We start from the raw sequence: 72,089 nt of genomic DNA, 5'->3' as shown, positions 1-72,089 counted from the left end.
TGAAACCATCTCATCAGATTCACTCATATTGTAAACAAGTTGCAAAACCTTGGTAAAACAATTTCAAACCAAGATTGCACTAATAAAATTTTGAGATGTATGACAAAGGAATGGCAGCCCAAGGTTACCGTTATCAAGGAATCACAAAATCTCAATGCTCTTAGCATGATCACACTCTTTGGCAAACTAAAGGAACATGAGCAGGAGATCAATCGCTTCAAGTCAAGTGGAGATGAAAGCAAGTTGAAAGAAAATAAACCGGTTGTGTTCAAAGCCTCTTCGTCCAAGGCAAGTTCATCTAACAATGGTGAAGATGACTCCGGAGGAGAATCACCATTTGAAGAAGATATGGTTCTCTTTGTGAAACGATTCAACTGTTACATCAAAAAGCATGGACTAAGACGAAGCGACAAGGTTCCTAAAAGACCATGTAACGCCCCTATTTTTAATCCACTCGATAGGGCACGTCACATGTAATAAGGCGCGTAAAATAAAATCTGAGAGCGTAAAAAAATTAAAGGTGCGTCAAAATGATATTATTTTCATCTATGTCTCAATTACACATTTTTTTCCTTTCTTGAACATTATTCTTATCATTTTATTTTCCTAAAGGAATTGCTACTAAATAAAATACGAATATCAATAGCACACATAGTCATAATATATATATATATATATATATATATATATATATATATATATATATATATCATTCGGTCTAAGCCTATGGCTCATAAGGCTAAAGTCATCATAGCGAATATTTTACAATGATCCATAAATCTTCATGAGACCTAATATAAACAAAGCATAATTACCATCTAGCTATAGTCATAATGCCTTAGTCATACTACAGCAGTCCTACTATGTTACCAAGGCTGACTACCATCCAAAATAATAGAGTTTTAAGAGACATTAAGTACATAACAAACTAATTAGCACTCTTAAACTCTTTCCCGCACACTAGAAGTCATATCTAAACATGTCCATTAGTGTTTCCCCCAATGAACTCTCCATCCTCCAAATCCTCATCTGGATCCTCCTCCACGGCTACAATGCCTCCTCCTGCTCCATTCTCAGCAACTCCAGCAGGATCCTCAACATGGTGAACAAAGGGCTCATGTGGCTCTGGTCCTACTGGTCCAGGTGGGACAATTCCCATGTCATTAAGAGCCAAGTACAACCTCTGCAATTGTAGTATTATTTCTATAATCTCATGAGTAACAATAGCTCTAGTAGGTTGGCCTCCAAGTCCCGTAGTGATCTGAACAAGTCCGGTGAAAAACAATGTTTGGGTTGCCAGATTTATTTCCCGAATGTCGTTCAACGGATCCTCAATGAACTCGATCCTGCAGGTCACCGAATGAGCTAAGTTTCCTCTGGGCATCATCTACAAAAACGTCCGAACATATGCAAAAGAAAACAACAAGACACAAAAACAAACAAAGAAGGGTGAATTACTCGTACACAAGTTTTCCACGTGATTTATTACATAAGGAAAAAGAAAATTATATATATACATCAAGATAATATGATAATTACATAGATATAATATTTTTCTTTTCATTCACTGTCCAACAACAATTACAAAGCATATTATAAAAAAAAGTATCTTTTAAAAGGTTAAATTAAATTTAATAGTATGAAATTCAACATGACACATGCTTGATCTCTTTTGACTTTTCTCTTGACTCTAGTTTATTTTCATTTCACAATTTACTACTCCATGGAGATTCCACTCTAATGAGCATAAAGCCGTTTTGGCAACTATATCATGACTATTAGTATTTTGAGCAAGATATGCTTAGACTCTAATCATTCTAGTCCGATCGCACTACCTTATCATAGATAGTCTAGTTTTGTCAGGCTCACCGTGTCTGGTAGTACGAGTACCTTCAGCGGGGAAGCAATCCCCAACTATTGATAGGCGTTCGAAACACAATTTCCCTCGATAGGTGCTCAAAGTAACCAAACCAAAACTATCCTCATTCCCATCTACACTTGAGTGTATAGGGACCTGTTATAGCTCCTTAATTGTCCCTACTTTCTAAACAAGACAAAACACTCATACTCAACTCAACAATGTGTTGGATATTTGTATGTTGGCTTCACTTTTGCCTAAAACAAATATTCACTTCAGATGTGGAACACAATGTTCCAACATCCAGGCTTGGTTTATGTGTTCTGTGCCTAGCCTTATTGTACGCACGCGCTCGCTTGTTTTAAGGAATCCACGCCTTCATTAGTGTTGGTCAACTTGCGTGTTGTTATGAGAAGATCAGAACAGATGTGATTTCCTGAGGAAGTGCTAACGACTTAGGAAAGTCTTTGAAGGTGATCATAATGTTCCTAAAGATGTGCCTATGTTTTAGGAGTTTCCTTATCCGGTCCTGTTGACTGAGTAATGGATCACCAGTTTGATCTGAAGCCCAAAAAAGTATCTGACCCGTATTGCTTCAGTATTTAAACAAGGTTGCAAGACCTGGAGAAGCATTCAAGCCATCATTTTGAAGAATAGATCATCTAGGGTTTTGAGTCTTTTGTTTGTGAGCCTTTCGTGTATCACCTTGATGCATGTTTAGGACTGTGTTTTGAGTTGTATTTTGTTCACTCCTCTGAAGCTTTTAAGCAAAGAGGTAGGTAGTTTGAGCACTGCACCAAAGCTGTGAAGCACGGTGTAAAGGTGTTGTGTTTTGAAGGTAACTTCATTTTATAGTGTCTGTAATTTGAGAATCACAGGGGTTGTGATCAGTTGTAAGGGAGTGAGATGGGATCTCAGATCTAGGAGTTCCTAGGTTGAAATCAGGTTGGGGTAGGTTCAAGGTCATCAGTGCAAACGTGGTTTGCTGAGAGCTTTTGAATACGGACTACACTATTGAATTTCCTTCCTGGCTTGGTAGCCCCCAGAGTAGGTGACGTTGCACCGAACTGGGTTAACAAACTCTATGTGCATCTTTTACCTTTCTGTTTGTTTCGTTCATTTGCGTTTGTTTTATTAGTAAATTGTTCTAACCTTTGTTTCAACATTATAATTCGTTTAACTAATGTTGAAACATCTCGTAGAACATCTGAAGTCTAACGTGCCAGAATTTCACAATGTCAAACAATTAACCATTATGTTTATAAAATTGATTAGCCACTTCAGAATTTTTATTCAATTAGTACAGTGATGTAAATCAGCCATTCAATTAGTACAATGATGTAAATCAAACCAATACATAATAACTAAACAAATAATAACCAACATATGTTCTTCTTCATTTATGTATAAGCATAGAACTTCCAACAAGTAAGAATTTGGGTAATTCGGTTAAGCCAGTACATAATAACTCAACAATTAATAACCAGCATATGTTCTTTTTCATTTATGTATAAGCATAGAAATTCCAGCAGCAAGTAAGAATTTAGGTAATTCAATTAAACTAGTACATGTTCTTTTTATTTATTGATGTACACGCATGAGATTTCAACATGGAATAATTCATGTTGCCTAGTTAAACAGCACATATGCATTTGTTTTTAAGAATCACCAACACGTACAGTATAACTATATATACTATGTCTATGTACTTAAGTTAGTGATCATAGTTTGGCATTCTTAAGTTTCTTTTCCTTTACAACATGTAAGGTCTTATTAAGTTGATACCATAAAATTAATAAGGTGAGATACAACTCTCTCTCTTAGACTATTTCTTTTTAAGAGAAGTTTTTAATCACGATTAACGTTATAATTTATCGCGTCGAATCATAATCGACATTTTTAATCATATATTTCCAACTAATTTCAGTCATTGAAATCACTTAACACTTATTGAAAATTTATATACTCATTTACTTACACAAGAGTAATACCAAATAAACATAATAGAACTATCTAATCAATTCATCATTTACAAAAAAAAATCTTCTACTTATGTATTACATTTTCAAAAACTCCTAATTATATTAACTAAAACACATATAAGTCGATGTCCTTTGACATGTACTTGATCGCTAGAAATTACCACATCATCGAGAAATTAACTCTCACAAGTAGAGTTATTTACTCACATATAATGACTTAAGCACATAACTTATACAAAATCTTTAAAACTTATTAGTAGTGATTCCCCTTACCTTCGGATTCTTCGAAAGTTGTTGGAATATCGTTTTCGTTGAAAGCAGCTCCAATATCACCTAGTATACTCACCCAAAATAAACTACATATTAGACTATAGTTATTATCAAGGTCATAATAATAGAAATAACTAGTTAAAGTTTTCCAATTCCTTTGTTTTCTTTTGTTTCTCAGTATCACGTTTTTCAGATTATATTAGGTATATTTTAATAATAATTTGATTTTATTTTATTTCCAATTGAAACTTATGTTACTACCTTCTTATATAGTCAAAATGTTTAAATGTCATTTAATAGTCGTTACATCATTCTTAAAACAGTATTCATTTCTTTATTTTTCTTTAAACAATATTTAAAGAAATATGAACTAAACAAGATCTCAACTTTCTTTTGAACTTTGTTTCAACCTTCATAGTTTGTATCAGTATAAAAATACAACAATTAAATCGTGTAATTTTTCTACTGTAACTTTTAATCATATATTTCCAACTAATTTCAGTCTTCGAAATCATTTAACACTTATTGAAAATTTATATACTCATTTACTTACACAAGAGTAATACCAAATAAACATAATAGAACTATCTAATCAATTCATCATTTACAAAACTTTTTATTCTACTTATGTATTATATTTCAAAAACTCCTAATTATATTAACTAAAACACATATAAGTCGATGTCCTTTGACATTTACTTGATCGCAAGAAATTACCACATCATCGAGAAATTAACTCTCACAAGTAGAGTTATTTACTCATATATAATAACTTAAGCACATAACTTATGCAAAATCTTTAAAACTTATTAGTATTAATTCCCCTTACCTTCGGATTCTTCGAAAGTTGTTGGAATATCGTTTTCGTTGAAAGCAGCTCCAATATCATCTAGAATACTCACCCAAAATAAACTACCTATTAGACTATAGTCATTATCAAGGTCATAATAATAGAAATAACTAGTTAAAGTTTTCCAATTCCTTTGTTTTCTTTTGTTTCTCTGTATCACGTTTTTCATATTATATTAGGTATATTTTAATAATAATTTTATTTTATTTTATTTCCAATTGAGTATGTGTTTGGTATGGTGGTGGTGAGAATTGATTTTGATAGAATTGAGTTTGAGAGAATTGATTTTAGTTAAAAGTGAGTTTGATATGAATTGATTATGTTTGGGTACACTTACTTAAAAGTGATTCTTGTGAGTTGATGTTGTTTGGATAGTTTGAATCAAAATTGATTTTGAATGTGTAATGACCAAATTATCCTTTTAATGTTATTAAGAATAAATATCACATTTTCATTTTAGATAATTATTTAAACTTACCATATTAGAATTTTTATTGCTTCACAAATTCATTTTAAAATAATTAATTTATAAGATTTATTTTTAATATCATTTTTTTTTCAATTGAGTGATTTTTAATATAATATAAGAATTAAAGGGTTCCTTAAAAAAATAAGAGGGTGTAAAAAACATTCAGCGTATGCGAAAAAACACGATAGTGAAATAGCACTACCATTGAGAAAAAAAACATTAGCCCAACCCAATAAAAAAATCCAATAAAATAAGATCATGTGTCTCTCTTGTTGAAATCATAAGTCCCAACAACCTCACTTTCATTTCTTTCTTCAGAACACTCTTCTCTTTTGTTTCTTCCATTACACTACCAATGGTAGTCTACCATTTCGATTTCCTTCAAAATCTCTCAACATTATTTTCCCACTCTACCATCTCTCCATGATCCAATTCTTGCAAGATGGCCTCAAGCTTATAGAGGGGAAAGACAGATCTGTGTGGTTGTGGGTTTTGTAAGGAGTGATGGATCTAGGTGATGTGAAGAAGAATATAACTGTTTTTGTGTACTTGCGTAGGAAATTGGAGAAGAGGTTAAGGGTAATTATGTAAATTAAACTTGTTACTGAAAATTATTGACTAGAATCAATTCTGCTTTTCCGCAGAAGCTCGAATTTGTAGCTTTTGAAGGGACTCGCGTGTGGAACAAAAACCACATTTTCGGAAATTAATTTTGCAGTTATCCAAACATCAAAGAAATACTTGAAACCGCATTTGAGTGTCGGAACAGCATTTGGAGGCCCTCAAACGCGGAACCAAACAGGCACTAAAACTTATGTTACTACCTTCTTATATAGTCAAAATGTTTAAATGCCATTTAATAGTCGTTACATCATTCTTAAAACAGTATTCATTTCTTTATTTTTCTTTAAACTATATTTAACAGTATTCATTTAATAGTTCCTAGGTTGAAGTACATAGTACGAGTTTATAAACCGGATATCCTATACTTATGCGAGACTATCACAAATTCTGATAAAACTGAGGAATTAAAATATGTTCTGGGATTTGATTCTTGTTTTACTGTTAACCGACAAGGTCGTAGTGGAGGTCTTGTGTTATTTTGGAAATCTACAGTTAATTGTTCCATTACAAACTACTCAAATAATCATATAGATGTTGAAGTGGTGGATATGAGTAAAGGAAAATGGTGTTTAACTCGTTATTATAGTTTTCCAGAAAATAGTCGAAGGAAAGATGCTTGGCAATTTTTACCACAACTGTCAAATACCTCTAGTTTGCCTTGGTGTATTTTGGGTGATTTTAATGACATTTTTACTCCTACTAAAAAGAAAGGAAGGAATGAGAGGGATAATTGGTTAATAAGTGGTTTTCGTAGAGCTGTGCAAGATGCGGGTCTTGTAGATGTTCATATGGAAGGGTATGCTTATACTTGGTTCAAAAGCCTTGGTACGAATATAGCAGTTGAAGAAAGACTTGATCATGCTTTAGCTACTGATACTTGGAGAAATCTCTTTCCAAATGCAATTTTAGAAAACTTGCCTGCGCCATCTTCAAATCAATATCCGATTATGTTGCTTTGCAAACCATGTATAAGAGGTAGAAGAATGCAATCACGATTCAAATTCGAGAATGCTTGGCTCCATGATCCTGATTTCAGTAATTGGAGTGGTTATGGTGCTCAACCAATTGGTGATAAATTGGATATGTGTGCAATGGATCTCTCGAGTTGGAATCAAACTCATTTTCAACGATTCCGGCGAGATATTAATGATTGTCGTAAGAAACTCGATGTCATGCGTGGTCAAGTGGATTGTGACAACATCAATTCTTTTAATTCTCTAAGGAATCGAATGAATCAACTTCTTGTGCAAGAAGATGCATTTTGGCGTCAACGCGCTAAAACACATTGGTTACGAGACGAAGACCTTAATTCTAATTTTTTATATGATGCAGCTTCCTCAAGAAGGAAAGTGAACCGTATTACTTCTCTCAATTATGTCAATAATAACTGCATCTCTGATGAAGAGAAACTTATGAGGTTGCATGTGATTACTTTGTTGATCTATTCCAAGCTCAAAACTGTGACATTCAACCGGTTATTGATGTCATTCATGAATCTATATCTTTGGAAGATAACACTTTGTTGACAGCACCTTTTGTAATAGATGAATTCAAGGAGGCCATTTTTTCTATGAAGCTAGATAAATGTCCAGGACCAGATGGATTCAATCCTGGTTTTTTTAGAAATTTTGGGGAAGTTGTGGAGAAGAAATTTTTACTCAATGTTGTGAGTGGCTTTCGATAGGTACCTTTCCCTCTACCTTGAATATGACTAATATTGCTCTTATTCCAAAAGGAGACTCCCAAGTCACAATGAAGGATTGGAGACCAATTGCTTTGTGTAATGTGGTGTATAAGATTGTTGCCAAAGTTTTAGCAAACCGGCTGAAATTAGTTTTGGATAAATGTATCTCAGATAGTCAATCAACTTTTATGCCTGGGAGGTCTATCTAAGATAATGCCATGGCTGCTATTGAAATAATTCACTACATGAAATCAAAGGTTAAAGGTAAGAAAGGGGATGTTGCTTTAAAACTTGATATTAGCAAAGCTTATGACAAGATTGATTGGAGTTATCTTCGAGGGGTTATGACAAAGATGGGGTTTTCTGATCAATGGGTTAAATGGATTATGATGTGTGTTGAAACTGTGGATTAATTTGTGCTTGTTAATGGTAATGCCACAAGTCCAATCATTCCAGAAAGAGGTTTGAGACAAGGAGACTGACTATCCCCATATTTGTTTATTATTTGTGCTGAAGGTCTTTCTGCGCTTATTCGAAAAGCTGAAGCGATGGGTGAAATTAATGGTGTCAAAATTTGTAATAATGCACCAATTATATCTCACCTCTTGTTTCCTGATGATTGTTTCCTCCTTTTTAGAGCCAATGTGGACCAAGCAAATAAAATGTGAGCCATTTTATCTACCTATGAGAGAGCTTCTGTTCATGCAGTAAACCTCCAAAAATCGGAGATTTATTGTAGTAGAAATGTTTTAACTGCAGATCATAATAATATTGCAAGCATTTTGGGCGTGCAGGCTGTTCTAGGTACTGGCAAATATTTGGGGCTTCCTTCTATGATAGGAAGGAGTAAAAAATCCACTTTCAGCTTTATCAAAGATAGAATTTGGAAGAAGATCAATTCATGGAGTAGTAAAAGTTTATCAAAAGCCGGTCGTGAAGTTCTCATCAAATCTATGCTTCAATCTATCCCTACCTATTTTATGAGTTTGTTCACTCTCCCTGTCTCTCTTTATGATGAAATTGAAAGAATGATGAATTCCTTTTGGTGGGGTAATTCGGGAGGTCAAAGTAGAGGTATTAACTAGCTTTCTTGGGATAAACTGTCGATGCACAAGAATGATGGAGGTATGAGTTTCAAAAATCTACCTACCTTTATCTAGCTATGTTAGGAAAACAGGGCTGGAGACTTATGACAAATCCTGGCTCGTTGGTAGCTCGACTTTATAAGGCAAAATAATATCCTAGGTGCAATTTCTTTGAGTCGACTTTGGGACATAAGCCTAGCTTTGTATGGCGAAGCATATGTAATTCTAAATTTATTCTCAAAGCTGGAAGCAGATCGAGGATAGGTGATGGTGAGGATATCTCAGTTTGGTATAACAAGTAGATTGCAAGTGATGTTACACTTATCCCACATGCTAATGGAGATTTTCCTCTAGCTGATCTAGGTGTCTCAGATTGTATGCTACATGACCGCAAGGAATGGAATCTACCTTTCCTACAGTCAATCTTTGATTACCATGTAGTTGAAAATATAGTGAACACACCGCTCTACCCATCAGTGACGGAAGATCGACTCATCTGGAAAAAAGAAAATCATGGTGAATACTCTGTTCGTAGTGCATACCGTTTTTATGTGCAGGAGTTACTTGATACAACTCATTTCAAGGTACAAGGCTCTTGGAATCTAATCTAGAATCTCAAGATTCCCCCCAAAGGTAAAAAAAACTTTATGTGGCGAATCTGTAGGAATTGCTTACCAACTCGTGTACGTCTAAAAGATAAAGGAGTCACATGTCCTACAGATTGTACACTGTGCACGGTGGGCAGTGAGGATACACTTCATTTATTTTTTCAATGCCCAAGTAGCTTAAATGTTTGGAGTATGTTTCCTTTCTTTTCTTCTATTTCTATTTTGCTACAACAAGATATGGAAAAAAGAAACAACAAAGTGTGGAATGAGGTAATTGATACTCAAGTCTATGTTGTGGAAAGAGCAAAAACTATGCTTCATGATTGGCAAGATGCACGTAGGTTTCGTAATACATCTTGTGCACAGCCGCGACAAGAAGGAAATGTGAAATGGATCAAACCAGCTGAAGGAAGATTTAAATGCAATATTGATGCTTCTTTCTCACAGCTTTCTAATAGAGTGGGAATATGAGTCTGTATAAGAGATGATACAGGCACTTTTGTTTTGGCAAAAATTGAATGATTTACTCCAGTCTGGGAGGTACATGTTGGCGAAGCTCTTGGATTGTTATCAGCTTTGGAATGGGTTCATCAATTACACTTGGGACCTATCGATTTTGAGCTTGATGCCAAAAAAGTGGTGGATAGTTTTTCATCTACACGTCAAGATGTTACAGAATTTGGGATGATTATCCATAATTGTAAAACTATCTTTGAACAATATTATGTCAACTCTAGTGTTGAGTTTGTAAGGAGACAAGCAAATGAGGCAGCCCATAGATTAGCTAAGGAGGCCACATCTTCAGCTAGTTTCCAGATTTTGGTAGAAATACTAGATTGTATTGAAGACATTTTAAGTAATGAAATGATATAAGCTTCTTTCCTTAAAAAAAAAATAGATCTCAACTTTCTTTTGAACTTTGTTTCAACCTTCATAGTTTATATCAGTATAAAAATACAATAATTAAATCGTGTAATTTTTCTACATAAAGTCTAAAATAGATCTGATATCTTTTTATTTTATTTTATTGAATGATGTTTTTGTTGAAAAAGAATGGTTGAAAAAAAACTAAACTATTTTTCATCAGTTGGTTTGATTAGGTTGAAAAGAACTAAACCTACTGTCACTTTCTCATCTGATAAAAGAACATTCTAATATTATGTTGTTGTTTTCTTCCAAAAAGAAGGGTTGTGGGGACCAAATCTGAGGTTATTTTAGTAGTAAATCTAGTCTCTTTTAAAAGAATAAAGAATGACTATAGATTGAATAGAGAAAGTTCATAAAAGGAAATGAAGAGAGAGAGAGAGAGAGAGAGAGAGAGAGAGAGAGAGAGAGAGAGAGAGAGAGAGAGAGACTAACCTTATTTTCTAGAGAGAAGAGAGTTTTGTGGTGTGAGTTTGTGTTCAGCTAAGGATCTTATTTATAGGCAGATGAGAAATGTAGGTGTACACTTATTGAAAAAATATCTCACGGTTTCTCTTTCTACAATATCTATTTCTTTTTATTATTTTTTTTTAGAAACAATTTTTTGAGAAACGTGGGGAGAAAGTATATAACTTTTTTTTCTTTTCTAACAAAAAAACTGTTATTTGCACCCCCTTTTTGTTTTTCCTTCTTTCTTTCTCTTTTTTTTTATCCAATAAAATTTAACTATGAATAAGAAATTGTATCATATTTATTTGTCTTAATAACATTTTAACTCTGAGAAGATTTTACTTTGTCTTTATTTTTATCTTCGCGTATTTTAAAAATAATTATACTATTATGATTTATATTTTTAACTACATTCGAATATAGACTTAAAATTTTAGGATGTTACAGACCACAAATAAAAGGAGGGAATAGCAAAGAGGAAAATGGCCTAAATTGTTTTGGTTGTGGCAAAATTGGTCATCTAAAAAGTGAATGCCCCGAGCTAATTAAGTCTAAAGGAAGAGCAAGGTCATCTGATAAGTCAAGAGGAAGGAGCGCATACATAGCATGGGAAGAGGATGAAGCATCATCCACAATAAGCGACTCCGAAAATGATGACATTGCTCAACTATGCTTCATGGGACAAAGAAAGAAACCAATTGAGGTTAGTGATCGAAAATCCAAACTTAATCCTTCATATGATGAGTTGCAAAATGTTTTTGTAGAAATGGATGGAGATACCATGAATGCTTTTAAAACTATTGGAACCCAAAAGAGCTATTCTCAAATTGGAAGCCGAAATTATACAAATGAGAAAAGATTCTGAAAACTTCAAAAATGAACATGCATATCTAAAGAAAGAAATATTTGCAACTCAATCTAAAGAGTCACCTACTATTGATGATCCTTAGTCAACAAATAAGGACATCAATGCTTTCCTGGCTTGTCCTAGACTACAATTGGAGAATGTTTCTCTAAAAAGTAAGATAGAACAATTCAACAATGTCTCGATGAATTTCGCCAATTGAATTGCAAAACCTTCAAGCTTTAAAAAACCCTCTAAAAGAAGATTTAAAAGGGACAATCAAAAATGCAAAATTCACGAGCACAAAGTAAGGTGCAACTATTGTAGAGAAATTGGGCATACCACACCAAATTGCCATGTAATGAAAAGTCTAGTTCCAAAAGGCATTATGAAGTGGGTACCCAAATTGTTTACTTTTGTCACTAATCCCAAGGACCCAACTTATGTTGGGGACCTAAATCTTACCTAAATATCTTGTAGGAATGCCTTGCAACCTCGCAAAGAAAGTGGTATTTGGATAGCGGTTGCTCAAGGCATATGACGGGGGACACGTCAATGTTTATTGATTTCACAAGGAAAGAAAAAAGGGTTTGTCTCATTTGGTGATAACAACCAAGGTAAGATCTTAGGTAAGGGTGTTGTGGGAAATGCCTCCACTACCACCATAAAAGACGTTTTGTTAGTTGATGGGCTTAAGAATAACCTCCTTAGCATAAGTCAATTTTGTGACAATGGGTTTACAGTAAGTTTCAACACTCAATGTTGCATAATTCAGCACAACAATGTTAAGGATATTATGTTTAAGGGTTTACGTGTTGATAATGTATATGTTCTTGATTTAAATGATGTATCATTAAGTGGTGTTAAGTGTCTCATGGCCAAAAATGAAGATTCTTGGTTATGGCATAGACGACTTAGTCATGTCCACTTTGATTTGCTAAACAAAATTGTGTCCAAAGATCTAGTGATTGGTTTGCAAAAAATAAAATTTGAAAAAGACAAATTATGTGATGCTTGTCAAAAGGGGAAGCAAACTAGAGTGTCTTTTAAACCTAAAAACATTGTTTCCACTTCAAAACCTCTAGAGCTTCTCCACCTAGATCTTTTTGGTCCTTCAAGGACAAGAAGTCTAGGTGGTAATTATTACCGATTTGTTATTGTTGATGATTTCTCTAGATTTACTTAGACACTATTTTTGTCAAGCAAGGATTATACATTTGAAGCCTTTATTAAATTTGCCAATGTCATTCAAAATCAACTTTCCTTGAAAATCATTTATCTTGGGAGTGATCATGGTGGTGAGTTTGTAAATCATCGCTTTGAGAACTTTTGTGATGAGTTTGATATTTCACATAATTTTTCATGTCCTAGAACTCCTTAACAAAACGGTGTTGTTGAAAGGAAAAATAGAGTTTTGGAGGAATTGGCTAGAACTATGATAAATGAGATGAACCTCCCTAAGTATTTTTGGGCGAATGCTACTAACACCGCATGTCATGTCTTAAATAGGATTATCATTAGACCTATCCTAGATAAGACACCCTATGAACTACTTAAGGGAATGAAGCCAAACTTGTCACACCTAAGAGTCTTTGGATGAAAATGCTTTATTTTAAACAATGGAAAGGATAAACTTGGCAAATTTGATGGAAAGGCCGATGATGGTATCTTCTTAGGATACTCATCTAATAGCAAGGCATATAGAGTTTTCAATAAACAGACTCTCACGGTTGAAGAGTAAATTCATGTTGCTTTTGATGAGGCACCTCCCCAAGAAGTTAGGAAAGGTACTTTTGGTTTTGATGTTGTAGGAATAGATACCAAGGAGATTGTCAAAGATGGTGTCCAACAAGAAGCTCCTCTGAAAAATGAGGACAACAAGGATAAGGAATTTCAGGGAGATTTACAAGAGGACAAAAAACAAGAAACCTCACCATCGTCTCTTAATGATTGGATCACCACGAGAGATCATCCCTTGGAAAATGTTCTAGGCGATATTTGTAACGCCCTACTTCTATTAAAGCGATAAAACACGCGAATATTACAAATATTCAAGAAATAGACGCTACGTCTCAACCAAAAATCCAATCATACATGCATATATATATATATATATATATATATATATATATATATATATCATATCTCAACAGCACAGCGGAATATAATTCATAAATCTTCAACATATACATGCCATGGTCAAAATACATCATCATATAAAAATCCTCCAAATCCGACAAGTGGACAATATCAACAACATAGCAACAGAATCCGAAAACAATAAACAGACACTAAAGCCTAATCAGAGCCTAGACCTACGACTCTGACACGACAACGGATAAAGCTCCCATAATCCAAACATCCAGCAAGTAACTCACCAAGCAACTAATCTTGCACAACGTCTACCTATCCATACAGACAGGTAGGCGGTCAAAACCACTGGGGTAAGCATTACATTAATCATAATCAACATAAACAAACATAAGCATTCAAGGATTCATGGATAACACATATACATAATCCCTCCTAGAATACTAGCATCACATGATTATTATCCCCCATTCCAAACACCTCAAGCTATCACATTACTAACATAGCATAGCATGCATATTCAATCTCTAATCAAGTAATCGACATAAGCTCATCATTTATCAACATCAACCAATGAAAGGATTACTCACCTCATTCCTCGTTATACTTAACTCAACAAGTACAATTCATCATTTCAAAGTTATAAGTGTAACAGCCCGGTGGGCCCCTCGCAAGGCACTGCACCCACCGCACTGCACTGTTACTCACAAGCTTAATCACTAGCCCCCTCACCATACTAGTGTTTTTGCCTCCCGTGGGAATCGAACCTAGTACCTGGGGATAAGTACTACTTTAATGCATTCCCACTACCAATTGAGCTGCTAGCTCAATTGGTAGTGGGAATGCATTGAAGTAGTACTTATCCCCAGGTACTAGGTTCGATTCCCACGGGAGGCAAAAACACTAGTATGGTGAGGGGGCTAGTGATTAAGCTTGTGAGTAACAGTGCAGTGCGGTGGGTGCAGTACCTTGCGAGGGGCCCACCGGGCTGTTACAATAAAAAGGCGCCTTTTTATTGTAACAGCCCGGTGGGCCCCTCGCAAGGCACTGCACCCACCGCACTGCACTGTTACTCACAAGCTTAATCACTAGCCCCCTCACCATACTAGTGTTTTTTGCCTCCCGTGGGAATCGAACCTAGTACCTGGGGATAAGTACTACTTCAATGCATTCCCACTACCAATTGAGCTAGCTCAATTGGTAGTGGGAATGCATTGAAGTAGTACTTATCCCCAGGTACTAGGTTCGATTCCCACGGGAGGCAAAAAACACTAGTATGGTGAGGGGGCTAGTGATTAAGCTTGTGAGTAACAGTGCAGTGCGGTGGGTGCAGTGCCTTGCGAGGGGCCCACCGGGCTGTTACAATAAGCAAGCAATAGTCATTATCAAATAAATCACCACGTCATATGTATATATATATACAATTCTCGTCTCATCATTATTATCAAAATAGTTATCATCAAATTGATTCCCCAAGTGTATAAGCACAAACAAGTAAAACATGAAATTAGAGCATAGTCCAATTATTCACAACCATCAACAAAATTCACCAATGTGCATATACACCAATCCACATAGATCACAACATTCAGCAAATTGCACAAATTCATCAAGTCGCATATTCAATTATGTCACCACTCATCAACCATTAAATTCCAAATGTCACAAGTATGTATTCATCAAACACACTTATCATCAACAATCACCATTCACATGCAACAACAAGATATCATTTCAATATGCAATGCGCCTATACTCGACACATATATGCATGTGGTACCGCAACAACAGTCATTAGATGCCAACCGCACATCTATGTAAGAGTACACCTCCTCTTACATGTAAGAGTACACCTCCTCTTACAACAATTATGTAAAAGTACATATCCTTTTACATTTCAACATATGACTCAATATGATATGATGCATGGGCATACAACAACGACCCAATAATGCACAACTTCAACATAACAACGACAATGTAAAAGTACACCTCCAATTACATTGACCATCTCAACAACATTGCATTATCAAGTATACATGTCCACACATTCAACATATCACAATTCAAACAAGAGTCATCAACATGGATCAACATACATCAACCTCAATTACAAAATATCACAACAATTCCATATACTTCTCATAAACCAAGTAAAATGGAACAACATATCATTTCATGATAAACATCATATTCAATCATCCACAATCATCCACATATCATAAATTAATCATATAAAACCATTCATGAAAGATTTATAAGGTAATTGGTTTAAAAGAACCATTTTCGACAAGTTCGTCTCTCATGTACAACATAAAAATATTTGAGATAAATAATTCAAAACCAAGCAAACAAGACCCAATGTCACAACTAAGCATATCTCTAGGCCACATATAAGTGCAGTAGAGTATACTTGGGCGTTTCACCGGCGAAACACGACGAAATCATAAAAATCACAAAGTTCGTCTCACTTTATCACTTTGCAAAATCAATTCATTTCCAAAACAAAACCAAGTTAGATCCAAGCTATGATACTCTTAGAAGCTTAATTATAAATTGATTGAATAAGGTTAGGTGTTTGGAATCCATTGGCATGCTTAAAAGTACACAAAAACACGAAAGAACAAGGTTTTGGGATTATGCAGAACTGACACGGTCGCGTCTTCAAGACACACGGTCGTGTCATCCCTTATAGGAGAATCTGACACGGTTGTGTCATATAGACACACGGTCGTGTCACCCCTTACAGAAGACTTTGACACGGTCGTGTCATCTAGGCACGCGGTCGTGTCACCTCACCAGTACAGCAAAATGCATTTTTACGTTTTCGTGCATAAAATCTTGTTTTCGAATCCGATTTCAGTTCCGTTTTCGCCAATGCATTCCTAACACTTAGACCATACAAACCACACTTGAAAACTTGACATTTCAACATTAAAACAACTTAATCAAACTCATCCCAAAATGACTTATTTTGCAAAAGCTCTTAAAATGACTTTTACTCAAAAACCCATTTTCTTCCCAAAATGATTTCTCCCCAAAACCAAGTGATTAAAACAGAAAATCATAGCATCCTAACCATTCTAACAATCTTCTTAACTCATTCAACATCATCAAAATCAAACTTCTTCATTATCAACCCATTTTTATGAAAACCTCAAGAACAACACAAATTCATAACAACATCAAAGATTATGATTACCCAAGGTTTCTAACATCAACAACAACACCTCACAACATCAACAACAACAACCAATCATGAATTCATCACAATTCATCAACAACAACATCTCATATCATCAATTTTGGGCAAAACACAAAGGATACATATGTACATGATTTAAGCTTGCAATTTCATCATCAACAACTCAATTAACATTCAATTTACATACTCAAACATTGCATCACAACATAAGCACGAATTTACCAATTAATTCCACAATAATCAATTATTCAAATAAGCACTTAAGTAAAGAATTAGGGTAGAAGCTACAACTAAGTGATTATGAGTAAAGACTAACCCCCTTACCTTAATTCTCCACAAACTCAAGCTAATGCTTCAATTTAGCTCCCACCACTTGAATCCCTAGCTGTCTCTAGCTCTCATTCTTCAAACCCTTTCTCTTCTCTTGTCTCTATCTCTTCCCAAATGTGAAAATGTTGGTAGAAACCCTATTCCTCTACTAACACTAGTGTTTAAATAGGCTTTACTTAATTGGGCTCAACTCATAATGCCTTAATGGGCCTAACCCATTTCTATTCTAACCCAAAGTGTTACTACTCACTTAACGGTAAAATGTAATAACAACGGTCAACTACCGCTAATAAAATAATTACTACTCTCTCTAGTAACTTAGTAAAATACCACTCTCACTAAGCACTAAAAGTAATCCTCATCAAAATTACAAAATTACCCCTACTCGTGAAATGACCAAAATACCTCTGAGTCCAAAATGACTAAAATACTCTTCTAGCACCGAATTCTACAATTCCCAACCAAAAATACACAGAGGCAAATAATCACATACGAGCACAGAAATAAATAATAAAATAAATCTATCGAAAAATCGGGATGTTACAATATTCGTAAGGCTTTCGTTTCTCAAATTGAGCCTAAAACCATTAAGGAAGCAATAGTTGACGAATTTTGGACACTTTGCCATGCAAGATGAGTTAAATCAATTTAAAAGAAATGAAGTTTGGGACCTTGTCCCTTGTCCAAAAGGAAAGTCAATTATTGGAACCAAATAGGTTTTTTGAAACAAATTGGACGAAAATGGCATTATCACAAGAAACAAAGCAAGACTAGTTGCTAAATGATATAACCAAGAAAAGGGCATCGACTATGAGGAAACTTATGCTCCGGTAGTCGGACTCGAAGCTACACGACTACTTTTAGCATTCACGTCTTGTCTTGATTTCAAATTGTTTCAAATGGATGTTAAATCTGCCTTTTTGAATGGTTTGCTAAATGAAGAGGTTTATATTTCCCAACCACCCGAATTTGAGGATATTGAGTATCCAGATCATGTTTATAAATTGAAATGAGCTCTATACTGACTCAAACAAGCTCCAAAAGCTTGGTATGAACGTTTGAGCAAGTTTTTGTTAGAAAAAAGGTTCTCTCGTGGAAACGTAGACAACTTTTTGTTTAGTAAACGTAAAGGTAAAGATATCTTATTAGTTCAAGTATATGTCGATGATATCATTTTTGGTTCTACTAATGACATTAAATGTTAAGAATTTTCTAAGATGATGCAGGGGGAGTTTGAGATGTCCCTCATGGGGGAGCTTACCTTTTTCCTTGGTCTTTAAATTAAGCAAACTCGCAATGGTATCTTCTTAAGTCAAACAAAGTATGCACTAGAACTTCTCAAGAAGTTTGACATGCAAGATTGCAAGTCTATCTCCACTCCCAAGGCATCCGCACTATCAATTGACAAAGATGAAGCCGGTATTGAGGTAGATGGTAAGAAATATCGAGATACAATTGGCTCATTGCTTTATTTAACAACAAGTAGACTCGATATCATGTTTAGTGTTTGTATGTGTGCTAGATATCAAGCCTCCCCCAAGGAGTCACACTTAAAAATAGTAAAAAGAATTTTTCAATACATAAGTGGAACCACAAATTTTGGTCTGTGATATCCTAAGGGAAGTTCTTGCTATTTAGTCGGGTTTTCGGATTCCGACTTTGCCCGTTGCAAGTCGGATAGAAAGAGCATAAGTGGTACATGTCATTTGTTTGGAAATTGTTTGATTTCGTGGCATATCAAAAAGCAACATAGCGTTGCTCTTTCTATCGCGGAAGCCGAATATGTTGCAGCCGGGAGTTGTTGCTCTCAAATTTTGTGGATCAAACAACAACTCCTTGACTATGATTTAAAATTAGGCTGTGTTCCAGTCAAATGTGATAACACTAGTGTTGTTAACCTAACCAAAAACCCTGTCTTACATTCATGGACTAAACATATTGAGATTCTGCATCCCTTTCTTAGGGATCATGTTGAAAAGAAGCATGTAACTTTTGAGTATGTTGACACTAAAGATCAGCTTGCTAATATTTTTACGAAACCTCTACCATCCAAACCTTTTCTCAAGATCTGTATGGAACTAGGTATCTTGGATACCTCTTGCTTTAAATAAACAATAACATCTTCTTAATTTATCAATCATGTTTTTCTTTTCATGCATATTTTCTTTATCTTGTGCCTTTCTCTTTTGCATGTTGCACTTGTGTTCAATTGTGATTGTCACTTGTGTTGTTCTCTTTTTTTCTTTCTTTTTGTTGCACACTAATCCTTTTTGACGTTGTCAAAGGGGGAGATAATGTTCATGTTTCTATGTTATGTTTCTTTGTTACCTTTATCCCTCTTCTTCTATTTTGTTAATACTATATGACAGGGGGAGCCATCATCAACCGTTTGACATCATCAAAAAGGGGGAGATTGTAGTATATCATGTTTTACATTATATGTTTTGGATGATGTTCTTTAGTTTAGTTTATTGTTTTGTTATCACATTATGACTAGCATGTTAAAGCACCTAGCATCTATATGCCTTGAGTTTGGGTTCTTGTGTGTCCTTGTGAAAATGTGTCAAATATCATTTTATGCCTTCTGAATCGATTCATTATACACTGAATCGAATCATCAAAGTCTCTAACTTCTGATAAATCGATTCACAACTTCTTGAATCAATTCATACTTGAATCGTCTCATTTTATATTTGAATTGTCTCACCAAACTCTCTGGTCCTCACTGAATAGATTCATCAGAAGGTTGAATCGTATCAATCTTCATCCTGGGCTCACTTGAATCGATTTACTTACACACTGAATCAATTCATTCTTCATACAAATATGTGTTGTCTTTTGCTATCTAAATCGATTCACTCATTTATTGAATCGATTCACTTTGTTGTGCGAAAAATCAGTATTATCACCTCTCTCTATCAATAGCTTCCTCCTTACAAATCCCAATTCATTAAATCATTTGTAACTATTCTCTCTAAGTCTCAAAAACTCATTGTTCATACATTCTTCATGATTAAACATTTTTTCTTAGAATCACTTTGTTCTTTAAGTCTATAGATTGGCTAGGGTGCTAGTAGGGGTTGTAAGTTGGTTCTCTCAAGAAGATTGGTTGGGATTAATCAAGGCTTCGAAGTGAATTGAATAATCTCATTCCACCTCCAAAGGGCTTGGGAGTCTTTTTAACCGTTCTTGAAGTCGAAGGGGGTTCGTTTACCAGACGTAGCATTGAAGACTCGTGGGAAGAGTTCGAAGGAGTGCACGGGTAATTCAAGGATCCGAAGATTCAAGAAGCACCAAATTCAAGGGGTACTTGAAGTTTGGGGGAGTGTTTTACATACGAGTTGAAGAATTAGGGCTTTAATTTGAAGGAACTCTTGTAAACATTGTAATCAACATGTTACATAGTGGATGACCTTGGTGAAGGCGTACTTCATCAAGTAGAGTAGACGTAACCCTTGACGAGGACGAAAAAGGGTGAACTACTATAAACACCGGTGTTCTCTCTCTTTCCCTATCCTTTTACATTTTTGATATTGCAAGTGATTAATTGAATAATTGATAGTTTAATTGCTAGTGTTGATCTAAGTAGTTTTAATTGAAAATTGGCCAATTCATTGAATTGGGTTTAAACACTTCACTTAGATCAATTGATTGCAACATCAATTCAATTATTCAATTTCACTTGTAATGTGATTTAAGTTGATAGCATAACATGTTTGTTCATATAGGTTTGGTTTGAAATTGTTATAAGTTTTGTATATTGTTCAAGGTTGATTAAAGTTTGATTCTTAATAAGATTTGTTTAGTGAATCTCTCAATTCTAAAGTCAAATCTTATTACTCATATATTGTCTTTTCGATTCATTGATTGTGATAATTCGAGCACAACTTTAATAGTCAATTTGTTAAAATCGTTTTTCACTAAATCTCCGAAAAGTTTTTCAAACGCGTTATTCACCCCCTAGCTTGGTAACCATCTAGCCATATAGACCAACAAATTTCACTAGGCTCAGATAACCGCACCTCTCCCATCATTAACATAGAAATCGGCATAAAAGAGGATTTTATTTTCGCTTACCTGTGGAAATAAGCTGAATTTCTGTCTCCAAAAAAGAACAAACTAGATGAGTATATATATGTCTGATTTTTTTTTCCTTTATCATTTAAAAAATGTAACAAACTAGATGTTAATATTTATACTTACTTTTTCATTATCCCAATTATACCCTTAAATAATTTTTTTCTATAATAAAGATTGTTGTTGGTGTTATTAAGAAATAAGAATTTAGATTATATTTATTTGTTATATCGTTGGTGTCATTGAAATAGATAAATTAAACATGGTTAGTTTAGTTTGAATGCAACAAACATTTATATTTTTACTTTTAATTAAAATCAAGGTTTCATAAAAAACACCGTTCATAATTTTCAAGACGGTGGGGGAGATGAGTGTTTTGGGTTGGGGGAGGAAGGGGAGGCTTGGAGGTGGAAGCATAGGTTGATGGCCTGTGAGGAGGAGTTAGTGGGGGAAGTTAAGCTTTTACTCTCTAATGTGTCTTTACATGATTCTAGACAGGATGTTTGGTTTTGGCGTCCGAATGCAGGAGATGGTTATACTGTTTGTGGTGTGTATCAAATGCTCATGAGGCAGAAGATGCACGTTCATGATGACGTGTCGGACGCAGCGTGTCATAAAAGTGTTCATTTGAAGGTTTCTATCTGTGTGTGACGTCTATTCCGCAATAGGTGGCCAACAAAGGACAACTTAAGGCGACGTGAAATTATTCCCCTCGACTCTCAACTTTGAGTTTCAGGGTGCAGTCAAAATCAATCAGCAACACATTTAATTATTCATTGTCCTATTTTTGGTTCTCTTTGGCAACACGTGAAAAAATGGCTTGACGTGTATTCTCTGGATCCCCAACATGTTGTCAATCATTTTTATCAATTCAGATTTTCTACCAGAGGATATACTCCTCGCCGTTCATTCCTTCATATGATTTGACTCTATTGTATTTGGGTCCTTTGGAATGAACGGAACCATCGGCTGTTCTCTAATAAATTTAAATCAATTATGCAGCTTTTGGAGAAGGTAAAAATCACTTCACTTACCTGGTTAAAAACTAAGAATGTTTGCTTTCCTTTCGGTTACCATATGTGGTGGCAACAACCCCTTATTTGTTTGGGGATTCGCTGACCGTTGGTTACCATTTTTTTGACTTATCAGGATTAGTTGTTGTAATTTTGGTCTGCTTCTTTCGGCACGTGCTAAAAAGCAGAATTTATTGTTAATATATCTCATTTTGGTTTGTTAAAAAAATAAAATAATAAATTCAAACGTTAATACAATAAAAAAAACAGCGAGAGACGACGTGCTCGTCTTTTCGCTGGTATATATAAGGGTTAATTATGTTTCTGGTCCCTATAAAATAGCGACCTTGTAAGTTTAGTCCCTACTTAATTTTAATAGCATTTTTAGTCCCTAATTTTGTTTTTCTGCACTGAGTATTAGTCCCTACTCAATTCAAATTTGTTTAATTTATGCTTAAACTCTTAAATTTTTGAACAATTTTTTGCAGACATGTTTAGAACATTACTAAAAGTTCGTCCGCAAAAAATTATCGCAAAATTTGATTTCTACATCCAGATTTTATTACTTTTTATCTTTAACTTTTGTCGTTTTAAAAAATTCATATTTAATTCATTTCATGTCAGAAAATTCTAAATTTTAGTAAACGAACCTTTCATAGTGTTCTAATCTTGTCTCAAAAAAAATCGTTCAAAAATTTAAGAGTTTAAGGATAATTAATCAAACTTTGTTTTAGCAGGGACTAAAATTATAAGTAAATTTTTTTTATAGGGACTAAAAATGCTATTAAAATTAAGTAGGACTAAACTTACAAGGTCGCTATTTTATAGGGACCAGAAACATACTTAACCCACTATACAAAGAGAGAGAAGACGGTTGAATTTCCTAATCTCATCCTATTTGTTTTTCTTGTTTTTCAACCCCAAACACTTTTCAACCCCAAACACACGCCAAAAAATAAACAACAAAAAAATAAATCACTTTCTATATCGCACACAACGAAACGAAACCCTAGCGAAGACCCTTCTTCATTCTCCCTTTAAATTCATTCCCATGTCTTGATTTCATCTCATCAATCAGGTCTGTTTCAATTTATGTTCAATTTCAATTTTTCTGTTTCAATTTTACCCCTTTTTTCGACGCGTTTACTTTTTCTGGATGTGATTGGTTCATATACGTTCAATTGTAGATTGGTATTCCAGATCCAGTATTAATATTGAGGAGTGTTGTTTTTTTTTTTTTTTGATTTTTTTCATTGGGATTGTGAATGAAGGAAATGTTTTGGGTTTTCAATTTGCATAGTTTATTTATTTATTTTTTAATTAAATCGAGCTAAAGTTTTAATTTTACTTGGTGGGTTTGAATAATCATTAATATGTTTTTTGTTTAATCCCCTTTTCGATAATCTAATCATGGGGTTTTACTAATTCATGCGAAAATGCATCCGAAAGTACTAACTTTGTTTGAAGGTTTGAATATTTGTGGCATGCAACATCATCTGTTAGATAACTTAGCTTAATTTGGGTAATGATTTAGGGTACAATTACAATCATGTTATGTTAAGTCCGTGTTTGACTAGAATTTATTTTTTAGTTTTACTTTGGAAAAGCTTAGTTATATGATGTGTGTATTGTTTAATTATGATCCGGTACTTTTATGTGGGTTCCGATATTGTTGCCTGATTTTGTGTGACAGCTGACAGCAGTATTACTTGTTATTTCGGTTACTTGCTAAGTATTCTCTATGAAATCATTGAAAGAAGAAATTTGTGTAAATTTTTTTATTTGCAGGTTTCATGTAGCTGGCGTATAGAGTTAATCAACAAATAATTGATGGATGATGATAGTAAAAATGGATAACATGTCTGCTCCCTCATCACGGGAGCGTGCGAAACACCTTTATGAAAAGGTATTCATTTTTCTCTCTTTTGGTCATTCACTAAGCTGAAAACATTAATATTAGAAAGTAGATAGATACTAGATAACCAATCAATGTCTTGTCGGTGCAAGTCTGTTACAGTCTTCTAAGCTAAATATAGTAGGAATCTGGTTAGTTGGTGTGATAGATAAATGAGTGCCCAGTGCCCTTTTTTATTCTAAAGAGCGGATGACTTTACATACGGATACACTTCGTCGTTGCCCAGAACTATTACTTTATATTATGTGCTGCTTGTTAAAGTATCTTGATTTGAACATTTGGTGCACTGAATTTCAACTTGAAGCTTTACTGTTTGGCTACTTGGTCACAACTATAACGTCGAATGCTCTTCCCTCTCTTTAAGAATTTTGTTGTCTATTTTGTATTTATGATTTTATGTTGTCGAAATTGAGTCGTCAAGTCTTTGAATATCTTATTACACAAGATTTACATTAGTTTTATTAACCAAGAGAACGACACAACTTTGGCCCTAATTAGAATAGAGTATAAAACTGCTCATCTATAAATAATTTTCCAAGAAATGAGTTATACGTTTAAATGAACAAGTAAGATGTTATTAAGAATTCTTAATGATCCTGGATTGTCACCTTAAAATCTTGGATTGCCACCTAAAAAATTAACATATATTCAAAATGAAAAATATAGCAGGGCTTATAAGATACTGTTTTTAAAAAAAAAATTACTTCCATAAGTTTTAAGTGAGATTATTGTCTGGCTTGTAACATTTCAATTATTTGCTACTTAGAACCTCGAATTGGAGAGTAAGCGCAGGAGGTCTGCTCAAGTGCGAGTCCCGTCAGATCCAAATGCTTGGCAACAAATGCGTGAGAATTATGAAGCAATTATTCTCGAGGATCACGCTTTCTCTGAGCAGCACAATATTGAATTTGCTCTTTGGCAGTTGCATTATAAGCGGATTGAGGAGTTTAGGGCATACTTCAATGCCGCTCTTTCTTCTGCAAAATCAAACCCGTCTCAGGGAGGGAAAGGCCATGTGCGACCTGATCGGATAACTAAAATAAGGCTGCAGTTTAAGACTTTCCTTTCAGAGGCAACAGGATTTTACCATGATCTTATCATGAAAATCAGAGCAAAGTACAGGCTTCCACTTGGTCACTTTGAGGATGCAGACAATCGGATTGTGATGGAGAAAGATGGAAAGAAATATGCTGATATGAAGATAGGTTTAGTATCTTGTCATCGTTGTCTGATATACTTGGGCGATCTTGCTCGTTATAAAGGAATGTATGGTGAAGGTGACTCAATAAACCGGGAGTTCACAGCAGCTTCTAGCTACTACTTACAAGCTGCATCTATTTTGCCTTCTAGTGGAAATCCCCATCATCAGGTTTTGCATTCTTCCATTAATTGTGATATTTTAAATGTTGCTTAATATTTTAGTTGTGGTGTATAGCTGCCATAATCCATTTTTTTACTTTTATGTTCTTATCAGCTTGCTTTATTGGCTTCATATTCTGGAGATGAGCTGGTGGTTATTTATCGCTATTTTCGTAGTCTGGCTGTGGATAATCCATTTACAACTGCAAGAGAAAACTTGATAGTTGCTTTTGAGAAGGTAATGCGACCATGTGTCTACTCTTGTGATGTTCCACTTTTTCGTCCAAAATGTTTGAAACTGTTATTGAGTAGTTTGTACTTCTTATTTCATTGTTTTCCTCATCTTATGGATATTTCTATCTCAATTTCTGCATGCGTACTAATTTATTATTGAGTATGAGATTCATTCAATTTTACTGTTAGTGTCTTATAATTGTGCAGGCTATACATTTCAGATTATGTTTTTGCTTGTTTTAAATATTATGCATACCTGTCTTGGATTGATGAAAAGAGCAGCCCTTTGAAAGCCAGTCTGTTTATTTGGCATGGATCATATTGTAGCTTAATGAAATGGCCTTGAGTTGATTCTATGTTTTGTTTCATGTGTTGGTGTCTGGGGTGTCTTGATTTTTTTGTTTTTACTTTTCACCCTTTTGTATAATTTGTTTATCGTCTCTTACCGTGATATTTAGCATTATGATATAATTCTGACTGGCTATTTTTACAATTCAATGACAGAATCGTCAAAGTTTCTCTCAGCTACCTGGTGATGCCAAAGTTCTTGCGGTCAAGGAATCTTCAGCAAGACCAACTGGCAAAGGAAGAGGAAAAGTTGAAACAAAACTTTCAACAAAGGCAGCTAGCATTGATGCTAGTCCTAGAATTGAAGGAGCATCCAGTATACGAGAAACTTATAAATACTTCTGTACTCGCTTTGTCCGTCTAAATGGAATCTTGTTTTCTCGTACAAGGTATATATATTCTGAACATTTTCAGTTCGTATGTTATTAGGTGCATCATTGCTAGTGATTTATCTGTTCTGACTGTCATTTTTTTTGGTTTTCTTATACCGTGATGATAGCCTCGAGACCTTCAATGAAGTTCTTGCTGTTGTTAGCGCTGGCCTGCGTAAACTTCTGTCTTCAGGGCAAGATGAAGAACTGAATTTTGGCATTGATGCTGCTGATAATGGGCTTGTCATTGTCAGAATTGTCTGTATCATAGTATTTACAATTTATAATGTGAATAAGGAGTCTGAAGGTCAAACTTATGCCGAAATTGTACAGCGTGCTGTTCTTCTTCAGAATGCATTTGCTGCTGCATTTCAATTGATGGGTTACATAATAGAGAGATGTGCTGAGCTGCGTGATCCATCTTCTAGTTATCTTTTACCCGGCATTTTGGTTTTTGTTGAGTGGTTAGCTTGTTATCCAGATCTAGCTAAAGGTAATGACGTCGATGAGAATCAGGCAACTCTCAGATCAAAATTTTGGAACCATTATATATCCCTTTTGAATAGACTGCTTTTGGTTGGGCCTATGTTGGTTATTAACGAGGATGAGTCTTGCTTTAATAACATGAGCAGGTATGAAGAAGGGGAAACCGAAAACCGACTTGCTTTGTTTGAAGACTTTGAGTTAAGGGGGTTTATTCCACTGCTTCCTGCACAAACTATCTTGGATTTTTCTAGGAAGCATTCCCTTGGAAATGATGGTGAAAAAGAAAGAAAACCTAGGGTCAAAAGGATTTTAGCTGCAGGGAAGGCTTTAGCAAATGTTGTTAGTGTTGATCAGAAAGTGATATATTTTGATTCAAAGGAGAAGAAATTTACAATTGGTATTGAGCCTCAAGCCTCAAAAGATTTTGTTCTTACTACCTCCTATTCAGGCATGCTCAATGCAGAAGACTTGCTGCAAGAAAATCCAGGAGACGAATCAATTGTCGAAGTTGTTCAATCAAACGAAGACCAGTATATGGAGGGAGATGAGGATGATGAAGTTATTGTTTTCAAGCCTGTTGTGTCTGAGACGCGAGCTGATGCGGTTGTCTCATCATGGGCTCCCCATGATGGTTTGGAGCCTGCTCTAAAAGCATTTGGAGGGGATTTAAAATTTCATGTCAATTCTACTTCCAACCCTCTTAATAATCTAAACCTTCAAACTTCGCCTGTTTCTGTTAGCAGTATGATGCCTCAAAACCTGCAACCACGACAAACATCAAGGCGGATTGAGGAGGATATATCTCTTGGCAACAATTTTAAAGGTCTTGCCTTATTTGAGAATGGGCATGTAATGAAAGATGGCCTACAAGAAGCTGTAGGCTTCCCAAACCACGCAGCACTCCCTATTCCAATTCAACAATCTGTCGCTGCTGATAGTAATGGTGTGTTTTACGGTCTCCCAAAAGCTTCAGAATCTGTGGTACCATCCAAAGTTGATGCTGTTGCATCTTCTGGAGTAATTACTGATAATTTATCTGGGATGACAACATCAGCCTTGCAAGCTACTTTGAGAAAATCCCCAGTCTGTCGACCTGCTAGGCACCTTGGACCTCCTCCTGGCTTTAGTCCCTTTCCTTCTAAACAAGGTAGTGAATACTCTATTTCAGATTCAATAAGCGGGAATCCTATTATGGATGATTATGGTTGGTTGGATGGATATCATTTGGATTCATCATCTAATGGTTTAGGCCCCACTGGGCCTCTGGCTTACTCTCAATCAAATTCTCATAAAGTCAGTAACAATGGATTTAGTGGGACGGTCAGCTTTCCCTTCCCTGGAAAACAATTTCCGTCTGTGCCTCTTCAGGTTGATAAACAGAATGGTTGGCATGAGTATCAAACATACGAGCATTTAAAATCAGACGCAGATCAGCAGCTGCAACCTCAACAGCAGCTCACAAATGGAAATCAGCAGTTTCCTCCTCATCCTGAGAAATTTCAAGGACAATCAATTTGGACCGGTCGTTACTTTGTGTGATGTCAGTATGAGAATATAGATGGTATGTTGTCGCATGGATTAATTGCTTTTTGTTTGATGTCTTCCTTTCATTCTGTTTAATGTTTCGGATGGCTAACACAATTATGTATTTGAAGGATTATTGTGGATGGGCTGCATCATTTTGCTACTCATTCAAACTCCAGCTTTGTGGCCTTGTTATTGGATGTTGTTGGAGTTCCTTTGGCCTTGACTTGTTGCAGGATGTTGCTACTACAAAAGGTAAGTGCCAATTTATTCTTCATTTTGTTGGTTATCTTTGACTTTGTAAGACTTAAAATTTTGCAAATCAGACCTCCATATTCTGCTGTTGAATTTTAGTCTTGGGTAAAAAGGGCGACTTAGTGGCTTTGAAGATCCCACTGTGACCGAATCCGTAAAGAATCAGACCCTATGTGGATACATTGTAGACAGCTTTATCTTGTATTTTCAAGAGGCTGATTTGGTCTTGGTTTAAATATCTAGTATTTCTGTTTGGGCCTGGTCTCTAGAAATAACTTTCAAACTATGGTGGCAGGTTCAGAGAATTTTGTCTGCTGCTGCTTAATTTTTGAATAATTCTAACTTTTTTTCTTGCTAATTATTACAAGATTATGCTGAGGACTCTCAAGCCCGGACGAAGGAAGATAAACAAGCATCTTTACAGTTCAAAGTTCTTAAGAAGTAAATGCCTTGTCTGGTTCCATTGGGGTGGATAGGTGGTGATAAATAAAAGACTAATCATTCAGTCGTGTTGGAGCTTGTGTCTTTTAGAAATGGTGGTGTTACAATGGTTCGTTCAAATATCGAGGGGAGTTGCCATGATGATGCACCTATAAGAATCGTTGTTAACAACATCATCTGGTTGCAAATGATACTACATAGTGCTTCAGACTATATAGTTGGGAAAGTTGCTAGGTAAGAAGTGGGTGTCAAGTTTGGATAATGGGATATATATGATATATAAGCATTGTGGGGACTCACTTGAGTTAGTGAGTTAATGTGTTTAGTTGTTGCGTCTTTGTTAAGGATCATAATGATTTGTTGTGTTTGATGAGTGCTATATGGTTCATTTTCATGTTTTTATAAGTCGAGGTGTTGGCTCGAACTTGCAATTTGCAAATAAATTGGTATGTATGAATATACAATGACATATCATTTGGATTTGGCATTTTTATTACTGGTCGTGTTAGTTTCTTTTATTTTTTTTATGTTATTCGGTTGTACTTACAATATTATTGCTATGATTATTATTAATTAGTGCCGATAATGGTTTTCATATTATTGTGGTTTTCAATGTTTGGAATTGGATTGAGGTGAACTATGGGTAGGAAGATCTAAATTGGTTCTCTTTTTATGTAAACTTTGGGTGGCATTTAACATGGGAAAGTGTAAAACTTTTCCACCATGGGTCAGTTTGATTTAACCATTTGATCAAATGGGGAACACAATTTTATCATGCTCTCTCAACACTAATATTTTTTTTTTCACCATACTCTTCCTTCTTTCCTCTTCTTTCTCATCTCCATTTCCAGCATCCCCAAATAATAACTGTTAAGATTACAGATCAATCAAATATCCAGGACCAAAACATCATATTCATTTCGAACATCAACATTATAAATATTTTGCATGGGTTGAAAATATCGATCACTGACCTGTGTTCATTGATGAAAGATAAATACTTTTTACAGATCTGTTGCATTTTCTTCATATGTTGATTTTATTTGGAGGCTTTTTAGTTATTGCTTTACCATAGTGACACCAATCTTCATCTCTTCAAAATCACTTCTCTTTAATCATCGATGGAAGCTCTGAGCAACTTTTTTCAGATCTGGATTGTTTTTACAAACAGATTTGAAATCTTCAACATTTAAATTTGGAATAAATGCCATTATATAAGAAATGCCATCAAATAATTAATTTATCAATCCGTTGTTTGAAAGGAAACGAAGATTTTAATTTGGTTACCCTAACTCATTTAACAGTTTTTTCTTTTTAAGGAAACTCATTTAACAGTTTTATCTCTTGTATTGAAAAAGTTGAACATTTTTAAGTTAATTGACTAAGTTATTAACTAAGTCGATGATATCCATGTTTCATCTAAAAATCAAAAGTTTTAACATGTATAGAGTGAAATAAACCCATTACGCAAAGCCAATTAGTTTCACATTGATGACTTTAATATTCACCGCCTATTGTTTCTATAAATAAAAACCAGGATGCAAAGTCCACTACAAACAATAACATTAGAGGGACGGAGTGAGAAGGGTGGAGGAGTGAGAAGGGTGGTGAGAGATTGTGTGTTGGATGTCTATGATAAAACTATTTATTTCATTTAATCTAATGGTTAAAAGTGGAAAAGTTTTCGCCTTTTCCATGGTAAATGTCACCTAAACTTAGATGTTGTTGAAGTTTTTTTAAAAATAAAGGGACATGATTTTTATGCAACTGTAATGTCACCTAAACTTAGATGTTGTTGAAGGTTTTATAGCACTACAAAATGTTTATTATATAGGAGTTAAGTAGTTTAGAGATTAAGCTATGATATACTTACAGAATGAATATTCTAAATAATATTTGTTCTGGACCGGTCAGAAGATAAATCACACGTTGACACATGGTCTCACTTACACCGCCTTAAGGCTCCGCGCCTAAAGGAACACACCAACTTTAATGCACTGTATCGCATATGAGCACGTCCTTGATGACAGATCATCTTACATTATTCTTAGCATGTTTTTCAGTCATTTTCAGTAGGTTTTACCAGCAAACCAGAGGAGTATTAGATCAATTGCCTAAGATTTCGGGATATTTGTATTGTTTATTATATTTGAGTTTGTAATTCTATTCTTCCTGAAACATAACAATTTTAGGGTGTTGATGTAATTAACGACGAAGTTGTTAGGTTTGTATTTTGTGATTGACCGTATTTTGTTAAAACAAGTGTCCAAGAAAGATGTTGGAGAAGATGTCTTGACATGTTGGTAGGACATCATAGCGTGTCTTGTTTCGCCTTCTTGGAAGATTTGTTTTAAAGCGTGAGATCTCTGAAGATTATATGAAGATATGATACACGTGGAGTGTTGACTAAGAAGCGTGTGTTTTCTAGAACCAACAAAGGGCGGTTTAAGCTTTGTCGTGTTTCCTAATAATGATGTCAAAAAATTTAAGGAAACAATATATATGCATCCGGAATATTGTGTTGAAGAGCGTATTGGATCAACTGTGTGTTTAGCTCGATTTACTCATCAAGCCCATGCTATTTTTAGGCTATATAAAGGAACACTCTAAACCTAAGAAGATCACTAAAGCTGAAATTCTGAAAGTGTCAATTAGGGTTTTAGTCTGTCCATTGTTGTTTGTGAGCCGCTCTTGTATCACCTTGTTGCTAGAGTTGGACTGATAGTTGAGTTATAATTGTAAATCGATTCATTAAATGAGTGAATCGATTCAGACATCAAAAATACAAGCCATAGACCTATGAAGATCGATATGATTCATTGTAAATATGAATCGATTCATGTGAACCCAGGATGAAGAATGATGCGATTCAGACTTTAATGAATCGATTCAGTGCAAGTCAGGAAGATTTTATGATGCGACTCAAAATTGATGCGACTCAAAATGTGATGAATCGATTCAATAGTGATTCGATTCAAATTTTGGTGAATCGTTTCATTTAAGTTAGAAACTTCAGATGATACGATTCAAAGCATGATGAATCGATTCAGTCAGCGAAAAATGAGATATGACTGATTTTCAAATAAGCAAGCAATACACATGACACAATTGAATCCTAGGACAATGAGACATAGATGCTGGGTGCTTTAACATGCTATATGCTAGAAAACTAAAGAACAAAACGATCATCAAAAGGTAAACTAAGGAACATCATTAAAAACAAAAACATTATCAAAAACAAATAAAGTAAAAACTATGTAGGCTTCATATGCTGGAACCTCTTGCAATTAGAAGAACAATGGGCTTGCATTCTAAGAAGCAGGGTCTTAAGAAACAATTGTCACATCACTCATCATATTTTCTCTTCATTATGGAGCAACATCAAAATGGAATACCAAATTATTGTGGAGAATTCAACTTGGCTTGTAGGAGATGAAATGAAGATCAATTTCTGGCTAGACTCTAGATGTGGGGAAACTCTTGCTCAAACCTTCAATGTAACTGTTCAAGTGCTCCAACAACTTCTTCCCAAATTAAATAGTTACATTATAAATCATCAATGGCACATCCTTGAAGATCTGCAAAGACTCTTTCCTAATTTGTGGTTACTTGTTACTTAAGTAACCATCCCATTACATTGTCAACCATATAGACTGGTTTGGAAACATAGTGCCAAAGGAGATCTTGACTTGAAAGATGTTTACAATTTTAAGAAACATCATTTTCCAAAAGATCCTTGGACTAAGAATGTAACGTCCGTTTCGATTATTTAATTATTTTAAATGAGTTTTAGAATATATTTATATGATTAGTGTGATTTATAAGATTTATGTGATTTATATGATTTTAGAGAAATTTATGAGACATTGTGACTTATTTTATTGTTTAATAAAATAAGATTCGAAAATAAAATAAATATTAAGTTGTGGGGTTATTTTGTGTAGAAATATATTTGTTATTTGATGTAGAGATATATTTGTTATTTTGTGTAGAGATATATTTGTTATTTTGTGTAGAAATATATATGTTATTTGGTGTAGAAATATATTTGTTATTTTATGTAGAAATATATATGTTATTTAATGTAGAAATATATTTGTTATTTTGTGTAGAAATATATATGTTATCTGGTGTAGAAATATATTTATTCAGTGAAGAGGTATATTTGTTATTTGGTGTATTAATATTATTAAGTGGGAGGGATATATATTTAATTTAGAAATAAATAAGATTATGAGGAAAAGAGTAATTTTGAGGTGTAAGAGAAATTAGATGAGGGGTTATAAATAAGAGAAGTTAGGTTTAGAAAGACATAGAACGTACGATCAGTTTTTGGAGAAAACAAGGTTTAGAGAGAAGAGAGAAGGGTTGCCAATCGATAATTCTAAGGTAAGGGTGAGACTAACTTTCAATAATATTAAGTCTGTAATTCTGATAATTAGATTTAACATGTTGTAGGTTGAGTTTATGAGAATTTGAGAATTAGGGTTTTGAGAGAGATTTGATGATTAGATGATGAAAACTTGTTGAATTGATGTAGAAATTGTGTACAGACCTTAGATAATACATAGGATGATTATTGGAAGTAGTTTTGAGGTTAGAACCATGAGATTAGGTGAAACTTGGAGAAAATTTGCATTCTGCCCGAATTTTGATATTAAAACTGGTATTGATCGGTGCAGAATTGGTCTTAGGTGTAAACACAAAAGTTGTAGGTATGGATGTTAGCTTTCTAATGTCGTTGGTCTCACGTCAAAACGATTTATAGAACTTGAGTTATGGTCAAATTACTGCACGTAGGTCACAGTGAATTTTTATGGACTTTCAGCACAACTTTTCCGAATTTAAAATGAAAACTGGTATTGATCGGTACAGAATTGGTCTTAGGCGTAAACATGAAAGTTTTAGATAATTTTGTTAGCTTTCTAGTGGCTTTGGCTTAACGTGAAAATGATGTTTGGTCTTTGAGTTATGATGAAAATACTACAGGGAGGTCTCAGCGGTATTGCACAGTGACAACATTCTCTGTTTCATGTTTTTTGTTTTTGCGTTTTGTTCATATGTTTCTGTTTTGAATTGATCTTTGTTGTAAACATGAAAGTTGTTGATATTTGTGATATCTTTCCAGTAACTTTGGTTTGACATGAAAATATGTTGTGGATAATTTATTATGTTTTTACAAAGATACGTAGTGAATTATTGTTGATGTTTAAATATGATGTTATATGATGATGTTTATGATTGATGAATATGATGTTTTAAGATGTTGTTTATTATCATTTGATATTGTTATATTATGATATGACATGAATTATTTATGTGATCCATATGTTGTCAAGATGCTAAGATGTTAAGACGTTAAGATGATAAGAGTTGTTAAGTCGTCGAGTCGTTATGAAGTCATCAAGTTGTTAAGATGTTATGTTGTCAAGATGTTAAGATGTTAAGATGTCATAGATGTTCATGAAGTTTCTAAGACGTAAGATGTTGAGTCCATGCATACTCATTTAAAGATGAGGGCTCATGCCCTGGAGCTTTTGCTTAACCACGACGATGGAGCCTTTGCTCAACCACGACGATGGAGCCTTTGCTCAACCACGACGATGAGGGCTTATGCCCTAGGAGTATATTTATGCTCAACCACGACGATGAGGGCTTATGCCCCAGAATGGTACCACATGCATTTGCATTTGTCAAGATGATTTGAGAAGTTGAAGTTGCATAGTCGAGTCGAAGTTGTTAAGATGTCAAGTTGTCGAGTTGTTAAGATGTTAAGATGTCAAGTTGTCGAGTTGTTAAGATGTTAAGATGTCAAGTTGATGAGCTATTAATGAAGTGTTTTATGAATGATTATGATGCTTAAGATGATGAATGATTATGATGTTTATGATGATTGATTATGAAGTTGCTTATGAAGATTGATTATGAAGTTGTTTATGATAAGATGCTATGTGATTTATGATATGATGCTATGTGATTTATGATAAGATGCTACATGTTTACTAATGATGATATGTGATGATGTTTGTGATATTTATGATGCTATATATGATGTTATGATTAAGGTGATATATGATGTTATGATTAAGATGATATATGATGTTTATGATTATTTATTATGATAATATAAGATGAAGTTTATGACTAATGTAGGAAGATTAATGATACTAGTTGATGAAGTTTAAGTTGTTAAATGTGATTGATGAATCATATGCTTAATATTGTTGTTTGGTGAAATCTCACCCCTTTGCTTGAAAATGTTGCTCTTCGTATGGGTAACTTGCAGGTAACCAAGATTAGTTGCGGTCGTGAGTGGACTCCTCACAAGTGTGTCTTAGGTGCTCTGATACGTAACGGGATGGGATTATGTCTTTACTTTCTGTTCCTTACGTATTACTTTATGAATCTTTCAAGAATTGTTGTTGAACGTTTTGAAGGATAAATTATTATTTATTCCATTTATGATTTTTAAGAAATGTGACATTCCGTTTTATGATGAAAAACTCTGATTTTATTTATGAAATTTTTACGTTGGGAAAACGGGGTGTTACAAAGAACATCTGGTCCAAAGACATATCTCCCTTTAAATCTCTACTAGTTTGGAGATGCATGCTTAACAAACTTGCAACTGATGAACATTTGTCTTCTAGAGGTTGCCAGCAACCTTCAATGTGCTCTCTTTGTCTAAAAAATGTCTAAACATCTTTTCATTTATTCTTTGAGTGTGTTTATGCTCAAAACATATAGAACTGGTTGGCTTATTCTATCAACTGCACCCTTCAATTTCAATCCAAAGAAGAAATTTGGTCTATATGTAACAAATCTTGGAGTCGTGAATGTAAAGCTATGATCACTGCTGCTTTATTTAATCTTTTCAATAACAAGCAAATACACTTAAGAAGCTCAATTTCCAAAATCATTTCCAGCACATCCGCATCAGGTAATAACACAAAGGTTGTTGCATCTTCTTGCATCTCTGAATTTTTGATATTGAAGAAATTTAATGTCAACTTGCATCCCCCCAAAACCCCCAAAAAAAGCTCTTAAGATTATAGAGGTCATTTGGCAACCTCTTATTTCTACTTCGATCAAGTGCAACTCTGATGGATCATCACTTTCCCATACCTCATCCTGTGGAGGAATATTCAGAAACAATGATACATAATTCCTCCTTTGTTTTACTGAAAATGTTGGGCCTGAAAATGCATTCTTTGCTGAGTTATTTTGAGCTTTGAGGGCTATTGAGATAACCTATCAAAATAATTGGAACAATCTCCGCTTGAACTAGATTCTGCATTGGTGGTACAAGCATTTATGAATCCCTCCATAGTTCCTTGGAAGCTAAGAAAGAGATGGAACAATTGTAATGCCAAAACCAGATCAATGAATTTCATTGCATGACATGTGTTTAGAGAAGGGAATCAATGTGCTGATACTTTAGCTAATATAAGTTTAACTTATAATCATTTAACTATCTGGTCTATTATCCCTGATTGTATTAGGGCTAATTATAAATATGTCTAATTTTATGTTTGTTAATCACTAAGCAGGTTTTGGTTTGACCCCTCCTTTTCTTTGTTCTTTTTGCTTTCTCTTGGTTTATTTAGGCAGCTTGGCTTCTTGCTAGGCTTGCATTCTTTTGCCTAAAAAAAAATAAAGGCTTAATAGCAGTTTTCGCCCCGTAACTTTCACGAAGTTGCGATTTTGGCCCCCTAAGAAAAAAACTGCCCCCTAAGTTTTGCAACTGTAGCAGTTTTGGCTCCCAAAGACAAAAAAAAAAAACACGTGGCACCTCACTTAGGGTGCCACGTCTGCGTAGACCGAGTCAAAATTGGCCTTGCCACATATGCAAAACTTAGGGGGCGGTTTTGTAGTTTTTTTTAGGGGGCCAAAATCGCAACTTTGAAAAAGTTAGGGGGTTAAAACTGCTATTAAGCCAAAAATAAATAAATAAAAAAGACTAAAAAAGTAGACCCTCTTTATTTTTTTCCCTTAGTTGAGAAGACACAAAACTCTCGAATTCTATTGGCCAAACAACATCATCATTAACATTTCATCATGCAATAAAAAAGAAGAAGCAACAAAGCGAAGAAACTGAAAAACCGTGAAAACAATCACTTCATACTGCAACTTCTCACGCGCCTCTCTGTAACTTCCGCCACCGCTTCCGGCACAAATCGCCACCGCTTCCGGCACAAATCGCCACCGCGTCACGGTGTCTACAATCTCCGGCCATCGGTAACCTTACAAATTTTCTCTAAATCTTAATTTTTTTTTTTGCTGTTTCGGTTTTTGGATCCATTTCGTTCATTATTCGAAACTACGGTATGATTTGAGATCCTAAAAACGGATCATTCATCTTCCTGTTAATTGTTCGGACCAATTTTACATTCGATTTTGAAGAAATTTGAAATTTTCGTCTTATTATTATTTATAGCTCGCATTTTTGCACGAATGAGTTTTCTCTTTTTTTCGCGGTTGTGCTTTCGGAGGCATGAATCCACGGTGAAGATATTGTTACGTGAATCTTTGGTGTGTGATCACTTGTTTGTGCCAATTTTACTTTTTGGTTGAAATTTGTTAATGTGAATGAGACGATAGAAAGAACTAAAAATGACAACATTATAGAGAGAGTTGAGATAACATGTATAGTAAAAAAGATGTTGGAGATAAGGTAGACTAGACTACATTTTTGGCATGTAGAGAGAAGAAATGTGGACTCTGTAGTAAGGAGGCTAGATCAAATGAACAATATTCAAATCACTAGAGCTAGACCTAGAAAAACTATTAAAAAATGATTTAGAGATTAATGAGTTGGATAGAAATAAGTTATATGATAAAACATTATGGCTTTGTTTGATCTATGTAGTCAATCCCACTGTGTGGGATAAGGCTTGGTTGTTGTTGTGGAAGTGATAAAAGTCGGTCTAACTAGTTATGCAACATTTGGACGGATTTTTTCATTAGCTTTCTAGTTTTCTTTGACCTATAGTTCTAGTTTTTATAATGTAGCTCTGATTTTTTGGTTTTAGCTTTGGGATATAAGGTATTCTAGTGTGGCTTGATGTAGTTTAATTTAATTCATGAAAATGCTGAAGTTCTTGGTACTTAACAGGGAGTAGGGACTGACATTATGAAAAATCTTATTCAATTTGTAGAAAGTAGAGTACTGCAGTGGTGGGGTTTAGTGTTGTCAATGGGGGAAGGTCAAAATTTTTCCATATAACACGCCATTGTGGCCTTTGTTGTTGCCATGGTGGGCATTCCTTCACAAATTGGATATGGTGGTTGTAAAAAAATCTGCCACGTCATGGCTGCCATTTAACAACACTGGTGTGATTATTCAGTTTGGGATCAATTTAGTACTTGAAACATATAAATTACAAATTGATATCACATTTTCTCCTTCTTTTACTGTTTGTATAGAGCTTTAAATGGCATGTTAGGTGCTCTTGTGTCGTGTTACTGCCACCTTGGAAGTTCACATCGATGTCTTCAAAGATCAACAACAACTGCTGGACCTCAACCATAAGATTTTGGTGCCAAATTAAGAAACCAGTTGTATTTCCTGTTTCAGTGCATTTGGTCCTATGTTTTGAAGCTGGAAATTGTATGTGTTCCAGGGCTGGTGTTATTGCCACTTTGGCATTCACGGGGAAGTTATTTTAGAGTGTTACATGTTATGTTAATTGCTGTTGTCTTGCGTTATTGCCACTTTGGCATTCACGGGTATACGTTTAAAGGTCAACACGACTAGACTAAATTCTGCTCTATTGCTGTTTTAGGCTAATTGTGGTTCAGAGCTTTCATTGTTCTACACATAAGATTTGCATAACGGGTCTAGTGGTAGAGAAGGAAATGAATTTTGCTATGGTGGGTTAGGTTTCTAGTCTGAGGAATCCCGGAGATAGGGAATTGTAGATTATGAGGTTGCTTGTGAGTGATGATGGGTTTGTTTAGGTTAGTGTGGTTCTGTTTCAAAATTTGTTCAACATGTGGTATATGATCTATTGCTGTTCTGTGTGATTTGCTCTCCCTATGGTATAGGTTAAATTCTGATTTATTTTGCGAGGGATTGATGTGGTGGTTGCAAAGGGTGGAGGTGATCCTGAATTGATGTGGGTGTTTATTTTATTTTTTTACGAAGATTTTGTTGGATGAGTTTGTTGTTTATGCAAATTATTTTGTAAGTAAACGATGGCTGTTTATAAATTTAGGAGTTATTATAGTTGCTACATGTTATTAACGACTACAAGATATCTTGATTTTTTGTGGACTACCCGATATTTATGTATTTTTGCTTTTGTGGTTGATTTGTTTTGGAATGGTTAAGTGATTTTGCTTGTGCTGCTAGAAGTATGGTTTTTCTATGGGTTTGGAGTAACGCTTGATCAGTCTCTTGTGGTAAATCTTTTTGGTTGTATTATTGCACCCTACTGTAGAAGCTTGAACAGACTGAATTCCTGGTTGCTTGTGTTCTTCAGACCTCTGTGTGTGTGTGTGTGTGTGTGTGTTGCTTCGCCGTATGCCTTCTTTTTGAGTTCAAAGTAGCTAAGGATGGCAACAAAAATGAAAGCATGTGTCTCTCTATGTCAGTATTGCCAATTGGAGAATGGATTTGATTATGGCTTCTATATATAGATATTTTTTAGGCTTAAATGCAATTTTAGTCCCCCAAGTTTTCTAATTGTGCAATTTTGGTCCCCCTAGTTTTTTTTGAGCAATTTTAGTCCCCTACATTTACCCCCTTTTTGATTTTAAAGTCCCCACACCCATATGTGGTTGGATTTGTTTGAAGTCTATGATTGTAAGATAGACCTTTCACATCTGATCACTTTTTCCCCTTTTCATCTCTTCCATTCCCATCTCAACAAGCACCATGACTCATATGCTTTCTCATTACCACCAAACACAAGCCTAAAAATTCGATTCTAAATACAGAAATTCAACCAAGATTATCCAATTCAATGCAATTAAGCCTTGCCCATAATTTCAAACAGGAATATTTTCCTCTCTCTACGTTTCCTCTTTCTGCATGTGGTATCCTCATTCACTACATTCAACTTTGTCTCTCTACGTCTCAACGTATTCCTCCTAATGAAGATGACATTGATTATTCTGAACCGTTTTCCATTGAAATAATGGTATTCAGATCAAATAGTATCAAATGCTTCGAATATGTGTTGTTGGATCATGATAACGTTGTTGTTGTTGATATGTTTATTGTTGATGAAATTGTTGTTTGGAGAGAATGTGAGGGAGTTCGAGTGTGGTGGTGAGGAAGAGAGGGTTTGTGGGAGTTTGGCAAATTATTGTTGAAGGAAGAGAGTGAGGGGGATGGAGTGTGTGATGACGATGGTTGTGGTGGGTGGTGGAAGGTTGTTGTGGTGGTGGGGATGGGAGTTGTTGATTTGTGGTTGATGATTACGGTGGGGCTGTTCATCCGAGTCAATTGTGCCGCTGAGGGGAGGGAGAATGGAAGAGAACAAATGCAAAGGGGAAATTGATCAGGTGTGAAAGGTTTATGTTGCTATCATAGACTTCAAACAAATCCAACCACATATGGGTGTGGGGACTTTAAAATCAAAAAGGGTGTAAATGTGGGGGACTAAAATTGCTAAAAAAATACTAAGGGGACCAAAATTGCATAATTTAGAAAACTTGGGGGACTAAAATTGCATTTAAGCCTATTTTTTTAATAGAGAGCTTGGAATTTCTAAATCAACATCCACATGGAAAATTGATGTAATTTTTTTCTAGAACCAATATTGTAGTTTACTTCAATTTTTATAATACTTTAGTTCTCTGAATCTAAATATTGGCTACAAGTTAATAATTTATAATTTTATATGCATGTCTTTTTCTCACTAAGCTTCCAAGCTAGTTTTTGTTTAAAATGTTTTCTAACATTGTTTCTTTGTATTTCTCCATGAAAATATTCATTTTTCCAATTGAAAACATCCTGATATGTTCGGTGGGATTTGAATTGATTTCTCATACCTCAGAGTTGGTTCTTCTAGCATTTTTTATCCCATTTACTCTGGTTATTATGTTCCAATGTGATCTTCTTGAGTCAAATTGTCTGATCAGAGTATTTTTCTCTCGTAAATATATTAATTGACTTTGTGTCTTTATTCATTTGTTTCAGTACTAAAAACAAGCACGTGAACATTTTAATTATTGGTGTAAAATGGTTTCCTTTGAGATGAATGATCGCAAGAGTAAGTGAAATCTGATTTATTTTTATTTTTGTTTATGCTGGAAAAAATAGTATCTTATGATTTGCTCTTCTATCTTATCTTATGTACTCATATGTAATAGTATATATTTTTTTGTTAGAGTACAGTTGCTCTTTAAATAAATTATTTGTAAATTCAATTCTGACATGGCATGTTATTTTTGAACACTCGCAGTTTCCATCTACTTGTCCTATCTGTAATTGTATTTACATTTCCATCTACTTGTCCTATCTGTAATTGTATTTACATGTAATTGTAGTTACAATTCTAATATACGTGTTTGCATTTGGAACATAAAACAGAGATTGGATTGGGATTAACAGGCTTTGGTATATTTTTCTCATTCCTTGGCGTTATATTCTTCTTCGACAAGGGTTTGCTAGCAATGGGAAATGTAAGTTGTGTTATGATAATTGTTAAGTTTCTTGCTTAAGTTTTGATATTTTGCTTGTATGATTTCACTTAAGAACTTCTACAACGTCCTTTGTTTCATCTCTCAAATCAGATCCTCTTTGTTTCTGGAGTATCCCTGACCATTGGACTGAAATCCACCATGCAATTCTTCATGAAACGTAGTAATTTCAAGGTAAATGAGTTATGCATTTTCCCACTCTTTCATTTTGTGTTCAATTTTCTCTGATCTTCTTTCGTGGTAAATTTTCCACGTCAACTTATCATTATGTGGTTGTGTAGGGGACAGTCTCATTTGGGATAGGATTCTTGATTCTTATATTGGGATGGCCTATTTTGGGAATGATTGTGGAATCTTATGGGTTCCTCGTACTCTTCAGGTTTTGTTGAAATTTAACAAAATTATTTTATCAAGTATTGTCATATCTAATTGCTAATGGTGGGATTATATTTTGCAGTGGCTTCTGGCCTACACTGTCAGTTTTCTTGCAGAGGATTCCTGTTCTTGGTTGGTTTGTTCAACAGCCATATATTCGATCTGTAAGCAATTCTGCTAAGTTGTCTTGTTACCTTTCATTCAAATATTTATATAGGCATTTTATTATTACTATTTGTGTATAGTATTTTACATTTATACCAGTATGCATGGTACCACATAATTAATGGATGTTCATGGCAGTAAGAATCTATTGCAGCTGTGACAGATTGTGGGGGATCTTATTTTTCTTTGATAAATAAATGTCTTAAAAGATAGTTAGTTCAGTTTGTCTGTCAAGTGATTATTGAATGGCAGGAGTAGTATCTGTAAATATGATGTAGAATATTTCAGCTTTTTGCTACATGTTGATTTCTCCATGCATTAATTTGCATGACATGCTGAAATTATCAAACTGAGCCTTTTCTGTCGACATGCAGCTGTTTGAACGCTATCGAGGTAGGCGGGTGCCTGTGTAACAGCTCTGGATCTGTGGGAACATTAGGTAATTGCTAGCAAACACAAGTTAGTCCATGTAAAGAAATTACTTGTTACAGAAACCTAACTACGAACTGTGTTCTCATTTTAATGGTAGAAAATTGTCATTATAGTCTCTTTTAATCAAAAGATGGGAAAATCAATTCTTGCCCCCTTCCCTTGTGTTCTCAATGGAAAAGGAAAGGTTTCGGTTTTCATTTTACAACTCCTTGCTAGGCCCTTTTCAACTCTCATCCTTTGTCGAACATTGAGTTGTCAATTCTGTAAGTTCTCCAACATTACTATTCTAATCACAGTGACAACTTTGAAAATGATTTGTAGGTCAATGGAATAATACAGTGGTATTTATTTACTACTCGCCAATGGAGTATAATATTTTAATCGATATAGCAAATGAAGTTAGTGCAGCAATATGGGACTTTTTTTTTTGGGGTAACAAAGGGGCCTAAGTCCAGAAGAAGAGAAAACTAAACATTAACAACTCTAGGGGTCGTTATCCCCGGAACATCAGCTAACATTGTGACACCCTATTTTTTTATGCATTATTTAGTGTGTTTTTGCGGTATTTTATTCTGAATTAACTGATAATTAAATTCTTTTCTAGAAAGTGAATTTAGGAAAAATAATGTTATATATTAGTACTATAATATCATAACAAGCTATGATAAAAATTTCAGCTTAAAATTCTACCGGATTTCGGACAGCGATTTGCTCGACTGTATAAATTTTATTACTGAAATAAATAAATAAATATATTTTTGAAACCAGAAAAATATATATGATAGGATTATATGATTAATTATATTATTTATGATTTTTTTAAAAACAGAATTGGATAAGAATATACAGTTTACTGATAAGAATTACTAGCATTAGCTTATCCATTGGCGTGGCAGATACATGAAGGTTACTTGAGTATATCTCTTACAGTGATTAAACTAAGGACGTGTTGCTTTGTTCACCATAATAGACTACACCTACTTGGTGGCATTTCACATGGGAAAGGTGAATCCTTTCCCACCATGGACAAGTTGATTTTTGTCCAATAGATCAATTAAGGAGCACCGCATTGTGATAGTCTCTCCACATTGGATTTTTTCCACACTATCTTCCACCATCACTTTTTCTCTCTCCCTTCCATGCCACACTATTTGCAGCGATAGAAATTCGAGATTACATTAGCACCACCGCTACCGCCGTGATTGTAACCGCTTCTGCAATGCAACCGTCGTTTACCTTGCCAAAACTCAGCGTCAGAACCAGAGATTTTTCCCAAAGGAACTTTGTTTTTTTAGTTCAATGAAACCAGAATTCAGCGAGGAAATGGAAACCCAGTGGTGGAGGTGGAGATTCCATTCATTCAGATCTAGAAAGCTAAAATAATAGATGCCTCTGATTTTGTTTTTAATTTGGTAAATTACAGTTACTATCTTTTGGGGTTTTTTGTTTGTTTCAATTTTATTTTAACACCAATGGAATTTTGGATATGCGACTGAAGCTTACTGGATTTTTATTCGATGATTTAATCTAAATAATGGTTCTAATTGAAACATCAATCATTTTTTTTATTCAAAGTAGAAACATTGATTATTTTTTTATTCAAAATAGAAATGATAAATTTTCCTTCGATTGTGTTTTGTGTTCCATCATCTCCAAAAAAAGAAAAAGGAAAATGATTGTGTTAGTTAACTTGTTCCAAGTAATCATGGTGAAACAAAGAGATAAAGTAATAGGTGATGGTGCTGGGTCAATTGCAGATTTTCAGTCTAGTGAGGTTGAAGATAAGTCGCATGAGTTCATGATATTAAGGTTGAAGATAAAGGGAGAGAAGATATGATGTAGATAGACCACAATAAAATCGGTGCACCTATTTAATCTAATGGTAGATATCACCTTTCCCATGGTGGGAAAGGATTCACCTTTCCCATGTGAAATGCCACCCACTTATTTACTTATAAATAGGCAATTGGTACTCCTTATTAAATCACAAAACCTGCACATACCTTATAGCAGAACAAAAAAAAACTAAGGTAAACTCTTAGTTCTCTCTACTCTTTTTAACTACTTTGTTTAATATTCCAAAAACAAACTAGTTCTTTTATTCCTTTGTTTTGTTTGTATTATTTTAGTCCAAAATGTTTCTTCCTGTAACTTAGCTAACCACTATAAAATAATTTGGCCTTTCAATAAACTCTTGTTGAAATTAATGTTATGCCTTAGAGAACCAAAACTATAAATCTCACTAGATCTTCACAAATTAACAAAAATAATGAGTTATGTTTAACTTAGCCATATTTTTAGTGATGGAGCTGATTAAAAGGGAATAGTCATTTTTTTTGATTAGTAACAAGAAATTATTTATTAAATTTAGGAGTTTAAACACTTGACTATATTAATTATGTAAATTTAATTAAGTTGTATCTATTGATATATATAAATAAATTAGTACGTATGAGAATTTATTTTTGTAAAGTTTTGATAACTCATAATTATTTTTGTAAGATTTGGTTAAAATTAATAGAAATCCATCATGTTAAAATTTCTAAAGTTATTCTAAGTAAGAAAAAAAATAACCATTACTTACACCACGTGAATAATCTAGTTAATTGTAGCTGTTGGAAAATTGTCTCTAGAATTTTTTCAATGTTAATGTTGTTACGTTCCAAATTTATGGTCAACTCTATAATTATTAAAATTACCTTAACTTTTAGCATTTAATAATTTTAGTGTTTATTTCAATGATAGTTAGTTAAGAGATAATTATTTTGATGAGTAATTAGGTGTTGAAGAAGGTGATTACTCAAGTTTTGAAAAGCTGAAAGGTAAGGGGATATACTTTAGAGAACGCCCAAGATATATATGTATATTATCACATGAGATTAAGAAAATTTGTGTATTTAATTGTAGTATTAATATATTTTAAATATATATTATTAATGAGCAAATTTGATTATCTATATTATTTATTGAAATGGACAGTAAGTAGAAAGAAGAAATTCTAGAAAACATTCTAAATATTATGCATACATATATATATGATAAGTAATCAGTTAAACGTGGTATTGTAAGTATATATAATATATTTTTCTTAATTTATTTATCTTATAACTAACTCACAGTTATTATTATTAATTTTATTTGAAGAAATTTCTCTTAAGGTACATTTATGACTTTTGACAATTAAATTGTTAAGTTGATTGTTGATGAAAACAGTTGTGTTGAAGATTTACAAAAATAATAATTTTTGTAAAGAGTAATACAGGTTGTTTCTTATAATACGATAACGTATATAAGACTGAGGATAGGTTCGGTTGGGTCGACTACAGACCTTCTGGGGATCACAGGCGTTTTGAACTCCTACCAATAGTTAGTGATGGCTTCTCTAACTGGAGGAAATCATAATACCCGACGCAGTGATACCTGACTGTGCAGGACTATCTATAATAAGGTGCAGCGATCGGGCCAGAATGGTTGGAGTAGAGATTGTATATCTACTCATTGCAAACAATCATGTTATGGCAGTTGAGACGGCCTTACACTCATAATAGAGGTCTCCATGGAGTAGGTTTAACCAAGATGCTACTAACAAGTCAAAACTATAAACTTTGTATTGATTATGATAAAGTGTTAAGTGATCTTTGTTTTGACTAACTTTGATGTGTGTGGTTGCCATAAATTTTTTGTGTTCTCAATTGATTTATATTTTCTTGTGATTATTTAATTTCTATGTGGTTATTTAAATTTTTGTAGGATTTAATAGTGAAGGAAATTACATGTATAATTTTGTTATATATTTCTTTATTTGAAAAACATTATATGTAACTATAAAATATTATATATCATCATGTAATATTATTAGCATTTAGTTAACCTTGTGTGCGAGTATTTCACCCTTACAATTTGCAGATAATGTCGGGGAAGTCATTGAGTCACTCGGGGAACCGAAGGATTGAGTGTCTGGAGGAAATAGGAGATGCAGTTTGGGAATTGGATATGGTGTCCCAAACACTGATATGCACAGGAATAAGTAGGACAACCATAGGAATCGAAAAACTAGTTATCTCTCATTATGTTTAATTAGTTTGACTTAAATATGACGTACTTTAACTTGCAGGTGTTTGTAAAATATCTAACTAACCCTGACAAGCCTGAGTATGTAAGCCTAAGGGCAAGATAATTAACGTCGTGTAGAATATATTGATGCATATTTTATATCCTTGTGTTTTATTTATTTTTATGTTTTACGATCAAGAGCTAAGACTTTTATTTAAAAAAAAAAATGCAAGAAAGATATTTATTTAAATTAAATTTTTAGTAACCAAATTAATTTACTAGTAAAAGAAAGTTTTATGAACTTAATTCGCGTTAGACACTTAAGTATTAAGACGTAACACCATTTTCTAACGTTATGGAAAATGGGGCGTTACAAACATCAACAAATTAAACCTAACGGGGCACATCTCATACATCCTATAGGACTTTATTTTTTAAATCGTCTATAATGAACTTTGGTTGTGAGTTGGAATTGGCTGTGACATTAAATTCTTTAAAATATATATCACCCTACTTTGTCTATTGTAGTCTGTATGTGTTAAAATCAGAAACTAAGGATCTTTGTGCTATTAAATATCGATTGAAATAAATCACAACCAAAATATGAACTAATGGGGGATAGTGATCACAAATGAGAATACAGAGAGGAAATGGAATCTAGATAAGGGAGAAATACATATCACACTTTTTCACACAATCATTACTCAATCATCTGGTTATATAGCCTTTGAGCCTAGTAGTACAAAGAGAATATAATCTAGATAAGGGAGAAATACATCACACTTTTTCACACTCAATCATTTGGTTATATAGCCTTTGAGCCTAGTGCTAACAATTTTAATCCTCCGTCCTTTTCCGGATTGCACTTGTGTACCATAGAGGCATTAATGTTATATATCATTGACCAATTAGGGTGTACCACATGACACACCTTTTTTTAGAAAAAAAGACTAAAAGAACCAACACGCGAAAAAGGAAGAAAACTCAAAGCTCCACAGTCCACACCCTTTTCTTCTTCTTCCTTCCTTCTACATCAAGAAAAAAAGGTGTGCATATATGGCACACCTTAATTGGTCAATGGTATATAATATTGACGCTTCTATGGTACACAAGTGTGATCCGTCCTTTTCCTCCCATGACTCAACTGAATTGATTCCCTTACATCACTCCCCCATGAAGATTATCGTCGTAGTCTTTTGGCGGCTTTCCTATTAACCTAGTCCTCAAGGTTATAGTTGGGGTGGTCCTTGAACTCACAGGTGTTCTCCCATGTGGCATGTTGCTAATCCATATGACACCACTTGACTAGAATCTAGTGTGTATTGTTGTCCCCTTGAACCAATATGTATGTTGCCAATATCATGCCAGGTTATAAAACATGACCATATTCAGTAGATGTGATAGGCATATAAGGAGTATTGACAGAATCAAAAAATGGTTTCAGTTGTGTGATGTGAAATACTGGATGAATGTTTGCTCTCGGAGGTTGTTGGATCCCGTAAGCTACATCCCCATACAACTTAAAATAGGCAAGGGATCAAAGTAGCGCAACCTAATCTTTTGATGCTTGCAAAGAGCAATAGAAGATTATCAGCACGACTGTAACTTAACTAGAACCAAATCACCAACTGACCTTCAGCTTGAAGGGGTGATGTCCCTTGTTCGCATAGTTCTTCATGTGTTGTTAGACCCTGAGTATATTGGTTTGAAGTTGATGAAGCAATTCTTCTCGTTGGCTCAATTACATTTGCACATCCGTAGGGTATTGAGAACTACCCTTGGTGCAAATGAATTGAGGTGGATCACGATCGTATAATGCCTTAACCGAAGTCATGGTTGCACTGATGTGATGGAACATGTTGTACACAAATTTGGTTCTGGAGTTTGGAGTGCATTTCATAAAATAATTACCCACTACTATATATTTTATTTATTAGTATTAATTAAAGGAGAATTCTAGAGATTTTTTTTTTAAGAGTTTTAAGTTCTAGAGAATTCTTATTTGATTTTTTTAAAAATGATTTTAACTAATTGATGAATTAATAAGAAAACAAATGAACCGAGAGATAGATACGGTTAATAATGAAGCAATAAAAATTCAAATATGACGATAACTTTTTTTTTTTTTTAAAGAAAATAGGAAGATAACTTGAAATATTTATCTAAAATGAGCTATTTAATTTCAAATACAATTAAAAGGATACTTTGGTCATTACATATTTAAAATCAAGTTTGATTCAAATCATCAAAACAACATCAACTCACAAGAATTTAATGTATCAAAACATAAATCAATTTACATCAAACTCACTTTTAACCAAAATCAATTCTCAAACTCAATTCTATCAAAATCAATTTTCGTTGCCGCCATACCAAACACACTAAATGTATTTGACTCTATTGATAACTTTTGTATATTTTTTCTAGAATGATAAATGTAATCATGCAATTTTATTACTAGAAAGTAGTTCTGGTCAACAAGTATAAAAAAGGTTAAAAATTCATTTGGTTATCTTGTAAAAAATATGAATTCTGGTCAAAAAATGAATTCTGGTCAAACTAGAACAAAAGGGTTTTAATGAATTGTCATAAAGGAAAAATTAAAATTTATTAACATTAAGACAATTTTTTGAGTCTATATAAATGAAACAATGTTAGTATTGCAACACAAAAACAAAACATAAGGTAAAATCTAAAAAATGACTTCTCAAAGCAATCAGTATTCTTATATTTTGGGTATTTTATGCATTACTTTGATTTTGATTTCAGGTAAGAAAGAAGTAGTTCTATCTTTTTCAATATATATTTTTATAAACAATTTACTAGTTTACATTGAAAATTGTAACTATTTGTTATATTACTACCCATAGTTTTAACATTCAACAGAAAAAATAGTTTGAGTTTTTAGATAAAAATGATTCCACAACTAGTTTATGAAGTCCTAAATGATATTAATGTGCATAAAACTTTTAATTTTTTTTGTTTGTTCAGGATTTGTCACAAGTTTGAGAATTCCAACATTAGATTCAAGCTGTGTTCTCCAGAGTAAAGAAAACCGGCGAGTTTGCTGTATAGAGGATTGTAGTCCAAACTGTGATGCTGATTGCAAATCGAGGGGATATCCAAAAGGTGGATCATGTGATCCACGAACTGGAAATGAGTTGTGTTGTTGTTTTATGGAGTGAGTCATGTTATGTTATAGTACTACAACCGTTAAAAATAAAAGAATAATTTGTTCATTAAGAATTTATATTAGACTAGTACCCTAATTTTTCGATGATTAAAAAATTAAAAATTCTATCATCGATTTAACACTGATATGGATCTAGAAATATTACTTTTTATTACCGCTTTATTTTTGTTATTTACAAGTTCCAATACAAACTTACCGTATTAAATTTCTTAACATGTGCAAATTTACACATGATAGAAAAACCTTTCGTATATAAGCATCTTCTTACTAGGAAAAGTACACAATTGTTTAACATAAAGAAAAACAAGCAAAAGTTTATCTATCAGATGAAATTGACGACATAGATCAAATGATATTACGTGGAATGCCTAATCATAGACTATATTTAGGTCCAAATGCATCTTAATGATTTGACTTATTTCTTTCTTTCTAAGATCTCTTCCTTTCTCTAACTGTCTAAGCTTTTCACATATTTAAAAACAATTCTCTTTTGTAAGATAGTTTTATATCTTACTTACTAAAGTTTGTCTGGTTAAACTAACCCTAACCCTAAATCTAACTTAGCAATTTCCCTCTCATTCTAACGCATTTAATTCACAGGTTTGACCTCCTCACCCTTTTAACACGCAATAAATTCATTTCACTTCAAATTGTTTGTCATTCATCTTACTTACTAAAGCTTGTCTGGTCAAGCTAACCCTAACCCTAAATCTAACCTAGCAATTTCCCTCCCATTCTAACGCATTTAATTCACAAGTTTGACCTCCTCACCCTTTTAACACGCAATAAATTTATTTCACTTCAAATTGTTTGTCATTCATCTTACTTACTAAAGCTTGTCTGGTCAAGCTAACCCTAACCCTAAATCTAACCTAGCAATTTCTCTCCCATTCTAACGCATTTTATTCACAGGTTTGACCTCCTCGCCCTTTTAACACGCAATAAATTCATTTCATTTCAAATTGTTTGTCATTCATTAAATAATTTAAGGAAATTTATTTCAAATTTGAGAGCATTTCCTAATCAGTCGATCTGAATTTATTCTATTGCATTTCCTAATTGTTAACCTAATATTTTCCCTCCAATGTTCAAGCATTAATTTCTATTGAGTGTGTATCCTAATCAGCAGTTCATTTGAAATTTATGTTTCAATCCCACACACCTTTCACTCCTGCCGATCTGACTTTCTTACTTACTAAAGCTTGTCTGGTCAAGCTAACCCTAAATCTAACCTAGAAATTTCCCTCCCATTCTAACGCATTTAATTCACAGGTTTGACCTCCTTACCCTTTTAACACGCAATAAATTCATTTCATTTCAAATTGTTTGTCATTCATTAAATAATTTAAGGCAATTTATTTCAAATTTGAGAGCATTTCCTAATCAGTCGATCTGAATTTATTCAATTGCATTTCCTAATTCTTAACCTAATATTTTCCCTCCAATGTTCAAGCATTAATTTCTATTAAATGCATATCCTAACCAGCAGTTCATTTGAAATTTATGTTTCACTTCCTAAAGAATGATGAGAACTTCCTAAAAAAATTTATGTTTCAATCGCACGCACAATTCACTCCTGCCGATCTGACTTTCTTCTATTGCATTTAATTCATTCAAATCGTTCATCTGTTTGACCTTTTCATTTAAAAGAAATTAAATGCTCATAAACTCTTATCTTAATCATCATCCATTCATTTGAAATTCAAAAATTCACTCCTATCATCATTCATAATATCCTTTGACTTTCTCATTTAAAAGCATTTGTGACTGTTAAATCCTTTTAATGCAAATGAATGTGTGTTTTAATTGTCCATTGGAATATACAAACTTGATATAAATGTGTACTAATGACATTCAAACCATTTTTGGAAGTTATATAACAAAATAATTAATTAGCATTGGAAATAGACATGCACATTAAGTATCATTATTAGTGATGAATGCCTATGAGGACCACGAAGGGAATGAGCTTAATGGACAATTTGTTGGAACAAAATGTGTTTAACAATAAACCTTTGAGAGTTTTGATTATAACAAAGTATTAAAAATTGTCAATTGGATAAGCTAATATTTGTTCAAGTGTACATGATCATAGACAAAATTTGACATCTTAAATAGGTTTTGGATGAACAAAAGAGAGCTAAGGAATCAACATAAAGGAAGCTTAAAGCGTCTGAAGAGAAGTGTTCCTGAAGACAAAGTGCTCATGAAGACAAAGTGCTCCTGAAGTAATGACGTCATCAGAAGCAAGTTCATCACCAGAAGTTGAAGTTCATCAGGAGATGCAAAACTTAAACCTTCAAGGGCTGTTCAATGGATTTTAACTCGTCTAAGCATTGCAGAAGACTGGACGTGTAAAGCAACAGTCATTTTTGAGAGGATTTGAAGGCATTGGATGCTTGTTCTTTAAAGAGCGTTGATAAAGTACAATTGTACGAAGTGTACAACCGCTACCTCCACTACTCTGTTTTTGTCTCTGCTACAAGACAAGAAAAACAACTCTGCCTGCAACGATGTTCCTTCACAATGGGAATTGATTTGAAATTGATCCTTCATAGGACAACTACCATATCATGCAAAAGATCATTGATTATTGATCAAAGCTTCAAACGACTCTTTTTGATGTGCTGGCAATTCACAACGTCTCTTTCACACCTCTATATAAAGGAGTGAAGACTTAGAGATTGACAAGGACTCAACAACAATTTACACGTGCCAAAACTCTGCTGAATTTGTTCTGCATTCAAAGTTCACGTAGAATTTATGTTTCAAAAGTTCATATCTTTGAAATTCTAGAGTCTTAAGAGTCTGTATCTGATTTGTATTGTGAACACCACTGATTGTATATCAAGTGTTCAACCTCAAACATTTTTCTTTGTAATTCTGTTTGATTAGAAGTCTCTTGCAGTTGTGCTTGAGCATTAGAAGTCTCTTGATTGTGTTCAGGAGCATAGGAAGTCTCTTGCAGTTGTGCTTGAGCATTTTAAGTCTCTTGCTAGTTGTAGCATTGAGCAGTTGTAATCAGATATTACATTATAGTGAACTCTCCTTGGAAGTGCAAGGGGGGACATGACTACTTTCGGATTGTGGAAGGAACCTGTATAATTGCTTTGTGTCTTTCTTCTCTCTCTCTCTCTCTCTCTGTGTGTGTGTTTTTATCCGCTGCAAGTTTAGTATTGAACATCACTTCAGAAGCAGTACTCTATCTACTTCTGACCAAGTGTTTTCTGCTTAGGAGAAAAAAAAGAAAAAGCTAACACAATTCAACCCCCCTTCTTATGTTTTTCTCACCTTCACAATTGACTTATTTCAAGTACCACACACACACACACAGACACACAGAGAGAGAGAGAGAGAGAGAGAGAGAGAGAGAGAGAGAGAGAGATTTGTTTTGCCATAACAACAAAGATATCCCCCTTTACAAAAGAGGTAGCCATGATGGACAGCAAATCTGCCATAAATGTCACAAAATTCCCCATTCACTGCCAAAGAGATTTTTTTTCCTCAAAAGATGCTATCTTTATCTGCATTTTCGTTTTCAAATGACCTACCTATCACGTATAGTACCATCTAAAAGAGATATGTTTGATAACATACCTGATTTTGTAAAGCCAATGTTTGTCATATTTGCTATCCTTTGTTCATGTTATGTAGCATTTGTAAGAGAAAAAAATGTTATAAATAAATCATTCCAATTAAGATTGTAAGACAGTCACAAAATTTGTTTGAGTTTTATGTATGAATGCTTTTAAATGTTTACACTTTTAAGTTGTAGTGTCATGTTTTGTTGCAACTTATGAGTTTTTGAAAAAGACTTGCAATCATTGAGTTTTTTTTTTAAAAAAAAATATATCTTCTTTTGTGTATTTAGTGCAAAAAGAATGAGCACATGTAAAATAAATAAGTACATATTGTTAAGAAATAATCTAAAAGCACAAAATCAAAGAAGAAGAGGAAGAAGAAGATGAAAACACTTGTAGTATTCTCTTCACAAGTGTCTCCTTTACATGTAAATGCAGACCCTATTTATAGGATACAATATGAGCAAGTGAATGATCAAAGTAATTAAAGACCACTAACCATCCATTTACTTATGGGAGTTATAGGAAGATGGAAGACTAAGGATGGACATCCACTAAAGTTAATTATTCATAACACATATAGATATGTACTTATATATTCGGTTCGAGCAGTTTCCATGAAAGGACATCCAAATTCAGTTTTTTTGTTGTCAACTTAAAGCAAGGAGGCAAAGATAATGATCTACCAGGTTATATAATTTCTTTTGATATGTATTATTAACTTTGTACTCTAAATAATTAGTTTTTATTCAGTTTTTTAAGCTGCAATTTGACCACATTTTTTAATCAAACATTAATTATTGTAATGCAATTTGTGCTTATTTACCATTTTCATTTTTTATATGGCTATAAATTGGGTTCACTCTAAATTAGGTAATAATTCTTATTTTTCTTTTTTTATTATCAAATGCAAGCAAATCATTTAATAAATTATGTTTTCAAATACGTTACAAATTTGGTACGATTCATATGTCGTTGAAGGACATATTGAGGTACATTTTATCGCTATATTGTATGTCTAATAAGGATTTTGTTTCTCTTCTTGTAAGAGTTTGTGGTGCTGGTAAAATGACAGAAGTGAGTTTGGAAGACTTATTATTAAGTGACGATGAAGGACTGAGTTTTGACATTGAGGAGGAAGAGAGTTCTGAACATGATCCTTGCCTATATTTGGTCGGCCGTTTTCTTGTCAATCTTCCTATTCAACTTAAGGAGATGAAGATACAAATGTCTGAGGTGTGGCGACCGGTGAAGGGGGTGGCGGTCAAGGAAGCCCAGCCAGGACTATTCTTGTTCCAATTCTTTCACAAACTGGATATGGAGGAGGTACTGAAAGGCGGTCCGTGGACATATGACAACCATTCTTTGGTTTTGGAAAAGTTGCTAATAGGGGTGCCGTTGAAGGATATACAGTTGAACTACATGAATCTTTGGGTTAGGGTTTACAATTTGCCAACTGGTATGATGAAGGAGAAAGTCGGAATGGGGCTAGGAAACTATATTGGTGAGTTTTTGGAGTATGATGGAAATAACAATTCTAGCTTCTGGCGTGAGTACATGAGGTTGAAGGTTAGGTTTGATATCAGACAGCCATTGAAGATAGGGAAGAAGATCAAGGCAAATGGGGGAGAATGGTGTGTGGTGAATTTCAAGTATGAGAAGTTAGGAACCTTCTACTTTGTGTGTGGGGTGCTAGGACATAGTGAGAATAAGTGTGAGGTTAGGTTCTCTCAGCCAGATGTTACGATTCCAAAACGGTGGTCAAACACTATTAGGGCAAATCTATGGAAGCCAGGGGGAAGCCGTCATCACGGTGGTTGCGGGAAGATGGAGGTTCTAAGGCTGATGTGGCAAAGGAGGGAGGGAGGAGAGCCGAAACAGATGGACAATCTGAGTCCAGTAGGCAGCAGCATCTCCGACTTCTATGGAGAGAGTGACCACGTGTCAGGTTCTAGCGGGTAAGCAAACTGGTTATACGCTTATGTCAGGTGGGACCATCATTGGTGTGAAGGAGTTAAGGCATGCAAATGATCCTTTATTGACTTTTACTAAAGATATAAGCTCGGGTACATCATGTTCAGTCATTTCCTCAACTACTGATAACCAAAATCAGGTGCACAGTACTAGTGAGAAGGAAAATAATGCAGACATGGAATATCAGTTTCAGAGAAAACGTATGCGAGAGGATAAACAACCTGTTGAGGATTCCACAAATCAGACAAACCAGCAATTTTTATCGGCATGTCCTGGCAGCCAAGACTGCCGGGACCAATGATTATTTTGAGTTGGAACTGTCGGGGATTGGGCAGCCCGAGTGCTGTTCCAAATATACGAAACCTGGCCCGGGGACACAAACCATACATTCTTTTCCTCTCTGAAACGTTGGCTAATACACGAAGCATGGAAAATATCCGTGTCATGTTGGGATATGACTCATGCTTAGCAGTTGATGTGGAAGGCAGGAGCGGTGGGTTGGCAGTGTTTTGGAATGATGTTTCTAATTGTCGTGTGTTAAATTACTCTCGAAATTTCATTAATATGATTGTGGAGGATAAAGAAGCTGGTGATTGGAGATTAACTTGTTATTATGGCTTTCCTGAACGTGCTCGTCGTCGTGATGCTTGGGATTTACTTCGGGAGTTGCGGGATATGTCATATCTTCCGTGGTGTATCATTGGGGACTTTAATGACTTGTTGTCTCAACAAGATAAGGATGGTATTCATCCTCATCCTAATTGGTTGTGTATGGGTTTCCGTGAAGCAGTTGATGATTGTGCCTTATCCGATATTAAATTGCATGGTCACCCATTTACGTGGATCAAGAGTCTGGGTACTAATCGAGTGCTAGAAGAAAGATTGGATATGGCTATGGGAAACTCTGAATGGCTGCAAGGTTTTCCAGAAGTCAAACTTACAAACTTGCTTACTTCTCACTCAGATCACACTACAATACTTCTTGATACTTTTCCTACGGTTCGTCAGAGGTATAATTATTCTTTTAAATTTGAAAATAGTTGGCTCTTAGAGGAAGATATTGAGGAGGTGGTGGTGGATGGTTGGGGTGGGACTATGGGGTTGGAGCTCGGTGATAGAGTTGTGAATTGTTCTACAAAGTTGCAAATTTGGGGTAGGAGGAAGAGATTTCGGTTTAAAGAAGAAATTAACCTATGTGTTTGTATTTTGGAGGATATTCGTGCCCAACCAAATGGTATGTTGTATACGCAATACGTTGCAACGCGCGAGAAGCATGCTCGACTACTTGTACAGGAGGAGGCCTTTTGGAAGCAAAGAGCGAAAATGCATTGGTTGAAGGAAGGGGATATGCATACTAAGTTCTTCCATACATCAACGATAGCACGCGGTAAAGTGAAGAAGGTTAGTAAGCTCCGCACGGATGATGGGAGGATGGCTACGTCACAAGAGGATATGTGTAATGTAGCTCAAGGTTATTTTGAGCAATTATTTTCTGCGAATGCGGGAGTCCATGAACCGGTGCTGGATTTGATGAGCCAGTGTGTTTCGATGGATGACAATATAATGCTTACATCACCTATTACAAAGGAAGAATTGTGTCATGCCCTTTTTAGATGCAAACGGACAAGTCCCCAGGTCCAGATGGCTTTAACCCGGCATTTTATCAGAGATTCTGGCATGTGTGTGGTGATGATATTTTTCAGGCAGTGGTTACTTGGTTGGATCGTGGTTACTTTCCTTCAAACCTTACAGAAACAAATATTTGTTTGATCCTGAAGTGCGACGACCCGGATAATATGAAGGATCTTAGACCTATATCTCTTTGTAATGTGTTGTATAAGATGGTGTCAAAGTTGCTCGCCAATCGACTGAAACGATGTTTGGATAAATGTGTGTCAGAGGAGCAGTCAACGTTTGTCGAGGGCCGTTCTATATTGGAAAATGCGTTAATAGCTATTGAGATAATTCACTCAATGAAGAGGAAGACGAAGGGATGGAGAGGGGAATTGGCTCTCAAGATTGATATTAGCAAGGCTTATGATAGAGTGGATTGGGGGTTTCTTCGTGGTGTGCTTATGCGAATGGGGTTCAGTGAGAAATGGATCCAGTGGATGATGATGTGTGTTAGTTCTGTTACTTATTCGGTGCTTATGAACTTTGACAGGGCAGGGCCTACTGTACCCAGCCAAGGGTTGCGCCAAGGTGACCCGTTATCTCCATATTTATTCATATTGGTGGCAGAGGGCCTCTCAACTCTAATACATAAGGCAGTTAACATAGGTGATATTCATGGGGTACAAGTATGTCGCGGCGCATCAGTGGTGTCCCATCTATTGTTTGCGGACAATTGTTTCTTGTTTTTCAGGGCCAATGTGGTGGAAGTACAACATTTACTCTATATTCTTAAAACTTATGAGACAGCGTCTGGACAAGAAATTAACTTATCAAAGTCTGAAGTGTTTTTCAGTCGCAATATGAGTGGGACGGCGCAGGATGATTTGTCACGCATTATTGGTGTCCGACATGTGATGGGTACCGGAAAGTATTTGGGTTTACCTTCGATGATTGGTCGAGATAAGAGGTCCGTTTTTTCTTTTATCAAGGATCATATTTGAAAACGAATAAATGCATGGAGGGGACAAGCATTATCGAAGGCGGGCAAGGAAGTTATGATCAAATCTGTGTTACAATCTATTCCTTCTTACATAATGAGTATTTATCTTCTGCCGAATTCAATTCTAGATGATATTGAGAAGATGATCAATTCATTTTGGTGGGGAGGAATGAGTAACAACCGAGGGATTAAATGGATGGCATGGGAACACATGACATGCCCCAAAGAATTTGGTGGAATGGGGTTTTGGAATTTCAAAGCTTTTAATCTCGCTATGGTTGCTAAGCAAGGATGGAGCTTTCTGTCTAAACCTGAATCACTGGTTGCTAGAGTCTTTAAATCGAAGTACTTTCCCCATTCTTCTTTTTTGAGTGCTAAACTCGGGTATAACCCGAGCTTTGCTTGGAGGAGTATTTGGAATTCGCGTCAGTTACTTTTATATGGATGTAGATGGACAATTGGAAATGGGCAGCAAGTCAGCGTGATGAATGATCCATGGGTTCGAGGTACTCATGGAAACTGGATTCAATCCCCACAAGGCCATGGTGTCCATAGTTTGCGTGTGTCTGATTTGATAGTTGACGAGGAACGGGTTTGGGATATTGATAAGCTTGAATCTTTGTCTCCAGATGATATGGTGCAAGCTATTCTCGACACACCACTATTTGCGGAAGTTCATAATGATATAATAACGTGGATGATGGAACGTAGTGGGAGGTATACCGTTAAGACTGGTTATAAATTGGCTATGATGGAGTTGTTACATACTGAACGATTTCATGTTAAAGGAGAATGTCATAGAATCTGGAAGGTGAACTCCCCTCATAAAGCGAGTAATTTGTTATGGAGGATCTGCAGGGGCTGTGTTCCGACGCGTCTCCGACTACAATCACGACATGTACAATGTGAGGTGTTATGTCCGTGGTGTGATACGGCTGTTGAGGATGATTGACATGCTTTTGTGGGTTGTACGGTGGCGCGTGAGAGCTGGTATTGGGCAGGGCTTTCGACTGTGCTGCAATCACGAGTTGGCACTGCACGTAGTTTGGCAGATTTTATTTTTGACATATGTTGTTCCGAAAATCGAGACGCTGCTGGTCGGGTGGCTTTACTTCTTTGGCAAATTTGGGCTGCACGTAATGACGTCATTTGGAATGACGCTCATCACACTTTAACAAGCATTGGGAGGACAGCTCTAGATGTATGGCAGCAATGGCAGGAGGTTCATAAACAACCCTCATCATCAGTTGTGCAACACGGGCAGAATAGAGTGCAAGCTAACAACTCAGTTTGGGAGAAACCGCGTGAGATGTGGTTGAAGTGCAATGTGGATGCCGCGCGTTTCATGACCGTCAACATATTACATGATTCACGTGTTATGTTAGAGACTCCCGTGGGCAATTCATTCAGGCTCAAACGAAATGGCAACGAGCAAATATGACAGTTTTGGAGGGGGAGGCGGTAGCCTTACTCGATGCCATTCACTTTGCTGTTGGGAACAGATGGGACCGGGTTGTCTTCGAGTCCGACTCAGCTACTCTAGTGCAAGCGGTATCGTCTCCGGGCCATGGTGATTCGGAATTTTATGCTATTGTTTCTAGTATTATTTTTCAGTTATCTTTACATTCCAACTTCGAGGTGAAGTTTGTTAGGAGACAAGCGAACATGGTTGCTCATAGCTTAGCTAGGGCGGCCTGTTCTTGGGCTAGTCACCGTATCTTTGATTCTTATCCTTCTTGCATTGAACACTGGTTGATTAATGATAATAGTTAACTTTGTTTTGGTCAAAAAAAAAAAACAACTAAAAGTAAAAAAAAAATTGAAAAATATATTTTTATTTAAAAAATTATATATTTAATATAAAATGTACGTTTCAATACAAACTTATTATTTTGTTTAAAAAAAATACAAATTTATTATTTTAAACTTCTTAATATGTGCAAATTTGCACATGATGGATACAATCATCTAATAATCACATTTGTGTTTTTTGATAGACACATACATGACACATGTTAAACATAACTTATTGATCATTATAACAGTCGATAGGACCCGTGCATCACACGGGTCGAAAGTCTACTAAACATCAAAGTTATGCGCATAAAGCAATGAGACAAGCTACTGATTTCATAAAAAAAAAAGTTACTTTGTGGTATGACATCAAGCTCATTATACACCCACAGGCAATCTTGAAGATATTAAGGGTGACAAGGCCATGTGCTTTCAAAATTAGATGTAATTCACAATTTGTAGCTCTTAGGTTTCCCCCATTTACTAAATTTTCATTCTTTTTGGTAGTTCCAACTCCTCCATTTCAAATTGCTTAGCCATCCAAACTGGATCAATGATCGTCCCGACTGTTGTAGACTTACGAGATTCGTTCTGTAAGGTATTAGAAAATTCTTAAGACCTGCCATTTCATAGAGAAAAAAAAAACAAAGTCAGCGGTAAATAAGCTCAAATTAAACTCGTTTCCGAATAACAGAAAAGCACAAATCTATTATAATTAATGAGTTGCAATGCGAACCATTAATGCACATTGTCTTGTAAAGATGAGCAACGTGCGGGTCTCCTTTAGTACGCAAAATATGGCGATTCTCTAGGCACTCAAGAAAGGCTAAATCAGCTTTCAGCAGTTTAGCTTGATCATGAGTATCGTATCCTATATCATGGCAATAGCAGCAGTAATCCAACCAATCAATTGGACGCTTGTCCCAAACAAGAGATCCCCCATCTTTCCCACTTGACCAATTAGGTCCACAGTAATGTCCATATCTAGGAAACAACTGTGAAAGAAATGCTCTAACCCCTGTATGCCATGGAACCTTACAAACATAAGGCCTAAAGCGCAAAGGGGTAGCCATATTATCTTTTCCAACAATGTTTTCGCGATTTTGTGCATGCCTCTTCAACTCTTTATTGATCGTAGTTGGTCTTTGAAACTTTTCTCCATCTTTATTTGCCCATGGAAATAACGAAAGGAAGGACAAGGGCCACCCTGACAACTTGGGATCATTAACAGATGACTCTTGTTGTGCTTTTTGAACTAAATGAGTCGCTGAATCTGGAGTAAATTTGGGATCAATACCAGATGATTCATGTTTGACTTGCGAAGTAAACGCAGTGGTTTGAACTAAATGTATTGCTGAATCTTGGTTACTCCGAGGTTTAACCCAAGGTATGCCACCAAGAAACCCCAAGTTCATTGTGCCACCACAACACTAAATATTATGTTAACCTGCAAACAGAAAACAGCTAAATCAATCATATTATATATATGGTATTGATAAATTCATCCCTAAAATTGTAAATCATTAGTCCTAAATTGTTCTAATCCAAAGATGAATACTTAAAATCATATTGATCCTAGCAAAATCAATTACGAAAAATAAAATTAATCTCCAACAAATATATAATGTGTGACTAAAATTTACAATTTCAGTGGCATTTTTGTTGATTTCTCAATTTCATTTTCTAACCTAACAGCAACATATAATTTCAATTTTCTTTAAATTTTGCGCACAATAAAACAGATTACTAAAAACGAATCATTTTCATGAAATTCCATGGCTCTGGACTTGGTTCCATTCTCTATGATGAAATTGGAATAATACGCTGTTTGATCAAGTAACAGTGACAATTAAAATACAGTGCAGAAATTGAAATGAAACCTAAAAAGCATTACACATACCCATTTGAAAGCAAGTCCTCAAATACATATTTCTCAGAGTTAAAACTAAAGAAGTGAAAAATCGCAGAAAACGAAGAATTGAGATTAATTTAGCGATAAATATAATAAATCAAATGATAGAGTTTGAAGGAGAATTGGATGAACTTACTTGTGAATGTGATTCTTGTGGTGGAGACAGAAAGAGGGTCGATTTGTGGTGTTGGGGCTTGGCTACAAGTTTTCATAAGAAGGGTGGGTGGGACCCACCAATATATGGTATTCGGTAGAAGGAACGAACATCCTTCTCGAGTCCACGTAATAATGAATTAGTTTTTTGATTACTCACCGGATTCTTTTACGTATCTTTTCTCTCTCTTTTTTAAAACAAGATTTCAATACTCCCTCCGTCCCTTGATACTTGACACAGTTGACCTTATTACGTATGTCAATGCATAATTTTGAGCTTAAATATCTTGAATAATATATTAGAAAAAATTATGAAAATTTGATATTTTGAAAATACTTATCGAGACAAATCTAACGACATCTTCTATGATATTATTTATCTTTGTATATTAGTAGAAAAATATGATCAAAGTAAGTTAGGTCAAAATTACACATTTGAAGTCATCTATTGTGGGACAGAGGGAGTACATTAAAAGAACATAGGGTAGCAAACCCAAATCTTTGATTTAAAATGAGAAAAACATAAGAGGAGGTTTGAATTGTGTTTACTTTTTTAAATAAAAAATTTGTTAATGTTTGAACAAAACAAAGCAGTTAAGATAATAAGAGAGTTCTTCAAAAAGATAATAAGAGACAGAGGCAATTATCATGGTTCAGCCCATAATCAGAGGTTAGTCTAGTCCCCTTGCACTTTTAATGGATTTTTCACCATAATCGCACAACATTACAATTACTAACAAACACAGGGTTGAGACTTCCTTGCCTCACACGAGAGGACTTATACAATCAAAGTTTAACAAATAAATGAGATTGTCTTTACACTTTGTACTAAGAGGGTGGTAAACAAAACTTAAAGTTCAAGTTACTTCTGACACTAAGTGATCTGTCCGGTGAGAACGGTTGAGTCACAACGGTTGTAGAGAATGCTCCGGTGATCGGTAACGACTTCTGGTGCGGCGGCGAAGCGTCTTCTGCGGTGGAACGAAAGGTGCCTGCAAGCATGTTAGCACTCAGACGATCAAGTCAGGAATGGAACTGAGAGAGAGAAAGTCTATGAAATGTTGTGAAAAGTGTTTTGTACCTTGAGGGTGAAACAAGTTCACCCTTATATAGGTGCGCTCTGTTGAGACAAAATCCTTATTTGATGTTTTAAAGATTACAAACATATTAAATTTATTTAATCTTGTTATCTACTAATTTGTTTTGTGAGAATTTGTTTCGTGAGAATGTAATGAGAATGTTCTGGCATATATGAAGAAAATAAAACAGTACATCAAAAGTAAACAAGTCAGCACAACAAGAAAGCATAACAGATTATTATTTGAAAGATGTCTCTTGGGCCATAAGAAAAGAGTTTGACCCATTTGGAAGTTAATGCCCATAAAGAATAAAATATCTCATTCATGGATAATAACACATGGCTTGTTTAGGCATGTCATCACTAAAAGAAAATAGGATGACATAATCAAAATTGAACAACAAGCAAACAACTCACTAACAACTGGTTATTTCTCTCTCGCAAGCAAGCAACAGTGCAAGCAAGGCTAGGAAATTGGTCAGAACATTCTGAGATCGTTCTGCCCATTTTTAAGAAGAAAAGTGAAATCAATTGAAACTTTGGATAGCTATCAAAAATGTGTCCAACAACTCTATTTTCACTCTTGATCACCAAGGCACTCCTCACCTATAAATACAAGTGGCTTTAAAGGTTGAAAACAAGAGTTTTGAAAGCAAATATTCTCTCAAGTGAAAAACATAACTACATACAAAGCTCTTCACAAACAAAGCAAGTTCCAAGCTCTCTCACTATATCTCTTGGATCTTCTTTCTCGAATTTGCTTATGTAAAATCTTAAACAAGTGTTGAGAATTTATTTGATCCAAACCAAATCTCATATTACAAAGTGTATTGTAATTCTTAAGTTTATCTGTAACGATAGTTTAAGAAAGAAGTGTAACAACCTTTCTTGTGCGAAAGCAAAAAATTGTAGAAGCCTGCTGAGGTTGATAATACAGGGTGTGACAGACTAATCTGGTGTGATCAAGACCTTATAGTGCTAGTTAGAAGTTTCTGTTGGAACAAAATGTGTTTAAAATTACCCTTTGAGTTTTGATGATAACATGGTATTAAAAATTGTCAATTGGATATGCTAATATTTGTTCAAGTGTGCAGGACCATAGACAAAAATTTAAGTGTCTCTAAACAAAGCATAGGTTCTGAAAGAGAAAATTAAGAGCAATTGAATCTACAAAAAGGAAGCTTGTGTTGCAAGAAAGTATCCGAAGAAAAGAGGTTCTAAAGATCATCATAAGCTGATGTCATCAGACACACTCTTATCTGAAGCTGTCTACCAGAAGCTGACGTCATCAGAAGCTAAAGACTGGAAGCTGAAGTTAGTTAAATGTTGTCATTCTGATTGTGCATCATTGCAGAAGAAATAAAAGCCTGGAGCAACGGCTAATTCAGAGAAATTTGAAGGCATTGGATGCTTATCCAATGAAGAACGCAGAGAAAGGACAATAGTACAATTGTACAACCACTATCTCCACTACTCTATTTTGTGTCTGCAATAGTACAAGACAACAGCTGTGACTACGCTGATAATTGTCTATACAAGGAATGGATTTGAAATGGTTCCCTCCTAGGACAATAACCAAATAAAACAATATATCATTGGTGATTTGATCAAGCTTCAATAACGTCTCTTTTGATGTGGTGGCAATCAACAACGTCTCTTTCACACCTCTATATAAAGGAGTGAAAACTAGAAGATTTCTAAGAGACTCACAACATATTACAAGTGTTAAACCTCTTTTGAAATTGTTTCACATCAAAGTTCACTTAGAATTTCTTATCAACTTCCTTATCTTAGAAATTCTAGAGTTTTAAGAGTCAGTCTCTGATTTGTATTGTGAACACCACTGATTGTATATCAAGTGTTCAACTTCAAACAATTTTCTTTGTAATTATGTTTTGAAATTCTAGTGCACTTGTTTTATATGTTCTGTCAGATGTTTTAACGTTTGCAATGTTCCAATTAATGTTTCAACATCGAGCGATAAAACAGAAATAAAACAAGAAAATAAAGGACAGAAAAGTAAAGAACACAGTGAGTTTGTTGACCCAGTTCAGCACAACACGCTTACATCTAGGGGCTACCAAGCCAGGTAGGAAATCCACTAGTGTAGTCCTTATTTAATAACTCTCAGCAAACTCCTTGTTTACACTATATGACCTAGGACCTACCCGTATAGACTTCAACCTAGGAACTCCTAGATCTGAGATCCCATCTCGCTATCCTAATGGTCAGTCACTGCCCCAATGACCTATCAGACCTCAAACAAAACAGAATAGAAGTTACCTTCCAACACAAACAACCAAACCATGTTTCACAACTTCGGTTTAGTGCACAAGAGTATCAATACTCACAAACTCAGTCCTAAACAAGTATCACAGACGACACAAGATAGGTACATAATAAAGATTCTAGACTTGTATCACAAACGACACAAGAACAAAATACATGAAGACTCAAACCCTAAAGATCTAAACTTTTTAGTATGACGGCTTGAATGAACAATTAAGTCTTCAAGGCTTCCTTTTATACTGAAGCAGCTTGGGCTAAATAATTCAATGGGCTTCAGTAAACTTGCAGATCGGTTCAGCTTAACCTGCAAAACAAGAATCAGAACAAATCTAGAAAGTCCTAAAATGTCGGAACATTTATAGGAGCATTCCAAATAATAAAAAATATTTCCTAAAATAAAATATCAACTTTAGAAATATTCCACAGCTGATTATTAGATGATATGCGCGTTGCTTGGCCAGTAAGTAAAGGAAATATGGTTTCCTTAAACGATAAAATACGCGCGTACACAAAGGCGAGAACTCAGGCACACTGAACTATGCCAGGATGTTGAAACATTGTATCTAACATCTTACAGAGTCGCTTAACCACATGCTGGAACATTGGTTCCAACTTACAAATCAAGGATATTTGTTTTAGCAATAATGCAGCCAACACAAATACCCAACAATCTCCCCCTTTGGCAAATTTTTGACTAAAACAAATTAAGGCCAATTCTTATGAAACAGAGCATGAGCACACACCAATGAAGAAACAACTAGCACACAAATTCCAAAGAGACACCATAGATACACTTCCTCAAGTCATCACGAAGACATATTCAACAAGAAGAAGTAGCAGACAGTATCACTCTAGAGAAAGCAAAAGTGTGCATACATAGAATACCTCACAAATCTTCAATCACAGCTTCAGCTGGCAGAGGTATTACACAGGATCAGAGACATGCAGCAGCAGATCAGATCAGTAGCATAGTCTCCAGAGCTAAGGAAAAAGAAATTCCTAAGCTACAACTAGGGAACATAAGTTCTTGTATAGGAAGAGAAGCAAGTTCTCTCAAGAACAGAGGAAAAACAAATTCCTTTGCTACAGTCAAGGAAGATAACTTCCCACACAGAAGTGGAGAGAGGGAAGTTCTCTCAAGAGCAGAGGAAAAACTAAGTTCCAATGCTACAGACATAGGATGTTCCAACATCCTTTGGCACATCAGACAGGAGTATCTGCCACACATAGAGGCAAGAAAAAAAATAAAATTCCCATACCTACAGAGTACTGTCACCAACCAACCATAAAAGCACAGAAAGATGAATTCCTATACTTACATGTGACAGACTTGGATGCCTTTAGAGAACTATCACCAACATCATATAAAAGTCAGGAAACACAAATTCCCAAACTTACAAGTGATAGATACAGATGTTTGAACTTCTGACTCAACATCCTTCACCCAGCTTGGACTAAGCACAAGCACACATAGAAGTATCACTCCCCCTGAATATATGATCTTATGAATGACTACTTACAGGAATATTCCATTACTCCCCCTGAATACATGCATAAAATCTGAACACTTAAAAGCTCCTAATGCATAGACAGATTAGATTCAGGATCTGGGCATAAAACATTCAAGGAATATCCACAAACTAGCAATCCTATCAGCAGACACATGCTAGCAGACCTATCAAAGGTCACACAAACACTGAGACTTTAGAAAGTCATTCAGACAGGTTCCATAATATAAGAAAGTAGTAGGAAACCTGCACACTAAGAATTCTAAGAAAAATAAATTCTCAGAATTACAGCAAGATGTTGCAGCTGAAGTGCCAACATCTGCACAGGGTCTCTTAGACATGTTCCAACCTTGTATTGAGCATTTGCAGGGAACATGTACATCATCTGAGAAAACCAGAATCTTAGAAGCATAGAGATGTTCTAGCACAAGTGCTAACATCTACACCAGTCTTCATAGACATGTTCCAACATATCAGATGATGTCAGCAAGGAACATGTACAAACAAAATTACTGAGAACAAATTTTCAGAATAACATGAAGACCAACAAGATGTTGCAACATGAGGGGCAACATCTACACATAACCTGAAATAGTTGCAAAATACATGTAACAACATAGAACAACAGGCGCAGTAATAACATTCAGGCATACATATACATGCATATTATAGATACATGCAAAAGAGCATGTATACAGATAGGGAGTATAGTCAAAGAAACATCAATTTTTCTCCCATTTTTAGCCACAAAATATGCCAAACAGAAAGAATAAAGCCAGAGTGAGACCAGAGAAAGGAATAAGTTCAGAAATGCAGAGTACTAGTAGAATACCAATAGAAATCCAGAATATTAAGGTATTACACATCAAAATAGGCACACACAGGTGCACAAACAAAAGAAAAAACAGGGCATAGCCCACAAAATAAAAATAGACAAAAGAAGCATCATTCAGAAGTTCCAGAACTGCTACCAGAGTCCCCCTTTCTGTCCTCATTATCATTGTCTGCTTCATCTGTTCCTTCATCTTCCTCTTGTTCATCTGCATCTGTACTTTCTCCTTCCAGGGAGTGAATCATCAGTTCAAACTGAGCTTTCCTTTTATCCATCATGACACAAGTGTCTTTGAGTGCCGCTATAATCTCTTGCTTTGTCATGGTTCCTACAGCAGGTGCACTTCCAGATGTTGCAACAAGGTCTGAAACATGATCAGCTTTGAATAATTTGGGGTGCAAGGTAAGAGGTGGTTCCCTCTTTTCTGAGACATCAACAGCAGTTATAAGGCCTAGATGTTGTTCTAACATAACACCACACAACAGAGTAGGGAAAGCAATGGGACACCTCACAACATCAGTTTTGGCATGCTTGACAGTTTGTTCAAAGATGTACTGTCCAATGTTCATTTTAGTCTTAGTGCCTACAAAATAGATAAATTTTCCCAAACCTGTAGCAATGTCTGAGGAGTGAGTGGTTAAGACCAAATTTACTGCTCCTATTCGGTTGAGAATGGCATACTTCACTGAGAGTTTTCCAGTAGAAATCTTACCCTTCTTGGGCCAAACTTTCACTTGATTTGCAGTGATTTCCTTGTAAATCTAATTCTCCATTACCTTTGGCTCTGCAACATCATGTTCATCAATTCCCAAGAATTTGTTGATAATATTGGGCGAGAAGTGGACACATTCTCCTCTAACATATACTCTCTGGTGTTCTTGACTCAGAGGGTTATCACAATCTCCAGGAATATTCTCCAGGAACTCTTTTACTAATTTCTCGTAGCAATTTCCAAGATTGCACACAGTTGTAAGTAGACCAGCTTCTTTGATCAAGTTTATGACATTAGTCAGCTTCCTCCCCTAATTATCTTTCTAATGCTAGTCTTCTATGAAAAATAAACTTCCATCGTTGTACATTCTCAGGTAAGTGAAAGGACACCTTATCAATAGGCACATTTTCAACAGTTCTTTGAGCCTTCTTACCAGCAGATTTCTTCGAAGCTGAGGAGGTGATGTGTGCCACATCCTGTTCAACATCATACTCAGATTCACTAGAGGAAACAACCTTCCTCTTTCTTGTCCTACCCGCAGTGGTTTTAACCATCTCCTTGCTCCATCCTTTCTTGGGTGACCAACGTTCTTGACCCTAGTCTTTGGAGATTCAGCCTCAGAGAGAACTGCATTTCCTTTACTACTTCTTAGTCTTTTGGCCATACTTCCACTAAATTTCCTGCTTAGTGGAACATCATCAGAATCTATATCATCAGCATCCACCATGTTTTCTTCATCCTTTTTACCAGCAACATCCTCCTCTGGATCACTCTCCACCTTATTCTGCTATGCTTCAGTATGTTTTTCCTTGTCAGAGGAAGAGTTCACATAATTATTATTAGACACTTGTTCCTAATCAGTCTCTTTCTCATAACCTAATTCATCTACAGGTGATCCAGCATTGTCAAATTGCTTTTTCTGTTGGTCCAAGGATGTTCCAACATTTGGTTCACCATTCTCAAGTTCATCACTTTTCTTAGGAGAAGGTTGAATAGCGTCTTTTGTAGCAACCTCCACATTAACATCAGAATCATCTACACACATATCTTCGGAACGATCTATAGCTTCGTTCAAATCCTGTAATCCTAATTTTCTACCAGATTCAGGTACAACAGAAATTAGGGTTTTACACGAGTTACCTTTTTCAACCTTGGGTGAGGCATTCTTGGTAGTAGTTTCATTATCAGCAACGAGAGGAACCTTCTTGAATGTGCCAGCATTAGGTTCGACAACTGTGGAGATGAAAGGATTCTCCTTTTCATACAAGTCAAACATGCTCAAGGGCGTTTTTGATTCACCCCTTTTTGTTTTAGGAGCCATTTTCTTCTTCGTAGGACACTTTACTACAGTTTTCTTTTCAAATTTTGGAGAAGTCACAGTTGAGATGGGATTGATCATTTTAGACGATTCAATTTCACAAGGTTCTATAGCTGAGATTTCTTTGGTGGTTTGTGGGTCGTCTTTGAAGATCATAGCTACTAGATTGATTTGGTGAGAGACAAAGACGTGATGAGTAAAAAGGGGTTTGAACGGGAAGAAGAGAACACACACGATTTCTCTGAATTTGAGTGAAGAGAAAGACAAGGTAATGATGGGAAGGAAGTTATTGCGTGTGGTTGGTGGTTTTAGAGAGGTTAGAGAAATCTGCCCTAGATTAGTGTGCAATAACGGATCATATTTGAAAGCAATTAACTGCCACAATCTTTCTCATAGTGCAATTTCTAAAATACCCCCTAAATCTTTATGAAGCTTGTAATCTAAGATTTTTAAATTAAAGGTGACTACTTTATCTTGAGACTCAGGCGTTATCCAGGTTGTAGTATTTTTCTCACTGAGACAGATAAATTTGAAGATATATGAATTTAACCAACTGTACTGAGAAGTATCTTGTGGAACAATAATTGTACTCAAGTTGATGGGGCATAATTTTGAAACATCTTGTTCAACATAACCTTTTTCCAGTATCACATGTTTTAAGAGTCTGTTCTCAACTGACGTGAACTTATCTTCACAAGTACATTGAGACACACATTCACTCTTCTCTAGAATCAAAGCTTGATTAGAACCAGTTAGTTCCTTAGTCTGATCTTTGTAGGGTGGAATCCACAAGTAACAATTACCTTTAGATTTGATACCTCTCATTATTACTTCCCTTTTCTTATCAGTCACAACACAAGCAGATTTGCTAAAGTCCACCCTCATCCCTTGATCACACAGTTGACTTATACTAATCAGATTGGTGGTTAGATCGTTTACCCACAGAACATTATCAAGTTTTGGTGACTCAGGGCTGATCAGCCTACCTGAACCAAGAATTTTACCTCTTGTCTGATTTCCAAATACAACATAGCTATTGGTACAAGATTTCTCAAAATTAAGAAGATCTTTAGACCCAGTTAAGTGTCTAGAGCATACACTGTCAAAATACCAGCTTTCCTTAGAAGATGTCTTCAGAGAGATGTGAGCCATCAATCCTACATTATAAGTCTTAGGTTTCATACTTTCTTGACAGTTTTCATGCTTTATTTATGTCTCTTTTGACAAGATTGTTGTGTCAATCCATACAATCTATAGCAGAAAGGTCTTATGTGCCCCTTTTTCTTGCAAAAATGACATATCCTAGACAAAGATACCTTTTCAACTTTAGGAACCTGATGTTTCTTGGTATGTTGCAACATCCCTTTACTAGCTGTTGGATCATTTGTTCAAGTGGAAACTACAAACTTTATATTTTTTACAGGCTTCCTCTTCTTGGCCATTCCATATTCTACTAGGGCCTGAGCAAAAGTTTGACTTTGTCCTGACTGTTTAGAGGTGAAACCTGTCCCATTTGGTTTACCCTGAATTTGTCCTTTCAGAATCTCATCTAGAACATCAGTCCCAGTGGTCATCATTTTTACTTGTTTCATAACATGATCAAGTTGAGAGTTCAGCCGAACTACCTCATTGTTGAGTTCTGATATTTTTGCTAGATGACCAGTATTTTCTTCCTCCAATTTGATGGTGATGTTTTTCTGTTCTTCAAGTTGTTTACAGATGTCTGTGTTTCTGTCATTCATTTTTTTTATAGGAAACCGTTAACTCATCATAGACAAGATCTTCATCACAAGATTCGTCCTCAGAAAGAACTCTTCCAGTGAGAGCAGCAACATGTTTGTTAGATTCATTTTCCAAATCTCTGTCAGATTCATCATCATCAGTCCAAGTAACAGCTAAGCTTTTCTTTTGTTTCTTGAGGAAGGTTGCACATTCTGGTCTGATGTGACCATATCCTTCACATTCACGACGTTGAACTCCCTTATATTGACTGTTCTTCTCATCAGATCTATCACTCCTCTCATCACTGAATTGTTGGTCTTTTTTGGATCTGATGTTCTGCCCATTTGATCTGGATCTCTTGTTTACTTGCTCTAGAATTTTGTTGAATTGTCTTCCCAACATGACAAGATTTTCTGACAAGTCTTCCTTACTCACA

At 35.0% G+C, this 72,089-nt stretch overlaps 4 protein-coding genes across 9 annotated transcripts in view; 2 read left to right on the top strand and 2 right to left on the bottom strand.

The window, feature by feature from the left end:
- Positions 1 to 23,249: 23,249 nt before the first annotated feature.
- Positions 23,250 to 29,793, top strand: LOC146937559 (nonsense-mediated mRNA decay factor SMG7-like). Its single transcript, XM_085751820.1, has 8 exons — positions 23,250 to 23,442; positions 24,153 to 24,270; positions 25,046 to 25,648; positions 25,754 to 25,876; positions 26,377 to 26,609; positions 26,720 to 28,638; positions 28,733 to 28,856; positions 29,225 to 29,793. The coding sequence occupies exons 2-6, from the start codon at positions 24,199 to 24,201 to the stop codon at positions 28,614 to 28,616; spliced, it is 2,928 nt and encodes a 975-aa protein (XP_085607946.1). The 5' UTR covers positions 23,250 to 23,442; positions 24,153 to 24,198; the 3' UTR covers positions 28,617 to 28,638; positions 28,733 to 28,856; positions 29,225 to 29,793.
- A 7,475-nt stretch (positions 29,794 to 37,268) lies between these two features.
- Positions 37,269 to 50,289, top strand: LOC146937558 (vesicle transport protein GOT1-like). Of its 5 annotated transcripts, none has more exons than XR_015030977.1 (10): positions 37,326 to 40,808; positions 41,446 to 41,518; positions 41,839 to 41,930; positions 42,042 to 42,122; positions 42,230 to 42,327; positions 42,406 to 42,487; positions 42,863 to 42,927; positions 43,242 to 44,950; positions 45,701 to 45,742; positions 46,827 to 47,134. XR_015030977.1 is itself a non-coding variant. In XM_085751819.1 (8 exons), the coding sequence occupies exons 2-7, from the start codon at positions 41,488 to 41,490 to the stop codon at positions 42,899 to 42,901; spliced, it is 423 nt and encodes a 140-aa protein (XP_085607945.1). In that variant the 5' UTR covers positions 37,269 to 37,535; positions 41,446 to 41,487; the 3' UTR covers positions 42,902 to 42,927; positions 49,965 to 50,289. The 5 variants fall into 5 exon arrangements, 1 of the variants encoding a protein (XP_085607945.1); XR_015030975.1 differs by having other exon boundaries at positions 37,328 to 37,535; XR_015030978.1 differs by lacking the exon at positions 46,827 to 47,134 and adding an exon at positions 46,183 to 46,636 and having other exon boundaries at positions 37,328 to 37,535.
- A 9,936-nt stretch (positions 50,290 to 60,225) lies between these two features.
- LOC146937557 (Phospholipase A2 family protein) lies at positions 60,226 to 62,222 on the bottom strand. 2 transcript variants are annotated; one of them, XM_085751818.1, is made up of 3 exons: positions 62,030 to 62,222; positions 60,866 to 61,576; positions 60,226 to 60,748 (listed from the first exon to the last, which is right to left on the bottom strand). In XM_085751818.1, the coding sequence occupies exons 2-3, from the start codon at positions 61,542 to 61,544 to the stop codon at positions 60,621 to 60,623; spliced, it is 807 nt and encodes a 268-aa protein (XP_085607944.1). In that variant the 5' UTR covers positions 61,545 to 61,576; positions 62,030 to 62,222; the 3' UTR covers positions 60,226 to 60,620. The 2 variants fall into 2 exon arrangements, with proteins under 2 accessions (XP_085607944.1, XP_085607943.1); XM_085751817.1 differs by having other exon boundaries at positions 62,178 to 62,222.
- Positions 62,223 to 70,321: 8,099 nt separating this feature from the next.
- LOC146937556 (uncharacterized) overlaps positions 70,322 to 72,089 on the bottom strand; it is a 2,485-nt gene continuing 717 nt past the window's right edge. The window contains exons 2-4 of the mRNA XM_085749459.1: positions 71,690 to 72,089; positions 71,353 to 71,628; positions 70,322 to 71,062 (exon numbers count right to left, since the gene is read on the bottom strand). The exon at positions 71,690 to 72,089 is cut by the window's right edge and continues 284 nt beyond it. Coding sequence (XP_085605585.1) covers positions 70,322 to 71,062; positions 71,353 to 71,628; positions 71,690 to 72,089 — 1,417 coding nt within the window. The remainder of the gene's footprint in view (positions 71,063 to 71,352; positions 71,629 to 71,689) is intronic.

Source organism: Medicago sativa, chromosome 3 (genome assembly GCF_051527215.1).
Source record: "Medicago sativa cultivar Bolivia chromosome 3, Bolivia_mono, whole genome shotgun sequence".
In the NCBI taxonomy this organism is placed as follows: domain Eukaryota; kingdom Viridiplantae; phylum Streptophyta; class Magnoliopsida; order Fabales; family Fabaceae; genus Medicago; species Medicago sativa.
This window is presented reverse-complemented; position numbering and strand designations above follow the sequence as displayed.

What these genes read in the sequence shown, in the direction of transcription:
- LOC146937557 (XM_085751818.1), bottom strand. Translation starts at nt 61,544, where the DNA reads ATGAACTTGGGGTTTCTTGGTGGCATACCTTGGGTTAAACCTCGGAGT. An exon ending in CAAGACAATGTGCATTAATG is followed by an intron (nt 60,749 to 60,865) that starts GTTCGCATTGCA and finishes ATGAAATGGCAG; the next exon opens with GTCTTAAGAATTTTCTAATA.
- LOC146937559 (XM_085751820.1), top strand. Translation starts at nt 24,199, where the DNA reads ATGATGATAGTAAAAATGGATAACATGTCTGCTCCCTCATCACGGGAG. An exon ending in CGAAACACCTTTATGAAAAG is followed by an intron (nt 24,271 to 25,045) that starts GTATTCATTTTT and finishes TTTGCTACTTAG; the next exon opens with AACCTCGAATTGGAGAGTAA. An exon ending in ATCTTGTTTTCTCGTACAAG is followed by an intron (nt 26,610 to 26,719) that starts GTATATATATTC and finishes CCGTGATGATAG; the next exon opens with CCTCGAGACCTTCAATGAAG.
- LOC146937558 (XM_085751819.1), top strand. Translation starts at nt 41,488, where the DNA reads ATGGTTTCCTTTGAGATGAATGATCGCAAGA. An exon ending in TGAGATGAATGATCGCAAGA is followed by an intron (nt 41,519 to 41,838) that starts GTAAGTGAAATC and finishes AACATAAAACAG; the next exon opens with AGATTGGATTGGGATTAACA. An exon ending in GTTTGCTAGCAATGGGAAAT is followed by an intron (nt 41,931 to 42,041) that starts GTAAGTTGTGTT and finishes CTCTCAAATCAG; the next exon opens with ATCCTCTTTGTTTCTGGAGT.